Source organism: Gallinula chloropus (genome assembly GCF_964237585.1).
Source record: "Gallinula chloropus genome assembly, contig: HAP1_SCAFFOLD_311, whole genome shotgun sequence".
Taxonomy (NCBI): domain Eukaryota; kingdom Metazoa; phylum Chordata; class Aves; order Gruiformes; family Rallidae; genus Gallinula; species Gallinula chloropus.
This window is the reverse complement of record NW_028168221.1, coordinates 20,436-87,814: the sequence shown is the minus strand read 5'-3', so window position 1 is coordinate 87,814 and position 67,379 is coordinate 20,436. Positions and strand designations below refer to the sequence as shown.

General features: G+C 53.7%; 9 long non-coding RNA genes across 13 annotated transcripts in view; all 9 read left to right on the top strand.

Moving 5' to 3' along the window:
* Window positions 1-1,470, top strand: part of LOC311204691 — a 2,445-nt gene extending 975 nt beyond the window's left edge. For both annotated transcript variants that reach the window (XR_014618094.1, XR_014618095.1), the window contains 2 exons: window positions 197-293; window positions 1,145-1,470. This is a non-coding gene — a long non-coding RNA (uncharacterized lncRNA). The remainder of the gene's footprint in view (window positions 1-196; window positions 294-1,144) is intronic.
* Window positions 1,471-7,028: 5,558 nt separating this feature from the next.
* On the top strand, window positions 7,029-9,537 carry LOC311204695. Its single transcript, XR_014618100.1, has 3 exons — window positions 7,029-7,615; window positions 8,387-8,483; window positions 9,336-9,537. It is a non-coding gene; the product is annotated as an uncharacterized lncRNA (long non-coding RNA).
* A 5,375-nt stretch (window positions 9,538-14,912) lies between these two features.
* Window positions 14,913-17,307, top strand: LOC311204696. Its single transcript, XR_014618101.1, has 3 exons — window positions 14,913-15,385; window positions 16,157-16,253; window positions 17,106-17,307. It is a non-coding gene; the product is annotated as an uncharacterized lncRNA (long non-coding RNA).
* A 4,089-nt stretch (window positions 17,308-21,396) lies between these two features.
* LOC311204698 lies at window positions 21,397-25,680 on the top strand. Of its 2 annotated transcripts, XR_014618103.1 has the most exons (4): window positions 21,397-21,807; window positions 23,402-23,639; window positions 24,407-24,503; window positions 25,355-25,680. It is a non-coding gene; the product is annotated as an uncharacterized lncRNA (long non-coding RNA). The 2 variants fall into 2 exon arrangements; XR_014618104.1 differs by lacking the exon at window positions 21,397-21,807 and having other exon boundaries at window positions 22,334-23,639.
* Window positions 25,681-31,300: 5,620 nt separating this feature from the next.
* On the top strand, window positions 31,301-33,808 carry LOC311204690. The gene is made up of 3 exons (XR_014618093.1): window positions 31,301-31,887; window positions 32,659-32,755; window positions 33,607-33,808. It is a non-coding gene; the product is annotated as an uncharacterized lncRNA (long non-coding RNA).
* A 4,552-nt stretch (window positions 33,809-38,360) lies between these two features.
* LOC311204692 lies at window positions 38,361-41,578 on the top strand. Its single transcript, XR_014618096.1, has 3 exons — window positions 38,361-39,656; window positions 40,428-40,524; window positions 41,377-41,578. It is a non-coding gene; the product is annotated as an uncharacterized lncRNA (long non-coding RNA).
* Window positions 41,579-45,668: 4,090 nt separating this feature from the next.
* LOC311204693 lies at window positions 45,669-49,952 on the top strand. Of its 3 annotated transcripts, none has more exons than XR_014618097.1 (4): window positions 45,669-46,079; window positions 47,674-47,911; window positions 48,679-48,775; window positions 49,627-49,952. It is a non-coding gene; the product is annotated as an uncharacterized lncRNA (long non-coding RNA). The 3 variants fall into 3 exon arrangements; XR_014618098.1 differs by having other exon boundaries at window positions 45,685-45,823; XR_014618099.1 differs by lacking the exon at window positions 45,669-46,079 and having other exon boundaries at window positions 46,606-47,911.
* A 6,563-nt stretch (window positions 49,953-56,515) lies between these two features.
* Window positions 56,516-58,204, top strand: LOC311204688. The gene is made up of 2 exons (XR_014618091.1): window positions 56,516-57,027; window positions 57,879-58,204. It is a non-coding gene; the product is annotated as an uncharacterized lncRNA (long non-coding RNA).
* Window positions 58,205-64,669: 6,465 nt separating this feature from the next.
* LOC311204697 lies at window positions 64,670-66,358 on the top strand. Its single transcript, XR_014618102.1, has 2 exons — window positions 64,670-65,181; window positions 66,033-66,358. It is a non-coding gene; the product is annotated as an uncharacterized lncRNA (long non-coding RNA).
* Window positions 66,359-67,379: the final 1,021 nt, after the last annotated feature.

The window sequence follows — 67,379 nt, the reverse complement described above, 5'->3', positions numbered from 1 at the left end:
GGGGGTTTATTATAGACATCTTGCAGCAGTTGCAGGTAGACTGTCAGGGTCGTCTTCTAAAAATATTTTTTCAGCTGTAAAGAATTCAGTAATTATGCATGTGATTTTAACATTCAATATACAAGAATAAGTCTCTTTCGGGTTTTGGCGTATTGCATTTAAGGTCTCTATGGTTTCTCCTCTTTTCCTGTTACAGGTGAGTTCTTGGGAGCTTGTGGTACCTGTAAGAAGGTCGTAGTATTGGCGCTGGTGATTTCATTGCCTTTATCTGAACTGGATGTACTGTTACCTGGGTTAGTGTTTCTATCCATTGGTTTAGACAGCCTTGTGGGTAGGAAGAGGAAGTTGAAAGAAAAGGATGTAGAGAAGGGGCAGAGAAAGAACGCAGAGAACCGAGTTTAGGATTAAAATGTGTTAGTCTGTCTGCTGGTGCAGGCTCCTCTCAGAAAATGAGCCAAGGAGGTTGGTAAGGTGTTTGTAGTTTTACTGATTTTTTTTTTTTTTTTTCCTGGTTTTTGTGGCTATAGGGGTTGGGTGGGTTGGTTTTTTTACAGGCTCTGGGATTTGTGGGGTTAGTGTGGGCTTGTGAGGTTTTTCTGTTGGTTTGTTTTTTTTAACTGGGGTTCTAAGGGGGGGGTTTGGTTCTCTGCCTTTTGAAGGCTTTGGGGTTCTGTGGGTTGCGGGTTTGGGGGAGGGCTAGGGGCTTCTGTGGTGTTTTGAGTTCCCGCAGCTTTTCTTGTGGGGTCTGGGGTTTGTGTGTGTCTTTAATGGGGGTTTGTGGCTTCTTTGGTTTTTGGGCTTTGTGGGGGTTTCTAGTTTGTGGGAATTCTTTGGGTATTTTGGTTTGGTTTTTCTTAGGCTGAGAGGCTTTAGGAGGAAAGCCTGTTCTGAGCGTGGTGTTCTCCTTGTAACAGAAGCAGGGTCTCACTGTGGCATGCCAGCTGTCGTGGCTAACAAGGGAGCTTTTTTGTTTTGTGTTGTTATAAATATTACAAGAGTTCCACTTTGTAAAATGCTTTTGTGATGAGTTCAGGCTACGTCTTGCATCCATTGAAAGCAGTATTTACTGGGGCCGAGTCTTCCTGTTTGGAGCTGAGGAAGGAAGTATGGATTGAATAACAATGTATTGGTTTTTGACCTGCAGATGGTGGAAGAAAGTGAGGAAAGACTAACAGAAGAGCAGATTGAGTCACTTCTCCAGGCAGTCACCAGTCTTCTTCCAGGGGATCCAGAAGAACAGCCAAGAAACTTGGCAATGTTGGCTGAAGACGAAGGTGACCAAACCTTGGAGGCATCTCAGCCCAAAGCTGGCAACGGTTTCGACAGAGGAGAATCGGCTAACAATTTTCTGGGTTATACTTGGCAGCAGTTTACTGTTGTATTGGACATTGTTGTAAAATGCCTTAGACTTTTTATTATTCAGAGGTGATGAGGGAACCAGTTGTTTCCAAGAAAGCGTGGCCAAGGCCACTGTTGTTTTGGCATCTTTCCATCGATGGGGCTGGCAGCAGCTGAGTCAGGGCGGTTGGCTCTTTTTGGGGGACTATGGGGTCTTTACAGGGTCTCTTTTTGGTGGGGTCTAGGGCTTTTGGGGGGGGTTCTCTAAGGGGGGGTGTGGGGTTCTTTGAGGGGATCTTTATGGGGTCTCATTTTGGGGGGGATGTGAGGGGCTTGGGGGCGTCTTTAAGGAGTCTCAGGTTTTTTGGGGGGTGGTTAGGGTTCTTTATGGGGTCTGTTTGGGGGGTCTGGGTTTTTTGGGGGGGCTCTTTGTGGGCTTTGGGGAGTTGGGGGGCCCTAAGGGCCTTTTCAGGGGATCGTGGGGGGGCTCTTTGGGGGGGGGGTGTCTCTGAGGGGTTCTGGGGGGGTCTCTCTAGGGGGTCAGGGGCCATGTTGGGGTTCGAGGGCTCTCAGAGGGGTCGCAGTAGGGTTGGGAGGGGGGTTGAATTCGCTGGAGGAGATGGGGGGTTGTTAATGAGCGCAGGTCAGCGGCAGACGGGTAATTAGTGGGGCAGGGGGAGCCGAAAAGGGCCGAGCAGAGGCGGAGAGATACGAGCAGAGGCGGAGAGATACGAGCAGAGGCGGAGAGATACGAGCAGAGGCGGAGAGATACGAGCACTGGCGGAAAGGCCCGAGCGGGGATTCGAACACGGGGGTCCTCGGTGCTGCCGCCTTGCGGACACGCAGCGGTACTGCGCCCGGGTGGCGCAGCGCACGGAAGCCGCCGCGTTCTGCTGCCTCCGTGCACACTCGCCGCGTTCCTGCGCGGGTGCGCGCAGAGCCCGCTGCGTGCGGACTGCGGCCGGGCGGCGCAGCGCGAGCGGCAGGGCGCTTTAACGAGGGACGCCGCCATTGCGGGGCGGCCGCTCCCTCCCGGTGAGGGGGGGGTTCCGCCGCCCGTCGCGGGGTCGGCCGGGGCACTGTCAGGTCCGGGGAACCCCCGAAGGCGATGGGACTCCCTCGGGGGGGCAGATTTTGGGAGGGGGCGCGCGGGGGGGGGGGGTCACTGTCATGTGCGGGGATTCGAAGACGGGGTGAGGTCGCCCATCCGGGCGCTGACCGAGCTGGTACCTGCTTAGCTTCCCCGACGGGGAAGCTGTGAGGTCACCGGACGCTCCCTCCCGGAGAGGCGCCGGTACCCCCCCCCGGCCCCCCCCCTCGCGGGATCGCTCGGTGCTGCCGCCTTGCGGACACGCAGCGGTACTGCGCCCGGGTGGCGCAGCGCACGGAAGCCGCAGCGTTCCGAAAGTTCCCTCCCGGTGAGGCGGGGTTTCCTTCGCCCGTCGCGGGGTCGGCCGGGGCACTGTCAGGTCCGGGGAACCCCCGAAGGCGATGGGACTCCCTCGGGGGGGCAGATTTTGGGAGGGGGCGCGCGGGGGGGGGGGGGTCACTGTCATGTGCGGGGATTCGAACACGGGGTGAGGTCGCCCATCCGAGCGCTGACCGAACTGGTCCCTGCTTAGCTTCCCGAACGGGGCAGCTGTGCTGTGTAACCCCCCCCAAGCTCGCGCCCCCAAACGGGGGCCCGGAAGCCCCCCGGCGGCCATTTTTCCGTCGGAGCCGCACGGAGATGGGCGCCGCCATGCTCGGAAGCTCCCCGGCCGCCTTTTAACCGCCGGAGCCGCACGGAGATGGGCGCCGCCATGCCCGGAAGCCCCCCGGCGGCCATTTTTCCGCCGTAGCCGCACGGAGATGGGCGCCGCCATGCCCGGAAGCCCCCCGGCCGCCTTTTAACCGCCGAAGCCGTACGGAGATGGGCGCCGCCATGCCCGGAAGCCCCCCGGCGGCCATTTTTCCGCCGTAGCCGCACGGAGATGGGCGCCGCCATGCCCGGAAGCCCCCCGGCCGCCTTTTAACCGCCGAAGCCGTACGGAGATGGGCGCCGCCATGCCCGGAAGCCCCCCGGCGGCCATTTTTCCGCCGGAGCCGCACGGAGATGGGCGCCGCCATGCCCGTAAGCCCCTCGGTCGCCATTTAACCGCCGGAGCCGTACGGAGATGGGCGCCGCCATGCCCGGAAGTCCTCCGGCGGCCATTTTTCCGCCGGAGCCGCACTGGAATGTATCCCGGCATGCCCCGCTCCCTTGCGGGGGAGTATATCCCGGCATGCCCCGCTCCTTTCCGGGGCAGTATATCCCGGCATGCCCCGCTCCTTTCCGGGCAGTATAACCGCGGAGCTGCCACGAGGAGCCTGCCCGTGCTTTCCGGGGCGATGAGGGGGCCCGTCGGGATGCCGGCGCTCCCTCCCGGTGAGGCTCCGGTTCCGCCGCCCGTCGCGGGGTCGGCCGGGGCCGGGCGGTCGGCGGGTCGCGGCGCGAGTGGTCGCGGCGGGCCGGGGGTCGGTGCGGGGCGCGCGGGCGGCGAGGCGCCGCGCCTTCCACCCCCCCCCCCCCAGCCGCGGCCGGCCTTCTGCCGGCGCCGGTCCGTGCCGGGACGTGTCTCCGCGGCGTCCGGCGGGGTGTCTGGGCCGGGAGGGGGGGCTCCGCGCCGCGCGGGCAGTGCGCGGAGGGGGTCGCGGCGGGGGCTTGGGGGTGCGGCCGGGCCAGAGCTCCCGTTCCCCGAGCAGCCGGCACGGGAGACACGGTGCACCGAAGGGGCCGGCGGGGCGGGGCGCGACTGGACTCTTCCGGTCAGTCTGAGCGTGTCCGGGCCGCGGGGCTGGCAGGTTTGGGGGGATTTGGGGGTTTGCGTGGGTCTGTGTCTCTCTCTAGTTGCGGCTTGTGGGTTTTCTGTCTCGCGGGGCTGTTTTGGCAGAGGAGGGCTTAGGGCTTCTCTTGTGGCTGCTGTGGCGTTCAGTGGTTATCGGGGGTTCTTGTGGTGTCTGGGGTTTCCGGGTTTGCTGGTTTCTTCGGCTCGGTGGTTATTTTGCTCTGGTCTTTTGTTGGTTTTCTGGTTTGGGTTTCTTTTGTGGTTTTAATTGGGTTTTTGGGGGTTCCGTGGCTCGCAGGGTTTCTATAATTTTTTATGGTAAATGAAAATGGAGCACAGGTTCTGCTCTGCCTTTTGTTTCCTTGTCAGCCTTTGTTGCCCTTGTGAAATGTCCAAGCCCATTGGAGACATTACTGTTTGGCTTGCTATTTGAGCTTTCTTCTTGGATACCTTGTACCCATTAAGTCCCCAAAAGTTTAAGAGTTGGGTGGTTACCCATCCAGAACCTGTTGTCCTTCTTGTGAGTCTTGGTCCTTCCCAGCCCTCCACTGACCCCTGCCCTTTCTTACTACTCCTCTGATTTTTTTTTTTTTTTTTTCCCCTTGCCTGTACTTCTCTATTCTACTGTCCTGCTCCCTTTTCTTCTCTCCCTTTCTCTTTCTTCATCTCCCTCTCCCTTTTCTTTTTCTCTCTGTGCTTTTTTCCTGCTTTCTCTTCCTCCTTTTTTCGTCTTCCATCTCTGTCCTGCAGGCCACTGCAGTTACTTTCCTTTTCCATCTCTTTGTCGTGATCTGCACCTGTCTTGTTTTCTCCAAAAATTTCTCTAGCCTGTTGTCTGGTGTTCTTTTTTTTTTTTTCATTCTATATCTCACTGTCCCAGGCAGCAAGCTGACCCTTGAATATGCTTTATTCTCCATAAATGCAGGTGCTGTTGGCAGCAGTTCATGAAACGAGGGGCATCTCCAGCAGATCCTGTAGAAGACAGAGTTGCTGCCTGAGGAGAGCACGCCTCAAAGTGTGCATCGTCAGATTTGCGCTCGCTAGAGAGTATGGGACGAAGCTGGCATTGGCGTCCTGTCCAGCCAGTGTCAGGTGACACCCACTTTGCTGCGCACTGGTTACAGGAGGATCTAGAGTAATACAGATGTACTTCTCAGCGAAGGCAGCGAAGCAACACTTTCCTTTCAAACGGTGAGGCTGGTAAGGAAAGCGCAGTTTGTCTCTGACTGTCTCTATTCCCTTTGTCTCAGGGAGGCTGAATGAAAATGATGACTTCTTGACTGTGTTATCACACTGGGTGAGTAGGTGTGACATGCTGGAGCTGGATACTGAAGTTGAGTACGTGGTGGAATCGATGGATCTGTGTTTTCTGCATGGAGAAGGTAACCTGGCATTCGTTTATTTTTCTTAAAATGAAGCAAAGGACTAGGGAAGGTGGGTTCTTCTTCACAGCGCAGATTTTGATGACATTGTTGGAGTAGAAATCCATCCAAGGGTGGTCCTAAAGTTGGCAACATCAGTAGCATAACAAGAGAGTCTCATGGTTCCGCTGTAAAGTGGAAGTACAGAAAGCTGTTCAGCTCGCAGAGTGCAGGCCTGTGTGACCTGGGAATCTACTGATGGACTCTGCCTTATGAGGTGAGATATTTTCGATCGAGCAGGGGGAGTCATCGTGACTTAACAATGTGGTAGCTACACTTGTGATGGGCTCCTGCAGTTTTATCAGCTGTCGGACCCCGGAAGGCCTTCATCCTCCCTCCGTCTCTAGGATGAAAAGGCAAAACATGCCATATTGTGAGGATGATTGAGTACAATTTTCTGCCGCTCCATAAATAACTTTGATACTTAGTATATGTTAGGAGTGCTTGTGGGAGCTTCAGCCTCTTCTCGAAGCAGTCCCGTCTGTCTAAAGCGCGTGCTTTTAAAAACATCTGTGTGTCACATGCATTAGGAACTAAAACTGCAGCTTGATTTTCCTCCTCTAGGGCTGATTTTTCATAATTGCTTCACCCCGGTAACAGAAACGGATAGGCCCTGTTTCGTCAGGGTCAGTCCTGACCTCGTTTAAATGCTGCTGCAAAGCTTCAGTGTTTCAGTTTGCAAGCTGTAAAAATACTTTGTTAAAGATAAGAGTGCTTCTTGGAACTTAAGTGGTAGAACCACCTTCTCAATGGTAGCTTTTGCTGGCTTGCTTTTGTGCAATGTACATCTTTGCCATTGTGATTTAGCGTGCCTGATTGGTTTAGCATACAGACATTGGCACCCGCTGAGTTGATAAACAGGTCTTTCTCACTGTGCCATTTTTCCACTTCCTTTAATTGTATCTTTTTCAGTCTGTAACCACAGTTAATGTCTTTTTTTTTAAAAAAAAGCACACTACAGCAGCTTGCTTTGTTCATGTGTTCAAAAGATGTTTGTGGTTGCTTTTCCCCCAGTTGTTGCTTGGTTTTTTTTCCTCTTTAAATGCTTTCTGAAAGGTAGAACTGCATTTCCTTGTAGGGTGCACTTAGACTTTTTCCATGTTATCGGAGTTGTAAGAACATGTCAGTTTCAACACAGAAAAAAGGTCCAGCTTTTGCCACGAGGCTTTTGCCATTAGGGTTTAGCCTAATGTTGCCGAGGAAGCTTTCTTTCTGCTTCCCTCTAAGCCTTACTGTAAAAAAGAAAAAAAGCTGTCATGGGAAAGCCGGTTAAATCGGGCTCGGACCCCAGATTGTCACCGGTTTAATGCAATGAAAGTGTCCTGACTGGACTGAAGCACCCTAAAACACTTTGCGTGCTGCAGCATAAGAATGCAGATGGCTTATCACGCAGTAACTTGGGGATCAGCACCGTTTGCTGCCACTGGCAGAGGCTTTTTTCTTATTCCTTCTGACTGACACGGCCATAGGAGGTGCCTGTTTTGTGGCAGTAGTGCAGCAGCACCATCTCTCGACCCTGCTGCCTCAGACATTGCTTAGCCTCACTGCATTTTGTTTCCTGGTTTTGCTCGGCAGGACAAGTCCTGTTTGGCTGTAATTGCAGGGTTAGAGTGTAATATGAGGAAAGGAGGGTGTTGGCTTAGGAATTTCTGTTCCGCTTGCCACAGTTTTGCCACCAGTATTGCAGTTGGCGAGGTGGCTGTCGGGCGTGGGAATCGCGGGGGTGAGTCTCAGTGTGGGGACAGGTTTGTTGCTGACGCTTCAGCTGTTGGGGTTTTTGAGTTGCTGATGTGTGTTTTCTCATTCTACAGAACCACCTTCATGTTGCGTTCCAGGGAGTGTACTGTGGATGTACAGGAAAGATCTTTCCTGGTGAGACTGTCTATAACCACCGAAGATGTTCGCCAGCTCTGCGCTGAGAAGTTCGAGGTGGACAAGCCGGCAGAGTGCAGCCCGTTCCTTGTTGTCGATGACACCTGGCAGCAGCTGACGGAGCATACCTGCCCTCGGGAAATGAAGGCTGAGTTGCACAGCTGTCCCCAACCCCAGGTCTTCCACTTTGTCTACAAATGTGTTAACAGAGATCTGTGTGGTGCCATTTGTCACAATGATGACTCCACGTTTTAAAAGCAGCAGCTCGTCGTTGGATTTCTGTTCCTCTTGTTAACGGCTGAAAACATCTTTGTTGGCTGGCATTCCTTAGGAGCCGAGACTGGTCTTAAACCAGGATTGCCCAGTAAAAATCCCTTAGCCACATCAGGCATAGCTTAGAAAACCCCATGTAAATCGTGCCCAGGGCCGGTTATGCAGACTATTCCACCAGCGTGTTTGAGCGAACAGCCACAAGACTCTGCTGCAGCATATCATATCGTGGCCCTCGGCAGGTTGTCTGCTGTGGTGTGCAAATGTCTTATTCTTTTTGCACCTGGCCTCTAGCCACATGTCATTTTGATTTATATATGTGTATGCTAGACAAGCATTGCAGTAAACTGGCTGGTGTTAGCTTGGGTTCGACTTGTCCCATTCAGGGCATCAGTTAACTCAGAATTACCTGGATGATTGATTGCATTCTTTCCTGGTTTTTTTTTTTGTTTGTTTGTTTGTTTTTAATTACAGAAAATTGTGGGGGTTTATTATAGACATCTTGCAGCAGTTGCAGGTAGACTGTCAGGGTCGTCTTCTAAAAATATTTTTTCAGCTGTAAAGAATTCAGTAATTATGCATGTGATTTTAACATTCAATATACAAGAATAAGTCTCTTTCGGGTTTTGGCGTATTGCATTTAAGGTCTCTATGGTTTCTCCTCTTTTCCTGTTACAGGTGAGTTCTTGGGAGCTTGTGGTACCTGTAAGAAGGTCGTAGTATTGGCGCTGGTGATTTCATTGCCTTTATCTGAACTGGATGTGCTGTTACCTGGGTTAGTGTTTCTATCCATTGGTTTAGACAGCCTTGTGGGTAGGAAGAGGAAGTTGAAAGAAAAGGATGTAGAGAAGGGGCAGAGAAAGAACGCAGAGAACCAAGTTTAGGATTAAAATGTGTTAGTCTGTCTGCTGGTGCAGGCTCCTCTCGGAAAATGAGCCAAGGAGGTTGGTAAGGTGTTTGTAGTTTTACTGATTTTTTTTTTTTTTTTTTCCTGGTTTTTGTGGCTATAGGGGTTGGGTGGGTTGGTTTTTTTACAGGCTCTGGGATTTGTGGGGTTAGTGTGGGCTTGTGAGGTTTTTCTGTTGGTTTGTTTTTTTTAACTGGGGTTCTAAGGGGGGGGTTTGGTTCTCTGCCTTTTGAAGGCTTTGGGGTTCTGTGGGTTGCGGGCTTGGGGGAGGGCTAGGGGCTTCTGTGGTGTTTTGAGTTCCCGCAGCTTTTCTTGTGGGGTCTGGGGTTTGTGTGTGTCTTTAATGGGGGTTTGTGGCTTCTTTGGTTTTTGGGCTTTGTGGGGGTTTCTAGTTTGTGGGAATTCTTTGGGTATTTTGGTTTGGTTTTTCTTAGGCTGAGAGGCTTTAGGAGGAAAGCCTGTTCTGAGCGTGGTGTTCTCCTTGTAACAGAAGCAGGGTCTCACTGTGGCATGCCAGCTGTCGTGGCTAACAAGGGAGCTTTTTTGTTTTGTGTTGTTATCAATATTACAAGAGTTCCACTTTGTAAAATGCTTTTGTGATGAGTTCAGGCTACGTCTTGCATCCATTGAAAGCAGTATTTACTGGGGCCGAGTCTTCCTGTTTGGAGCTGAGGAAGGAAGTATGGATTGAATAACAATGTATTGGTTTTTGACCTGCAGATGGTGGAAGAAAGTGAGGAAAGACTAACAGAAGAGCAGATTGAGTCACTTCTCCAGGCAGTCACCAGTCTTCTTCCAGGGGATCCAGAAGAACAGCCAAGAGACTTGGCAATGTTGGCTGAAGACGAAGGTGACCAAACCTTGGAGGCATCTCAGCCCAAAGCTGGCAACGGTTTCGACAGAGGAGAATCGGCTAACAATTTTCTGGGTTATACTTGGCAGCAGTTTACTGTTGTATTGGACATTGTTGTAAAATGCCTTAGAATTTTTATTATTCAGAGGTGATGAGGGAACCAGTTGTTTCCAAGAAAGCGTGGCCAAGGCCACTGTTGTTGTGGCATCTTTCCATCGATGGGGCTGGCAGCAGCTGAGTCAGGGCGGTTGGCTCTTTTTGGGGGACTATGGGGTCTTTACAGGGTCTCTTTTTGGTGGGGTCTAGGGCTTTTGGGGGGGGTTCTCTAAGGGGGGGGTGTGGGGTTCTTTGAGGGGATCTTTATGGGGTCTCATTTTGGGGGGGATGTGAGGGGCTTGGGGGCGTCTTTAAGGAGTCTCAGGTTTTTTGGGGGGTGGTTAGGGTTCTTTATGGGGTCTGTTTGGGGGGTCTGGGTTTTTTGGGGGGGCTCTTTGTGGGCTTTGGGGAGTTGGGGGGCCCTAAGGGCCTTTTTAGGGGATCGTGGGGGGGCTCTTTGGGGGGGGCGTGTCTCTGAGGGGTTCTGGGGGGGTCTCTCTAGGGTCTATTTTTGGGGTGTTGGGGGTTCCTTCGGGGGTCTTCTAGGGGGTCAGGGGCCATGTTGGGGTTCGAGGGCTCTCAGAGGGGTCGCAGTAGGGTTGGGAGGGGGGTTGAATTCGCTGGAGGAGATGGGGGGTTGTTAATGAGCGCAGGTCAGCGGCAGACGGGTAATTAGTGGGGCAGGGGGAGCCGAAAAGGGCCGAGCAGAGGCGGAGAGATACGAGCGGAGGCGGAGAGATACGAGCGGAGGCGGAGAGATACGAGCGGAGGCGGAGAGATACGAGCAGAGGCGGAGAGATACGAGCAGAGGCGGAGAGATACGAGCAGAGGCGGAGAGATACGAGCAGAGGCGGAGAGATACGAGCACTGGCGGAAAGGCCCGAGCGGGGATTCGAACACGGGGGTCCTCGGTGCTGCCGCCTTGCGGACACGCAGCGGTACTGCGCCCGGGTGGCGCAGCGCACGGAAGCCGCAGCGTTCCGAAAGTTCCCTCCCGGTGAGGCGGGGTTTCCTTCGCCCGTCGCGGGGTCGGCCGGGGCACTGTCAGGTCCGGGGAACCCCCGAAGGCGATGGGACTCCCTCGGGGGGGCAGATTTTGGGAGGGGGCGCGCGGGGGGGGGGGGGTCACTGTCATGTGCGGGGATTCGAACACGGGGTGAGGTCGCCCATCCGAGCGCTGACCGAACTGGTCCCTGCTTAGCTTCCCGAACGGGGCAGCTGTGCTGTGTAGCCCCCCCCAAGCTCGCGCCCCCAAACGGGGGCCCGGAAGCCCCCCGGCGGCCATTTTTCCGTCGGAGCCGCACGGAGATGGGCGCCGCCATGCTCGGAAGCTCCCCGGCCGCCTTTTAACCGCCGGAGCCGCACGGAGATGGGCGCCGCCATGCCCGGAAGCCCCCCCACGGCCATTTTTCCGCCGTAGCCGCACGGAGATGGGCGCCGCCATGCCCGGAAGCCCCCCGGCCGCCTTTTAACCGCCGAAGCCGTACGGAGATGGGCGCCGCCATGCCCGGAAGCCCCCCGGCGGCCATTTTTCCGCCGGAGCCGCACGGAGATGGGCGCCGCCATGCCCGGAAGCCCCCCGGCCGCCTTTTAACCGCCGAAGCCGTACGGAGATGGGCGCCGCCATGCCCGGAAGCCCCCCGGCGGCCATTTTTCCGCCGGAGCCGCACGGAGATGGGCGCCGCCATGCCCGTAAGCCCCTCGGTCGCCATTTAACCGCCGGAGCCGTACGGAGATGGGCGCCGCCATGCCCGGAAGTCCTCCGGCGGCCATTTTTCCGCCGGAGCCGCACTGGAATGTATCCCGGCATGCCCCGCTCCCTTGCGGGGGAGTATATCCCGGCATGCCCCGCTCCTTTCCGGGCAGTATAACCGCGGAGCTGCCACGAGGAGCCTGCCCGTGCTTTCCGGGGCGATGAGGGGGCCCGTCGGGATGCCGGCGCTCCCTCCCGGTGAGGCTCCGGTTCCGCCGCCCGTCGCGGGGTCGGCCGGGGCCGGGCGGTCGGCGGGTCGCGGCGCGAGTGGTCGCGGCGGGCCGGGGGTCGGTGCGGGGCGCGCGGGCGGCGAGGCGCCGCGCCTTCCACCCCCCCCCCCCCAGCCGCGGCCGGCCTTCTGCCGGCGCCGGTCCGTGCCGGGACGTGTCTCCGCGGCGTCCGGCGGGGTGTCTGGGCCGGGAGGGGGGGCTCCGCGCCGCGCGGGCAGTGCGCGGAGGGGGTCGCGGCGGGGGCTTGGGGGTGCGGCCGGGCCAGAGCTCCCGTTCCCCGAGCAGCCGGCACGGGAGACACGGGGCACCGAAGGGGCCGGCGGGGCGGGGCGCGACTGGACTCTTCCGGTCAGTCTGAGCGTGTCCGGGCCGCGGGGCTGGCAGGTTTGGGGGGATTTGGGGGTTTGCGTGGGTCTGTGTCTCTCTCTAGTTGCGGCTTGTGGGTTTTCTGTCTCGCGGGGCTGTTTTGGCAGAGGAGGGCTTAGGGCTTCTCTTGTGGCTGCTGTGGCGTTCAGTGGTTATCGGGGGTTCTTGTGGTGTCTGGGGTTTCCGGGTTTGCTGGTTTCTTCGGCTCGGTGGTTATTTTGCTCTGGTCTTTTGTTGGTTTTCTGGTTTGGGTTTCTTTTGTGGTTTTAATTGGGTTTTTGGGGGTTCCGTGGCTCGCAGGGTTTCTATAATTTTTTATGGTAAATGAAAATGGAGCACAGGTTCTGCTCTGCCTTTTGTTTCCTTGTCAGCCTTTGTTGCCCTTGTGAAATGTCCAAGCCCATTGGAGACATTACTGTTTGGCTTGCTATTTGAGCTTTCTTCTTGGATACCTTGTACCCATTAAGTCCCCAAAAGTTTAAGAGTTGGGTGGTTACCCATCCAGAACCTGTTGTCCTTCTTGTGAGTCTTGGTCCTTCCCAGCCCTCCACTGACCCCTGCCCTTTCTTACTACTCCTCTGATTTTTTTTTTTTTTTTTTCCCCTTGCCTGTACTTCTCTATTCTACTGTCCTGCTCCCTTTTCTTCTCTCCCTTTCTCTTTCTTCATCTCCCTCTCCCTTTTCTTTTTCTCTCTGTGCTTTTTTCCTGCTTTCTCTTCCTCCTTTTTTCGTCTTCCATCTCTGTCCTGCAGGCCACTGCAGTTACTTTCCTTTTCCATCTCTTTGTCGTGATCTGCACCTGTCTTGTTTTCTCCAAAAATTTCTCTAGCCTGTTGTCTGGTGTTCTTTTTTTTTTTTTCATTCTATATCTCACTGTCCCAGGCAGCAAGCTGACCCTTGAATATGCTTTATTCTCCATAAATGCAGGTGCTGTTGGCAGCAGTTCATGAAACGAGGGGCATCTCCAGCAGATCCTGTAGAAGACAGAGTTGCTGCCTGAGGAGAGCACGCCTCAAAGTGTGCATCGTCAGATTTGCGCTCGCTAGAGAGTATGGGACGAAGCTGGCATTGGCGTCCTGTCCAGCCAGTGTCAGGTGACACCCACTTTGCTGCGCACTGGTTACAGGAGGATCTAGAGTAATACAGATGTACTTCTCAGCGAAGGCAGCGAAGCAACACTTTCCTTTCAAACGGTGAGGCTGGTAAGGAAAGCGCAGTTTGTCTCTGACTGTCTCTATTCCCTTTGTCTCAGGGAGGCTGAATGAAAATGATGACTTCTTGACTGTGTTATCACACTGGGTGAGTAGGTGTGACATGCTGGAGCTGGATACTGAAGTTGAGTACGTGGTGGAATCGATGGATCTGTGTTTTCTGCATGGAGAAGGTAACCTGGCATTCGTTTATTTTTCTTAAAATGAAGCAAAGGACTAGGGAAGGTGGGTTCTTCTTCACAGCGCAGATTTTGATGACATTGTTGGAGTAGAAATCCATCCAAGGGTGGTCCTAAAGTTGGCAACATCAGTAGCATAACAAGAGAGTCTCATGGTTCCGCTGTAAAGTGGAAGTACAGAAAGCTGTTCAGCTCGCAGAGTGCAGGCCTGTGTGACCTGGGAATCTACTGATGGACTCTGCCTTATGAGGTGAGATATTTTCGATCGAGCAGGGGGAGTCATCGTGACTTAACAATGTGGTAGCTACACTTGTGATGGGCTCCTGCAGTTTTATCAGCTGTCGGACCCCGGAAGGCCTTCATCCTCCCTCCGTCTCTAGGATGAAAAGGCAAAACATGCCATATTGTGAGGATGATTGAGTACAATTTTCTGCCGCTCCATAAATAACTTTGATACTTAGTATATGTTAGGAGTGCTTGTGGGAGCTTCAGCCTCTTCTCGAAGCAGTCCCGTCTGTCTAAAGCGCGTGCTTTTAAAAACATCTGTGTGTTACATACATTAGGAACTAAAACTGCAGCTTGATTTTCCTCCTCTAGGGCTGATTTTTCATAATTGCTTCACCCCGGTAACAGAAACGGATAGGCCCTGTTTCGTCAGGGTCAGTCCTGACCTCGTTTAAATGCTGCTGCAAAGCTTCAGTGTTTCAGTTTGCAAGCTGTAAAAATACTTTGTTAAAGATAAGAGTGCTTCTTGGAACTTAAGTGGTAGAACCACCTTCTCAATGGTAGCTTTTGCTGGCTTGCTTTTGTGCAATGTACATCTTTGCCATTGTGATTTAGCGTGCCTGATTGGTTTAGCATACAGACATTGGCACCCGCTGAGTTGATAAACAGGTCTTTCTCACTGTGCCATTTTTCCACTTCCTTTAATTGTATCTTTTTCAGTCTGTAACCACAGTTAATGTCTTTTTTTTTAAAAAAAAGCACACTACAGCAGCTTGCTTTGTTCATGTGTTCAAAAGATGTTTGTGGTTGCTTTTCCCCCAGTTGTTGCTTGGTTTTTTTTCCTCTTTAAATGCTTTCTGAAAGGTAGAACTGCATTTCCTTGTAGGGTGCACTTAGACTTTTTCCGTGTTATCGGAGTTGTAAGAACATGTCAGTTTCAACACAGAAAAAAGGTCCAGCTTTTGCCACGAGGCTTTTGCCATTAGGGTTTAGCCTAATGTTGCCGAGGAAGCTTTCTTTCTGCTTCCCTCTAAGCCTTACTGTAAAAAAGAAAAAAAGCTGTCATGGGAAAGCCGGTTAAATCGGGCTCGGACCCCAGATTGTCACCGGTTTAATGCAATGAAAGTGTCCTGACTGGACTGAAGCACCCTAAAACACTTTGCGTGCTGCAGCATAAGAATGCAGATGGCTTATCACGCAGTAACTTGGGGATCAGCACCGTTTGCTGCCACTGGCAGAGGCTTTTTTCTTATTCCTTCTGACTGACACGGCCATAGGAGGTGCCTGTTTTGTGGCAGTAGTGCAGCAGCACCATCTCTCGACCCTGCTGCCTCAGACATTGCTTAGCCTCACTGCATTTTGTTTCCTGGTTTTGCTCGGCAGGACAAGTCCTGTTTGGCTGTAATTGCAGGGTTAGAGTGTAATATGAGGAAAGGAGGGTGTTGGCTTAGGAATTTCTGTTCCGCTTGCCACAGTTTTGCCACCAGTATTGCAGTTGGCGAGGTGGCTGTCGGGCGTGGGAATCGCGGGGGTGAGTCTCAGTGTGGGGACAGGTTTGTTGCTGACGCTTCAGCTGTTGGGGTTTTTGAGTTGCTGATGTGTGTTTTCTCATTCTACAGAACCACCTTCATGTTGCGTTCCAGGGAGTGTACTGTGGATGTACAGGAAAGATCTTTCCTGGTGAGACTGTCTATAACCACCGAAGATGTTCGCCAGCTCTGCGCTGAGAAGTTCGAGGTGGACAAGCCGGCAGAGTGCAGCCCGTTCCTTGTTGTCGATGACACCTGGCAGCAGCTGACGGAGCATACCTGCCCTCGGGAAATGAAGGCTGAGTTGCACAGCTGTCCCCAACCCCAGGTCTTCCACTTTGTCTACAAATGTGTTAACAGAGATCTGTGTGGTGCCATTTGTCACAATGATGACTCCACGTTTTAAAAGCAGCAGCTCGTCGTTGGATTTCTGTTCCTCTTGTTAACGGCTGAAAACATCTTTGTTGGCTGGCATTCCTTAGGAGCCGAGACTGGTCTTAAACCAGGATTGCCCAGTAAAAATCCCTTAGCCACATCAGGCATAGCTTAGAAAACCCCATGTAAATCGTGCCCAGGGCCGGTTATGCAGACTATTCCACCAGCGTGTTTGAGCGAACAGCCACAAGACTCTGCTGCAGCATATCATATCGTGGCCCTCGGCAGGTTGTCTGCTGTGGTGTGCAAATGTCTTATTCTTTTTGCACCTGGCCTCTAGCCACATGTCATTTTGATTTATATATGTGTATGCTAGACAAGCATTGCAGTAAACTGGCTGGTGTTAGCTTGGGTTCGACTTGTCCCATTCAGGGCATCAGTTAACTCAGAATTACCTGGATGATTGATTGCATTCTTTCCTGGTTTTTTTTTTTGTTTGTTTGTTTGTTTTTAATTACAGAAAATTGTGGGGGTTTATTATAGACATCTTGCAGCAGTTGCAGGTAGACTGTCAGGGTCGTCTTCTAAAAATATTTTTTCAGCTGTAAAGAATTCAGTAATTATGCATGTGATTTTAACATTCAATATACAAGAATAAGTCTCTTTCGGGTTTTGGCGTATTGCATTTAAGGTCTCTATGGTTTCTCCTCTTTTCCTGTTACAGGTGAGTTCTTGGGAGCTTGTGGTACCTGTAAGAAGGTCGTAGTATTGGCGCTGGTGATTTCATTGCCTTTATCTGAACTGGATGTGCTGTTACCTGGGTTAGTGTTTCTATCCATTGGTTTAGACAGCCTTGTGGGTAGGAAGAGGAAGTTGAAAGAAAAGGATGTAGAGAAGGGGCAGAGAAAGAACGCAGAGAACCAAGTTTAGGATTAAAATGTGTTAGTCTGTCTGCTGGTGCAGGCTCCTCTCGGAAAATGAGCCAAGGAGGTTGGTAAGGTGTTTGTAGTTTTACTGATTTTTTTTTTTTTTTTTTCCTGGTTTTTGTGGCTATAGGGGTTGGGTGGGTTGGTTTTTTTACAGGCTCTGGGATTTGTGGGGTTAGTGTGGGCTTGTGAGGTTTTTCTGTTGGTTTGTTTTTTTTAACTGGGGTTCTAAGGGGGGGGTTTGGTTCTCTGCCTTTTGAAGGCTTTGGGGTTCTGTGGGTTGCGGGCTTGGGGGAGGGCTAGGGGCTTCTGTGGTGTTTTGAGTTCCCGCAGCTTTTCTTGTGGGGTCTGGGGTTTGTGTGTGTCTTTAATGGGGGTTTGTGGCTTCTTTGGTTTTTGGGCTTTGTGGGGGTTTCTAGTTTGTGGGAATTCTTTGGGTATTTTGGTTTGGTTTTTCTTAGGCTGAGAGGCTTTAGGAGGAAAGCCTGTTCTGAGCGTGGTGTTCTCCTTGTAACAGAAGCAGGGTCTCACTGTGGCATGCCAGCTGTCGTGGCTAACAAGGGAGCTTTTTTGTTTTGTGTTGTTATCAATATTACAAGAGTTCCACTTTGTAAAATGCTTTTGTGATGAGTTCAGGCTACGTCTTGCATCCATTGAAAGCAGTATTTACTGGGGCCGAGTCTTCCTGTTTGGAGCTGAGGAAGGAAGTATGGATTGAATAACAATGTATTGGTTTTTAACCTGCAGATGGTGGAAGAAAGTGAGGAAAGACTAACAGAAGAGCAGATTGAGTCACTTCTCCAGGCAGTCACCAGTCTTCTTCCAGGGGATCCAGAAGAACAGCCAAGAGACTTGGCAATGTTGGCTGAAGACGAAGGTGACCAAACCTTGGAGGCATCTCAGCCCAAAGCTGGCAACGGTTTCGACAGAGGAGAATCGGCTAACAATTTTCTGGGTTATACTTGGCAGCAGTTTACTGTTGTATTGGACATTGTTGTAAAATGCCTTAGAATTTTTATTATTCAGAGGTGATGAGGGAACCAGTTGTTTCCAAGAAAGCGTGGCCAAGGCCACTGTTGTTGTGGCATCTTTCCATCGATGGGGCTGGCAGCAGCTGAGTCAGGGCGGTTGGCTCTTTTTGGGGGACTATGGGGTCTTTACAGGGTCTCTTTTTGGTGGGGTCTAGGGCTTTTGGGGGGGGTTCTCTAAGGGGGGGGTGTGGGGTTCTTTGAGGGGATCTTTATGGGGTCTCATTTTGGGGGGGATGTGAGGGGCTTGGGGGCGTCTTTAAGGAGTCTCAGGTTTTTTGGGGGGTGGTTAGGGTTCTTTATGGGGTCTGTTTGGGGGGTCTGGGTTTTTTGGGGGGGCTCTTTGTGGGCTTTGGGGAGTTGGGGGGCCCTAAGGGCCTTTTTAGGGGATCGTGGGGGGGCTCTTTGGGGGGGGCGTGTCTCTGAGGGGTTCTGGGGGGGTCTCTCTAGGGTCTATTTTTGGGGTGTTGGGGGTTCCTTCGGGGGTCTTCTAGGGGGTCAGGGGCCATGTTGGGGTTCGAGGGCTCTCAGAGGGGTCGCAGTAGGGTTGGGAGGGGGGTTGAATTCGCTGGAGGAGATGGGGGGTTGTTAATGAGCGCAGGTCAGCGGCAGACGGGTAATTAGTGGGGCAGGGGGAGCCGAAAAGGGCCGAGCAGAGGCGGAGAGATACGAGCGGAGGCGGAGAGATACGAGCAGAGGCGGAGAGATACGAGCAGAGGCGGAGAGATACGAGCAGAGGCGGAGAGATACGAGCACTGGCGGAAAGGCCCGAGCGGGGATTCGAACACGGGGGTCCTCGGTGCTGCCGCCTTGCGGACACGCAGCGGTACTGCGCCCGGGTGGCGCAGCGCCCGGAAGCCGCTGCGTTCTGCTGCCTCCGTGCACACTCGCCGCGTTCCTGCGCGGGTGCGCGCAGAGCCCGCTGCGTGCGGACTGCGGCCGGGCGGCGCAGCGCGAGCGGCAGGGCGCTTTAACGAGGGACGCCGCCATTGCGGGGCGGCCGCTCCCTCCCGGTGAGGGGGGGGTTCCGCCGCCCGTCGCGGGGTCGGCCGGGGCACTGTCAGGTCCGGGGAACCCCCGAAGGCGATGGGACTCCCTCGGGGGGGCAGATTTTGGGAGGGGGCGCGCGGGGGGGGGGGGTCACTGTCATGTGCGGGGATTCGAAGACGGGGTGAGGTCGCCCATCCGGGCGCTGACCGAGCTGGTACCTGCTTAGCTTCCCCGACGGGGAAGCTGTGAGGTCACCGGACGCTCCCTCCCGGAGAGGCGCCGGTACCCCCCCCCGCCCCCCCCCCTCGCGGGATCACTCGGTGCTGCCGCCTTGCGGACACGCAGCGGTACTGCGCCCGGGTGGCGCAGCGCACGGTAGCCGCAGCGTTCCGAAAGTTCCCTCCCGGTGAGGCGGGGTTTCCTTCGCCCGTCGCGGGGTCGGCCGGGGCACTGTCAGGTCCGGGGAACCCCCGAAGGCGATGGGACTCCCTCGGGGGGGCAGATTTTGGGAGGGGGCGCGCGGGGGGGGGGGGGTCACTGTCATGTGCGGGGATTCGAACACGGGGTGAGGTCGCCCATCCGAGCGCTGACCGAACTGGTCCCTGCTTAGCTTCCCGAACGGGGCAGCTGTGCTGTGTAGCCCCCCCCAAGCTCGCGCCCCCAAACGGGGGCCCGGAAGCCCCCCGGCGGCCATTTTTCCGTCGGAGCCGCACGGAGATGGGCGCCGCCATGCTCGGAAGCTCCCCGGCCGCCTTTTAACCGCCGGAGCCGCACGGAGATGGGCGCCGCCATGCCCGGAAGCCCCCCGGCGGCCATTTTTCCGCCGTAGCCGCACGGAGATGGGCGCCGCCATGCCCGGAAGCCCCCCGGCCGCCTTTTAACCGCCGAAGCCGTACGGAGATGGGCGCCGCCATGCCCGGAAGCCCCCCGGCGGCCATTTTTCCGCCGTAACCGCACGGAGATGGGCGCCGCCATGCCCGGAAGCCCCCCGGCCGCCTTTTAACCGCCGAAGCCGTACGGAGATGGGCGCCGCCATGCCCGGAAGCCCCCCGGCGGCCATTTTTCCGCCGGAGCCGCACGGAGATGGGCGCCGCCATGCCCGTAAGCCCCTCGGTCGCCATTTAACCGCCGGAGCCGTACGGAGATGGGCGCCGCCATGCCCGGAAGTCCTCCGGCGGCCATTTTTCCGCCGGAGCCGCACTGGAATGTATCCCGGCATGCCCCGCTCCCTTGCGGGGGAGTATATCCCGGCATGCCCCGCTCCTTTCCGGGGCAGTATATCCCGGCATGCCCCGCTCCTTTCCGGGCAGTATAACCGCGGAGCTGCCACGAGGAGCCTGCCCGTGCTTTCCGGGGCGATGAGGGGGCCCGTCGGGATGCCGGCGCTCCCTCCCGGTGAGGCTCCGGTTCCGCCGCCCGTCGCGGGGTCGGCCGGGGCCGGGCGGTCGGCGGGTCGCGGCGCGAGTGGTCGCGGCGGGCCGGGGGTCGGTGCGGGGCGCGCGGGCGGCGAGGCGCCGCGCCTTCCACACCCCCCCCCCCCAGCCGCGGCCGGCCTTCTGCCGGCGCCGGTCCGTGCCGGGACGTGTCTCCGCGGCGTCCGGCGGGGTGTCTGGGCCGGGAGGGGGGGCTCCGCGCCGCGCGGGCAGTGCGCGGAGGGGGTCGCGGCGGGGGCTTGGGGGTGCGGCCGGGCCAGAGCTCCCGTTCCCCGAGCAGCCGGCACGGGAGACACGGGGCACCGAAGGGGCCGGCGGGGCGGGGCGCGACTGGACTCTTCCGGTCAGTCTGAGCGTGTCCGGGCCGCGGGGCTGGCAGGTTTGGGGGGATTTGGGGGTTTGCGTGGGTCTGTGTCTCTCTCTAGTTGCGGCTTGTGGGTTTTCTGTCTCGCGGGGCTGTTTTGGCAGAGGAGGGCTTAGGGCTTCTCTTGTGGCTGCTGTGGCGTTCAGTGGTTATCGGGGGTTCTTGTGGTGTCTGGGGTTTCCGGGTTTGCTGGTTTCTTCGGCTCGGTGGTTATTTTGCTCTGGTCTTTTGTTGGTTTTCTGGTTTGGGTTTCTTTTGTGGTTTTAATTGGGTTTTTGGGGGTTCCGTGGCTCGCGGGGTTTCTATAATTTTTTATGGTAAATGAAAATGGAGCACAGGTTCTGCTCTGCCTTTTGTTTCCTTGTCAGCCTTTGTTGCCCTTGTGAAATGTCCAAGCCCATTGGAGACATTACTGTTTGGCTTGCTATTTGAGCTTTCTTCTTGGATACCTTGTACCCATTAAGTCCCCAAAAGTTTAAGAGTTGGGTGGTTACCCATCCAGAACCTGTTGTCCTTCTTGTGAGTCTTGGTCCTTCCCAGCCCTCCACTGACCCCTGCCCTTTCTTACTACTCCTCTGATTTTTTTTTTTTTTTTCCCCTTGCCTGTACTTCTCTATTCTACTGTCCTGCTCCCTTTTCTTCTCTCCCTTTCTCTTTCTTCATCTCCCTCTCCCTTTTCTTTTTCTCTCTGTGCTTTTTTCCTGCTTTCTCTTCCTCCTTTTTTCGTCTTCCATCTCTGTCCTGCAGGCCACTGCAGTTACTTTCCTTTTCCATCTCTTTGTCGTGATCTGCACCTGTCTTGTTTTCTCCAAAAATTTCTCTAGCCTGTTGTCTGGTGTTCTTTTTTTTTTTTCATTCTATATCTCACTGTCCCAGGCAGCAAGCTGACCCTTGAATATGCTTTATTCTCCATAAATGCAGGTGCTGTTGGCAGCAGTTCATGAAACGAGGGGCATCTCCAGCAGATCCTGTAGAAGACAGAGTTGCTGCCTGAGGAGAGCACGCCTCAAAGTGTGCATCGTCAGATTTGCGCTCGCTAGAGAGTATGGGACGAAGCTGGCATTGGCGTCCTGTCCAGCCAGTGTCAGGTGACACCCACTTTGCTGCGCACTGGTTACAGGAGGATCTAGAGTAATACAGATGTACTTCTCAGCGAAGGCAGCGAAGCAACACTTTCCTTTCAAACGGTGAGGCTGGTAAGGAAAGCGCAGTTTGTCTCTGACTGTCTCTATTCCCTTTGTCTCAGGGAGGCTGAATGAAAATGATGACTTCTTGACTGTGTTATCACACTGGGTGAGTAGGTGTGACATGCTGGAGCTGGATACTGAAGTTGAGTACGTGGTGGAATCGATGGATCTGTGTTTTCTGCATGGAGAAGGTAACCTGGCATTCGTTTATTTTTCTTAAAATGAAGCAAAGGACTAGGGAAGGTGGGTTCTTCTTCACAGCGCAGATTTTGATGACATTGTTGGAGTAGAAATCCATCCAAGGGTGGTCCTAAAGTTGGCAACATCAGTAGCATAACAAGAGAGTCTCATGGTTCCGCTGTAAAGTGGAAGTACAGAAAGCTGTTCAGCTCGCAGAGTGCAGGCCTGTGTGACCTGGGAATCTACTGATGGACTCTGCCTTATGAGGTGAGATATTTTCGATCGAGCAGGGGGAGTCATCGTGACTTAACAATGTGGTAGCTACACTTGTGATGGGCTCCTGCAGTTTTATCAGCTGTCGGACCCCGGAAGGCCTTCATCCTCCCTCCGTCTCTAGGATGAAAAGGCAAAACATGCCATATTGTGAGGATGATTGAGTACAATTTTCTGCCGCTCCATAAATAACTTTGATACTTAGTATATGTTAGGAGTGCTTGTGGGAGCTTCAGCCTCTTCTCGAAGCAGTCCCGTCTGTCTAAAGCGCGTGCTTTTAAAAACATCTGTGTGTTACATGCATTAGGAACTAAAACTGCAGCTTGATTTTCCTCCTCTAGGGCTGATTTTTCATAATTGCTTCACCCCGGTAACAGAAACGGATAGGCCCTGTTTCGTCAGGGTCAGTCCTGACCTCGTTTAAATGCTGCTGCAAAGCTTCAGTGTTTCAGTTTGCAAGCTGTAAAAATACTTTGTTAAAGATAAGAGTGCTTCTTGGAACTTAAGTGGTAGAACCGCCTTCTCAATGGTAGCTTTTGCTGGCTTGCTTTTGTGCAATGTACATCTTTGCCATTGTGATTTAGCGTGCCTGATTGGTTTAGCATACAGACATTGGCACCCGCTGAGTTGATAAACAGGTCTTTCTCACTGTGCCATTTTTCCACTTCCTTTAATTGTATCTTTTTCAGTCTGTAACCACAGTTAATGTCTTTTTTTTTAAAAAAAAGCACACTACAGCAGCTTGCTTTGTTCATGTGTTCAAAAGATGTTTGTGGTTGCTTTTCCCCCAGTTGTTGCTTGGTTTTTTTTCCTCTTTAAATGCTTTCTGAAAGGTAGAACTGCATTTCCTTGTAGGGTGCACTTAGACTTTTTCCATGTTATCGGAGTTGTAAGAACATGTCAGTTTCAACACAGAAAAAAGGTCCAGCTTTTGCCACGAGGCTTTTGCCATTAGGGTTTAGCCTAATGTTGCCGAGGAAGCTTTCTTTCTGCTTCCCTCTAAGCCTTACTGTAAAAAAGAAAAAAAGCTGTCATGGGAAAGCCGGTTAAATCGGGCTCGGACCCCAGATTGTCACCGGTTTAATGCAATGAAAGTGTCCTGACTGGACTGAAGCACCCTAAAACACTTTGCGTGCTGCAGCATAAGAATGCAGATGGCTTATCACGCAGTAACTTGGGGATCAGCACCGTTTGCTGCCACTGGCAGAGGCTTTTTTCTTATTCCTTCTGACTGACACGGCGATAGCAGGTGCCTGTTTTGTGGCAGTAGTGCAGCGGCACCATCTCTCGACCCTGCTGCCTCAGACATTGCTTAGCCTCACTGCATTTTGTTTCCTGGTTTTGCTCGGCAGGACAAGTCCTGTTTGGCTGTAATTGCAGGGTTAGAGTGTAATATGAGGAAAGGAGGGTGTTGGCTTAGGAATTTCTGTTCCGCTTGCCACAGTTTTGCCACCAGTATTGCAGTTGGCGAGGTGGCTGTCGGGCGTGGGAATCGCGGGGGTGAGTCTCAGTGTGGGGACAGGTTTGTTGCTGACGCTTCAGCTGTTGGGGTTTTTGAGTTGCTGATGTGTGTTTTCTCATTCTACAGAACCACCTTCATGTTGCGTTCCAGGGAGTGTACTGTGGATGTACAGGAAAGATCTTTCCTGGTGAGACTGTCTATAACCACCGAAGATGTTCGCCAGCTCTGCGCTGAGAAGTTCGAGGTGGACAAGCCGGCAGAGTGCAGCCCGTTCCTTGTTGTCGATGACACCTGGCAGCAGCTGACGGAGCATACCTGCCCTCGGGAAATGAAGGCTGAGTTGCACAGCTGTCCCCAACCCCAGGTCTTCCACTTTGTCTACAAATGTGTTAACAGAGATCTGTGTGGTGCCATTTGTCACAGTGATGACTCCACGTTTTAAAAGCAGCAGCTCGTCGTTGGATTTCTGTTCCTCTTGTTAACGGCTGAAAACATCTTTGTTGGCTGGCATTCCTTAGGAGCCGAGACTGGTCTTAAACCAGGATTGCCCAGTAAAAATCCCTTAGCCACATCAGGCATAGCTTAGAAAACCCCATGTAAATCGTGCCCAGGGCCGGTTATGCAGACTATTCCACCAGCGTGTTTGAGCGAACAGCCACAAGACTCTGCTGCAGCATATCATATCGTGGCCCTCGGCAGGTTGTCTGCTGTGGTGTGCAAATGTCTTATTTTTTTTGCACCTGGCCTCTAGCCACATGTCATTTTGATTTATATATGTGTATGCTAGACAAGCATTGCAGTAAACTGGCTGGTGTTAGCTTGGATTCGACTTGTCCCATTCAGGGCATCAGTTAACTCAGAATTACCTGGATGATTGATTGCATTCTTTCCTGGTTTTTTTTTGTTTTGTTTTGTTTTTAATTACAGAAAATTGTGGGGGTTTATTATAGACATCTTGCAGCAGTTGCAGGTAGACTGTCAGGGTCGTCTTCTAAAAATATTTTTTCAGCTGTAAAGAATTCAGTAATTATGCATGTGATTTTAACATTCAATATACAAGAATAAGTCTCTTTCGGGTTTTGGCGTATTGCATTTAAGGTCTCTATGGTTTCTCCTCTTTTCCTGTTACAGGTGAGTTCTTGGGAGCTTGTGGTACCTGTAAGAAGGTCGTAGTATTGGCGCTGGTGATTTCATTGCCTTTATCTGAACTGGATGTACTGTTACCTGGGTTAGTGTTTCTATCCATTGGTTTAGACAGCCTTGTGGGTAGGAAGAGGAAGTTGAAAGAAAAGGATGTAGAGAAGGGGCAGAGAAAGAACGCAGAGAACCGAGTTTAGGATTAAAATGTGTTAGTCTGTCTGCTGGTGCAGGCTCCTCTCGGAAAATGAGCCAAGGAGGTTGGTAAGGTGTTTGTAGTTTTACTGATTTTTTTTTTTTTTTTTCCTGGTTTTTGTGGCTATAGGGGTTGGGTGGGTTGGTTTTTTTACAGGCTCTGGGATTTGTGGGGTTAGTGTGGGCTTGTGAGGTTTTTCTGTTGGTTTGTTTTTTTTAACTGGGGTTCTAAGGGGGGGGTTTGGTTCTCTGCCTTTTGAAGGCTTTGGGGTTCTGTGGGTTGCGGGTTTGGGGGAGGGCTAGGGGCTTCTGTGGTGTTTTGAGTTCCCGCAGCTTTTCTTGTGGGGTCTGGGGTTTGTGTGTGTCTTTAATGGGGGTTTGTGGCTTCTTTGGTTTTTGGGCTTTGTGGGGGTTTCTAGTTTGTGGGAATTCTTTGGGTATTTTGGTTTGGTTTTTCTTAGGCTGAGAGGCTTTAGGAGGAAAGCCTGTTCTGAGCGTGGTGTTCTCCTTGTAACAGAAGCAGGGTCTCACTGTGGCATGCCAGCTGTCGTGGCTAACAAGGGAGCTTTTTTGTTTTGTGTTGTTATAAATATTACAAGAGTTCCACTTTGTAAAATGCTTTTGTGATGAGTTCAGGCTACGTCTTGCATCCATTGAAAGCAGTATTTACTGGGGCCGAGTCTTCCTGTTTGGAGCTGAGGAAGGAAGTATGGATTGAATAACAATGTATTGGTTTTTGACCTGCAGATGGTGGAAGAAAGTGAGGAAAGACTAACAGAAGAGCAGATTGAGTCACTTCTCCAGGCAGTCACCAGTCTTCTTCCAGGGGATCCAGAAGAACAGCCAAGAGACTTGGCAATGTTGGCTGAAGACGAAGGTGACCAAACCTTGGAGGCATCTCAGCCCAAAGCTGGCAACGGTTTCGACAGAGGAGAATCGGCTAACAATTTTCTGGGTTATACTTGGCAGCAGTTTACTGTTGTATTGGACATTGTTGTAAAATGCCTTAGACTTTTTATTATTCAGAGGTGATGAGGGAACCAGTTGTTTCCAAGAAAGCGTGGCCAAGGCCACTGTTGTTGTGGCATCTTTCCATCGATGGGGCTGGCAGCAGCTGAGTCAGGGCGGTTGGCTCTTTTTGGGGGACTATGGGGTCTTTACAGTGTCTCTTTTTGGTGGGGTCTAGGGCTTTTGGGGGGGGTTCTCTAAGGGGGGGTGTGGGGTTCTTTGAGGGGATCTTTATGGGGTCTCATTTTGGGGGGGATGTGAGGGGCTTGGGGGCGTCTTTAAGGAGTCTCAGGTTTTTTGGGGGGTGGTTAGGGTTCTTTATGGGGTCTGTTTGGGGGGTCTGGGTTTTTTGGGGGGGCTCTTTGTGGGCTTTGGGGAGTTGGGGGGCCCTAAGGGCCTTTTTAGGGGATCGTGGGGGGGCTCTTTGGGGGGGGGTGTGTCTCTGAGGGGTTCTAGGGGGGTCTCTCTAGGGTCTATTTTTGGGGTGTTGGGGGTTCCTTCGGGGGTCTTCTAGGGGGTCAGGGGCCATGTTGGGGTTCGAGGGCTCTCAGAGGGGTCGCAGTAGGGTTGGGAGGGGGGTTGAATTCGCTGGAGGAGATGGGGGGTTGTTAATGAGCGCAGGTCAGCGGCAGACGGGTAATTAGTGGGGCAGGGGGAGCCGAAAAGGGCCGAGCAGAGGCGGAGAGATACGAGCAGAGGCGGAGAGATACGAGCAGAGGCGGAGAGATACGAGCAGAGGCGGAGAGATACGAGCACTGGCGGAAAGGCCCGAGCACTGGCGGAAAGGCCCGAGCGGGGATTCGAACACGGGGGTCCTCGGTGCTGCCGCCTTGCGGACACGCAGCGGTACTGCGCCCGGGTGGCGCAGCGCCCGGAAGCCGCCGCGTTCTGCTGCCTCCGTGCACACTCGCCGCGTTCCTGCGCGGGTGCGCGCAGAGCCCGCTGCGTGCGGACTGCGGCCGGGCGGCGCAGCGCGAGCGGCAGGGCGCTTTAACGAGGGACGCCGCCATTGCGGGGCGGCCGCTCCCTCCCGGTGAGGGGGGGGTTCCGCCGCCCGTCGCGGGGTCGGCCGGGGCACTGTCAGGTCCGGGGAACCTCCGAAGGCGATGGGACTCCCTCGGGGGGGGCAGATTTTGGGAGGGGGCGCGCGGGGGGGGGGGTCACTGTCATGTGCGGGGATTCGAACACGGGGTGAGGTCGCCCATCCGGGCGCTGACCGAGCTGGTACCTGCTTAGCTTCCCGGACGGGGAAGCTGTGAGGTCACCGGACGCTCCCTCCCGGAGAGGCGCCGGTACCCACCCCCCCCCCCCCCCTCGCGGGATCGCTCGGTGCTGCCGCCTTGCGGACACGCAGCGGTACTGCGCCCGGGTGGCGCAGCGCACGGAAGCCGCAGCGTTCCGAAAGTTCCCTCCCGGTGAGGCGGGGTTTCCTTCGCCCGTCGCGGGGTCGGCCGGGGCACTGTCAGGTCCGGGGAACCCCCGAAGGCGATGGGACTCCCTCGGGGGGGCAGATTTTGGGAGGGGGCGCGCGGGGGGGGGGGGGTCACTGTCATGTGCGGGGATTCGAACACGGGGTGAGGTCGCCCATCCGAGCGCTGACCGAACTGGTCCCTGCTTAGCTTCCCGAACGGGGCAGCTGTGCTGTGTAGCCCCCCCCAAGCTCGCGCCCCCAAACGGGGGCCCGGAAGCCCCCCGGCGGCCATTTTTCCGTCGGAGCCGCACGGAGATGGGCGCCGCCATGCTCGGAAGCTCCCCGGCCGCCTTTTAACCGCCGGAGCCGCACGGAGATGGGCGCCGCCATGCCCGGAAGCCCCCCGGCGGCCATTTTTCCGCCGTAGCCGCACGGAGATGGGCGCCGCCATGCCCGGAAGCCCCCCGGCCGCCTTTTAACCGCCGAAGCCGTACGGAGATGGGCGCCGCCATGCCCGGAAGCCCCCCGGCGGCCATTTTTCCGCCGTAGCCGCACGGAGATGGGCGCCGCCATGCCCGGAAGCCCCCCGGCCGCCTTTTAACCGCCGAAGCCGTACGGAGATGGGCGCCGCCATGCCCGGAAGCCCCCCGGCGGCCATTTTTCCGCCGGAGCCGCACGGAGATGGGCGCCGCCATGCCCGTAAGCCCCTCGGTCGCCATTTAACCGCCGGAGCCGTACGGAGATGGGCGCCGCCATGCCCGGAAGTCCTCCGGCGGCCATTTTTCCGCCGGAGCCGCACTGGAATGTATCCCGGCATGCCCCGCTCCCTTGCGGGGGAGTATATCCCGGCATGCCCCGCTCCTTTCCGGGGCAGTATATCCCGGCATGCCCCGCTCCTTTCCGGGCAGTATAACCGCGGAGCTGCCACGAGGAGCCTGCCCGTGCTTTCCGGGGCGATGAGGGGGCCCGTCGGGATGCCGGCGCTCCCTCCCGGTGAGGCTCCGGTTCCGCCGCCCGTCGCGGGGTCGGCCGGGGCCGGGCGGTCGGCGGGTCGCGGCGCGAGTGGTCGCGGCGGGCCGGGGGTCGGTGCGGGGCGCGCGGGCGGCGAGGCGCCGCGCCTTCCACACCCCCCCCCCCCAGCCGCGGCCGGCCTTCTGCCGGCGCCGGTCCGTGCCGGGACGTGTCTCCGCGGCGTCCGGCGGGGTGTCTGGGCCGGGAGGGGGGGCTCCGCGCCGCGCGGGCAGTGCGCGGAGGGGGTCGCGGCGGGGGCTTGGGGGTGCGGCCGGGCCAGAGCTCCCGTTCCCCGAGCAGCCGGCACGGGAGACACGGGGCACCGAAGGGGCCGGCGGGGCGGGGCGCGACTGGACTCTTCCGGTCAGTCTGAGCGTGTCCGGGCCGCGGGGCTGGCAGGTTTGGGGGGATTTGGGGGTTTGCGTGGGTCTGTGTCTCTCTCTAGTTGCGGCTTGTGGGTTTTCTGTCTCGCGGGGCTGTTTTGGCAGAGGAGGGCTTAGGGCTTCTCTTGTGGCTGCTGTGGCGTTCAGTGGTTATCGGGGGTTCTTGTGGTGTCTGGGGTTTCCGGGTTTGCTGGTTTCTTCGGCTCGGTGGTTATTTTGCTCTGGTCTTTTGTTGGTTTTCTGGTTTGGGTTTCTTTTGTGGTTTTAATTGGGTTTTTGGGGGTTCCGTGGCTCGCGGGGTTTCTATAATTTTTTATGGTAAATGAAAATGGAGCACAGGTTCTGCTCTGCCTTTTGTTTCCTTGTCAGCCTTTGTTGCCCTTGTGAAATGTCCAAGCCCATTGGAGACATTACTGTTTGGCTTGCTATTTGAGCTTTCTTCTTGGATACCTTGTACCCATTAAGTCCCCAAAAGTTTAAGAGTTGGGTGGTTACCCATCCAGAACCTGTTGTCCTTCTTGTGAGTCTTGGTCCTTCCCAGCCCTCCACTGACCCCTGCCCTTTCTTACTACTCCTCTGATTTTTTTTTTTTTTTTCCCCTTGCCTGTACTTCTCTATTCTACTGTCCTGCTCCCTTTTCTTCTCTCCCTTTCTCTTTCTTCATCTCCCTCTCCCTTTTCTTTTTCTCTCTGTGCTTTTTTCCTGCTTTCTCTTCCTCCTTTTTTCGTCTTCCATCTCTGTCCTGCAGGCCACTGCAGTTACTTTCCTTTTCCATCTCTTTGTCGTGATCTGCACCTGTCTTGTTTTCTCCAAAAATTTCTCTAGCCTGTTGTCTGGTGTTCTTTTTTTTTTTTCATTCTATATCTCACTGTCCCAGGCAGCAAGCTGACCCTTGAATATGCTTTATTCTCCATAAATGCAGGTGCTGTTGGCAGCAGTTCATGAAACGAGGGGCATCTCCAGCAGATCCTGTAGAAGACAGAGTTGCTGCCTGAGGAGAGCACGCCTCAAAGTGTGCATCGTCAGATTTGCGCTCGCTAGAGAGTATGGGACGAAGCTGGCATTGGCGTCCTGTCCAGCCAGTGTCAGGTGACACCCACTTTGCTGCGCACTGGTTACAGGAGGATCTAGAGTAATACAGATGTACTTCTCAGCGAAGGCAGCGAAGCAACACTTTCCTTTCAAACGGTGAGGCTGGTAAGGAAAGCGCAGTTTGTCTCTGACTGTCTCTATTCCCTTTGTCTCAGGGAGGCTGAATGAAAATGATGACTTCTTGACTGTGTTATCACACTGGGTGAGTAGGTGTGACATGCTGGAGCTGGATACTGAAGTTGAGTACGTGGTGGAATCGATGGATCTGTGTTTTCTGCATGGAGAAGGTAACCTGGCATTCGTTTATTTTTCTTAAAATGAAGCAAAGGACTAGGGAAGGTGGGTTCTTCTTCACAGCGCAGATTTTGATGACATTGTTGGAGTAGAAATCCATCCAAGGGTGGTCCTAAAGTTGGCAACATCAGTAGCATAACAAGAGAGTCTCATGGTTCCGCTGTAAAGTGGAAGTACAGAAAGCTGTTCAGCTCGCAGAGTGCAGGCCTGTGTGACCTGGGAATCTACTGATGGACTCTGCCTTATGAGGTGAGATATTTTCGATCGAGCAGGGGGAGTCATCGTGACTTAACAATGTGGTAGCTACACTTGTGATGGGCTCCTGCAGTTTTATCAGCTGTCGGACCCCGGAAGGCCTTCATCCTCCCTCCGTCTCTAGGATGAAAAGGCAAAACATGCCATATTGTGAGGATGATTGAGTACAATTTTCTGCCGCTCCATAAATAACTTTGATACTTAGTATATGTTAGGAGTGCTTGTGGGAGCTTCAGCCTCTTCTCGAAGCAGTCCCGTCTGTCTAAAGCGCGTGCTTTTAAAAACATCTGTGTGTCACATGCATTAGGAACTAAAACTGCAGCTTGATTTTCCTCCTCTAGGGCTGATTTTTCATAATTGCTTCACCCCGGTAACAGAAACGGATAGGCCCTGTTTCGTCAGGGTCAGTCCTGACCTCGTTTAAATGCTGCTGCAAAGCTTCAGTGTTTCAGTTTGCAAGCTGTAAAAATACTTTGTTAAAGATAAGAGTGCTTCTTGGAACTTAAGTGGTAGAACCACCTTCTCAATGGTAGCTTTTGCTGGCTTGCTTTTGTGCAATGTACATCTTTGCCATTGTGATTTAGCGTGCCTGATTGGTTTAGCATACAGACATTGGCACCCGCTGAGTTGATAAACAGGTCTTTCTCACTGTGCCATTTTTCCACTTCCTTTAATTGTATCTTTTTCAGTCTGTAACCACAGTTAATGTCTTTTTTTTTAAAAAAAAGCACACTACAGCAGCTTGCTTTGTTCATGTGTTCAAAAGATGTTTGTGGTTGCTTTTCCCCCAGTTGTTGCTTGGTTTTTTTTCCTCTTTAAATGCTTTCTGAAAGGTAGAACTGCATTTCCTTGTAGGGTGCACTTAGACTTTTTCCATGTTATCGGAGTTGTAAGAACATGTCAGTTTCAACACAGAAAAAAGGTCCAGCTTTTGCCACGAGGCTTTTGCCATTAGGGTTTAGCCTAATGTTGCCGAGGAAGCTTTCTTTCTGCTTCCCTCTAAGCCTTACTGTAAAAAAGAAAAAAAGCTGTCATGGGAAAGCCGGTTAAATCGGGCTCGGACCCCAGATTGTCACCGGTTTAATGCAATGAAAGTGTCCTGACTGGACTGAAGCACCCTAAAACACTTTGCGTGCTGCAGCATAAGAATGCAGATGGCTTATCACGCAGTAACTTGGGGATCAGCACCGTTTGCTGCCACTGGCAGAGGCTTTTTTCTTATTCCTTCTGACTGACACGGCCATAGGAGGTGCCTGTTTTGTGGCAGTAGTGCAGCAGCACCATCTCTCGACCCTGCTGCCTCAGACATTGCTTAGCCTCACTGCATTTTGTTTCCTGGTTTTGCTCGGCAGGACAAGTCCTGTTTGGCTGTAATTGCAGGGTTAGAGTGTAATATGAGGAAAGGAGGGTGTTGGCTTAGGAATTTCTGTTCCGCTTGCCACAGTTTTGCCACCAGTATTGCAGTTGGCGAGGTGGCTGTCGGGCGTGGGAATCGCGGGGGTGAGTCTCAGTGTGGGGACAGGTTTGTTGCTGACGCTTCAGCTGTTGGGGTTTTTGAGTTGCTGATGTGTGTTTTCTCATTCTACAGAACCACCTTCATGTTGCGTTCCAGGGAGTGTACTGTGGATGTACAGGAAAGATCTTTCCTGGTGAGACTGTCTATAACCACCGAAGATGTTCGCCAGCTCTGCGCTGAGAAGTTCGAGGTGGACAAGCCGGCAGAGTGCAGCCCGTTCCTTGTTGTCGATGACACCTGGCAGCAGCTGACGGAGCATACCTGCCCTCGGGAAATGAAGGCTGAGTTGCACAGCTGTCCCCAACCCCAGGTCTTCCACTTTGTCTACAAATGTGTTAACAGAGATCTGTGTGGTGCCATTTGTCACAATGATGACTCCACGTTTTAAAAGCAGCAGCTCGTCGTTGGATTTCTGTTCCTCTTGTTAACGGCTGAAAACATCTTTGTTGGCTGGCATTCCTTAGGAGCCGAGACTGGTCTTAAACCAGGATTGCCCAGTAAAAATCCCTTAGCCACATCAGGCATAGCTTAGAAAACCCCATGTAAATCGTGCCCAGGGCCGGTTATGCAGACTATTCCACCAGCGTGTTTGAGCGAACAGCCACAAGACTCTGCTGCAGCATATCATATCGTGGCCCTCGGCAGGTTGTCTGCTGTGGTGTGCAAATGTCTTATTCTTTTTGCACCTGGCCTCTAGCCACATGTCATTTTGATTTATATATGTGTATGCTAGACAAGCATTGCAGTAAACTGGCTGGTGTTAGCTTGGGTTCGACTTGTCCCATTCAGGGCATCAGTTAACTCAGAATTACCTGGATGATTGATTGCATTCTTTCCTGGTTTTTTTTTTTGTTTGTTTGTTTGTTTTTAATTACAGAAAATTGTGGGGGTTTATTATAGACATCTTGCAGCAGTTGCAGGTAGACTGTCAGGGTCGTCTTCTAAAAATATTTTTTCAGCTGTAAAGAATTCAGTAATTATGCATGTGATTTTAACATTCAATATACAAGAATAAGTCTCTTTCGGGTTTTGGCGTATTGCATTTAAGGTCTCTATGGTTTCTCCTCTTTTCCTGTTACAGGTGAGTTCTTGGGAGCTTGTGGTACCTGTAAGAAGGTCGTAGTATTGGCGCTGGTGATTTCATTGCCTTTATCTGAACTGGATGTGCTGTTACCTGGGTTAGTGTTTCTATCCATTGGTTTAGACAGCCTTGTGGGTAGGAAGAGGAAGTTGAAAGAAAAGGATGTAGAGAAGGGGCAGAGAAAGAACGCAGAGAACCAAGTTTAGGATTAAAATGTGTTAGTCTGTCTGCTGGTGCAGGCTCCTCTCGGAAAATGAGCCAAGGAGGTTGGTAAGGTGTTTGTAGTTTTACTGATTTTTTTTTTTTTTTTTCCTGGTTTTTGTGGCTATAGGGGTTGGGTGGGTTGGTTTTTTTACAGGCTCTGGGATTTGTGGGGTTAGTGTGGGCTTGTGAGGTTTTTCTGTTGGTTTGTTTTTTTTAACTGGGGTTCTAAGGGGGGGGTTTGGTTCTCTGCCTTTTGAAGGCTTTGGGGTTCTGTGGGTTGCGGGCTTGGGGGAGGGCTAGGGGCTTCTGTGGTGTTTTGAGTTCCCGCAGCTTTTCTTGTGGGGTCTGGGGTTTGTGTGTGTCTTTAATGGGGGTTTGTGGCTTCTTTGGTTTTTGGGCTTTGTGGGGGTTTCTAGTTTGTGGGAATTCTTTGGGTATTTTGGTTTGGTTTTTCTTAGGCTGAGAGGCTTTAGGAGGAAAGCCTGTTCTGAGCGTGGTGTTCTCCTTGTAACAGAAGCAGGGTCTCACTGTGGCATGCCAGCTGTCGTGGCTAACAAGGGAGCTTTTTTGTTTTGTGTTGTTATCAATATTACAAGAGTTCCACTTTGTAAAATGCTTTTGTGATGAGTTCAGGCTACGTCTTGCATCCATTGAAAGCAGTATTTACTGGGGCCGAGTCTTCCTGTTTGGAGCTGAGGAAGGAAGTATGGATTGAATAACAATGTATTGGTTTTTGACCTGCAGATGGTGGAAGAAAGTGAGGAAAGACTAACAGAAGAGCAGATTGAGTCACTTCTCCAGGCAGTCACCAGTCTTCTTCCAGGGGATCCAGAAGAACAGCCAAGAGACTTGGCAATGTTGGCTGAAGACGAAGGTGACCAAACCTTGGAGGCATCTCAGCCCAAAGCTGGCAACGGTTTCGACAGAGGAGAATCGGCTAACAATTTTCTGGGTTATACTTGGCAGCAGTTTACTGTTGTATTGGACATTGTTGTAAAATGCCTTAGAATTTTTATTATTCAGAGGTGATGAGGGAACCAGTTGTTTCCAAGAAAGCGTGGCCAAGGCCACTGTTGTTGTGGCATCTTTCCATCGATGGGGCTGGCAGCAGCTGAGTCAGGGCGGTTGGCTCTTTTTGGGGGACTATGGGGTCTTTACAGGGTCTCTTTTTGGTGGGGTCTAGGGCTTTTGGGGGGGGTTCTCTAAGGGGGGGGTGTGGGGTTCTTTGAGGGGATCTTTATGGGGTCTCATTTTGGGGGGGATGTGAGGGGCTTGGGGGCGTCTTTAAGGAGTCTCAGGTTTTTTGGGGGGTGGTTAGGGTTCTTTATGGGGTCTGTTTGGGGGGTCTGGGTTTTTTGGGGGGGCTCTTTGTGGGCTTTGGGGAGTTGGGGGGCCCTAAGGGCCTTTTTAGGGGATCGTGGGGGGGCTCTTTGGGGGGGGCGTGTCTCTGAGGGGTTCTGGGGGGGTCTCTCTAGGGTCTATTTTTGGGGTGTTGGGGGTTCCTTCGGGGGTCTTCTAGGGGGTCAGGGGCCATGTTGGGGTTCGAGGGCTCTCAGAGGGGTCGCAGTAGGGTTGGGAGGGGGGTTGAATTCGCTGGAGGAGATGGGGGGTTGTTAATGAGCGCAGGTCAGCGGCAGACGGGTAATTAGTGGGGCAGGGGGAGCCGAAAAGGGCCGAGCAGAGGCGGAGAGATACGAGCGGAGGCGGAGAGATACGAGCGGAGGCGGAGAGATACGAGCAGAGGCGGAGAGATACGAGCAGAGGCGGAGAGATACGAGCAGAGGCGGAGAGATACGAGCAGAGGCGGAGAGATACGAGCAGAGGCGGAGAGATACGAGCACTGGCGGAAAGGCCCGAGCGGGGATTCGAACACGGGGGTCCTCGGTGCTGCCGCCTTGCGGACACGCAGCGGTACTGCGCCCGGGTGGCGCAGCGCACGGAAGCCGCAGCGTTCCGAAAGTTCCCTCCCGGTGAGGCGGGGTTTCCTTCGCCCGTCGCGGGGTCGGCCGGGGCACTGTCAGGTCCGGGGAACCCCCGAAGGCGATGGGACTCCCTCGGGGGGGCAGATTTTGGGAGGGGGCGCGCGGGGGGGGGGGGGTCACTGTCATGTGCGGGGATTCGAACACGGGGTGAGGTCGCCCATCCGAGCGCTGACCGAACTGGTCCCTGCTTAGCTTCCCGAACGGGGCAGCTGTGCTGTGTAGCCCCCCCCAAGCTCGCGCCCCCAAACGGGGGCCCGGAAGCCCCCCGGCGGCCATTTTTCCGTCGGAGCCGCACGGAGATGGGCGCCGCCATGCTCGGAAGCTCCCCGGCCGCCTTTTAACCGCCGGAGCCGCACGGAGATGGGCGCCGCCATGCCCGGAAGCCCCCCCACGGCCATTTTTCCGCCGTAGCCGCACGGAGATGGGCGCCGCCATGCCCGGAAGCCCCCCGGCCGCCTTTTAACCGCCGAAGCCGTACGGAGATGGGCGCCGCCATGCCCGGAAGCCCCCCGGCGGCCATTTTTCCGCCGGAGCCGCACGGAGATGGGCGCCGCCATGCCCGGAAGCCCCCCGGCCGCCTTTTAACCGCCGAAGCCGTACGGAGATGGGCGCCGCCATGCCCGGAAGCCCCCCGGCGGCCATTTTTCCGCCGGAGCCGCACGGAGATGGGCGCCGCCATGCCCGTAAGCCCCTCGGTCGCCATTTAACCGCCGGAGCCGTACGGAGATGGGCGCCGCCATGCCCGGAAGTCCTCCGGCGGCCATTTTTCCGCCGGAGCCGCACTGGAATGTATCCCGGCATGCCCCGCTCCCTTGCGGGGGAGTATATCCCGGCATGCCCCGCTCCTTTCCGGGCAGTATAACCGCGGAGCTGCCACGAGGAGCCTGCCCGTGCTTTCCGGGGCGATGAGGGGGCCCGTCGGGATGCCGGCGCTCCCTCCCGGTGAGGCTCCGGTTCCGCCGCCCGTCGCGGGGTCGGCCGGGGCCGGGCGGTCGGCGGGTCGCGGCGCGAGTGGTCGCGGCGGGCCGGGGGTCGGTGCGGGGCGCGCGGGCGGCGAGGCGCCGCGCCTTCCACCCCCCCCCCCCCAGCCGCGGCCGGCCTTCTGCCGGCGCCGGTCCGTGCCGGGACGTGTCTCCGCGGCGTCCGGCGGGGTGTCTGGGCCGGGAGGGGGGGCTCCGCGCCGCGCGGGCAGTGCGCGGAGGGGGTCGCGGCGGGGGCTTGGGGGTGCGGCCGGGCCAGAGCTCCCGTTCCCCGAGCAGCCGGCACGGGAGACACGGGGCACCGAAGGGGCCGGCGGGGCGGGGCGCGACTGGACTCTTCCGGTCAGTCTGAGCGTGTCCGGGCCGCGGGGCTGGCAGGTTTGGGGGGATTTGGGGGTTTGCGTGGGTCTGTGTCTCTCTCTAGTTGCGGCTTGTGGGTTTTCTGTCTCGCGGGGCTGTTTTGGCAGAGGAGGGCTTAGGGCTTCTCTTGTGGCTGCTGTGGCGTTCAGTGGTTATCGGGGGTTCTTGTGGTGTCTGGGGTTTCCGGGTTTGCTGGTTTCTTCGGCTCGGTGGTTATTTTGCTCTGGTCTTTTGTTGGTTTTCTGGTTTGGGTTTCTTTTGTGGTTTTAATTGGGTTTTTGGGGGTTCCGTGGCTCGCAGGGTTTCTATAATTTTTTATGGTAAATGAAAATGGAGCACAGGTTCTGCTCTGCCTTTTGTTTCCTTGTCAGCCTTTGTTGCCCTTGTGAAATGTCCAAGCCCATTGGAGACATTACTGTTTGGCTTGCTATTTGAGCTTTCTTCTTGGATACCTTGTACCCATTAAGTCCCCAAAAGTTTAAGAGTTGGGTGGTTACCCATCCAGAACCTGTTGTCCTTCTTGTGAGTCTTGGTCCTTCCCAGCCCTCCACTGACCCCTGCCCTTTCTTACTACTCCTCTGATTTTTTTTTTTTTTTTTTCCCCTTGCCTGTACTTCTCTATTCTACTGTCCTGCTCCCTTTTCTTCTCTCCCTTTCTCTTTCTTCATCTCCCTCTCCCTTTTCTTTTTCTCTCTGTGCTTTTTTCCTGCTTTCTCTTCCTCCTTTTTTCGTCTTCCATCTCTGTCCTGCAGGCCACTGCAGTTACTTTCCTTTTCCATCTCTTTGTCGTGATCTGCACCTGTCTTGTTTTCTCCAAAAATTTCTCTAGCCTGTTGTCTGGTGTTCTTTTTTTTTTTTTCATTCTATATCTCACTGTCCCAGGCAGCAAGCTGACCCTTGAATATGCTTTATTCTCCATAAATGCAGGTGCTGTTGGCAGCAGTTCATGAAACGAGGGGCATCTCCAGCAGATCCTGTAGAAGACAGAGTTGCTGCCTGAGGAGAGCACGCCTCAAAGTGTGCATCGTCAGATTTGCGCTCGCTAGAGAGTATGGGACGAAGCTGGCATTGGCGTCCTGTCCAGCCAGTGTCAGGTGACACCCACTTTGCTGCGCACTGGTTACAGGAGGATCTAGAGTAATACAGATGTACTTCTCAGCGAAGGCAGCGAAGCAACACTTTCCTTTCAAACGGTGAGGCTGGTAAGGAAAGCGCAGTTTGTCTCTGACTGTCTCTATTCCCTTTGTCTCAGGGAGGCTGAATGAAAATGATGACTTCTTGACTGTGTTATCACACTGGGTGAGTAGGTGTGACATGCTGGAGCTGGATACTGAAGTTGAGTACGTGGTGGAATCGATGGATCTGTGTTTTCTGCATGGAGAAGGTAACCTGGCATTCGTTTATTTTTCTTAAAATGAAGCAAAGGACTAGGGAAGGTGGGTTCTTCTTCACAGCGCAGATTTTGATGACATTGTTGGAGTAGTGTCTTCACCTTGCACCACTTGACCTCCTCACATGGGTAAGACCCCCAGCCATGGGTCCCTCTGTCCTCCCCCATCCTTGCACACAGCCCAAGGCTCAGCTCGCAGAGTGCAGGCCTGTGTGACCTGGGAATCTACTGATGGACTCTGCCTTATGAGGTGAGATATTTTCGATCGAGCAGGGGGAGTCATCGTGACTTAACAATGTGGTAGCTACACTTGTGATGGGCTCCTGCAGTTTTATCAGCTGTCGGACCCCGGAAGGCCTTCATCCTCCCTCCGTCTCTAGGATGAAAAGGCAAAACATGCCATATTGTGAGGATGATTGAGTACAATTTTCTGCCGCTCCATAAATAACTTTGATACTTAGTATATGTTAGGAGTGCTTGTGGGAGCTTCAGCCTCTTCTCGAAGCAGTCCCGTCTGTCTAAAGCGCGTGCTTTTAAAAACATCTGTGTGTTACATACATTAGGAACTAAAACTGCAGCTTGATTTTCCTCCTCTAGGGCTGATTTTTCATAATTGCTTCACCCCGGTAACAGAAACGGATAGGCCCTGTTTCGTCAGGGTCAGTCCTGACCTCGTTTAAATGCTGCTGCAAAGCTTCAGTGTTTCAGTTTGCAAGCTGTAAAAATACTTTGTTAAAGATAAGAGTGCTTCTTGGAACTTAAGTGGTAGAACCACCTTCTCAATGGTAGCTTTTGCTGGCTTGCTTTTGTGCAATGTACATCTTTGCCATTGTGATTTAGCGTGCCTGATTGGTTTAGCATACAGACATTGGCACCCGCTGAGTTGATAAACAGGTCTTTCTCACTGTGCCATTTTTCCACTTCCTTTAATTGTATCTTTTTCAGTCTGTAACCACAGTTAATGTCTTTTTTTTTAAAAAAAAGCACACTACAGCAGCTTGCTTTGTTCATGTGTTCAAAAGATGTTTGTGGTTGCTTTTCCCCCAGTTGTTGCTTGGTTTTTTTTCCTCTTTAAATGCTTTCTGAAAGGTAGAACTGCATTTCCTTGTAGGGTGCACTTAGACTTTTTCCGTGTTATCGGAGTTGTAAGAACATGTCAGTTTCAACACAGAAAAAAGGTCCAGCTTTTGCCACGAGGCTTTTGCCATTAGGGTTTAGCCTAATGTTGCCGAGGAAGCTTTCTTTCTGCTTCCCTCTAAGCCTTACTGTAAAAAAGAAAAATAGCTGTCATGGGAAAGCCGGTTAAATCGGGCTCGGACCCCAGATTGTCACCGGTTTAATGCAATGAAAGTGTCCTGACTGGACTGAAGCACCCTAAAACACTTTGCGTGCTGCAGCATAAGAATGCAGATGGCTTATCACGCAGTAACTTGGGGATCAGCACCGTTTGCTGCCACTGGCAGAGGCTTTTTTCTTATTCCTTCTGACTGACACGGCCATAGGAGGTGCCTGTTTTGTGGCAGTAGTGCAGCAGCACCATCTCTCGACCCTGCTGCCTCAGACATTGCTTAGCCTCACTGCATTTTGTTTCCTGGTTTTGCTCGGCAGGACAAGTCCTGTTTGGCTGTAATTGCAGGGTTAGAGTGTAATATGAGGAAAGGAGGGTGTTGGCTTAGGAATTTCTGTTCCGCTTGCCACAGTTTTGCCACCAGTATTGCAGTTGGCGAGGTGGCTGTCGGGCGTGGGAATCGCGGGGGTGAGTCTCAGTGTGGGGACAGGTTTGTTGCTGACGCTTCAGCTGTTGGGGTTTTTGAGTTGCTGATGTGTGTTTTCTCATTCTACAGAACCACCTTCATGTTGCGTTCCAGGGAGTGTACTGTGGATGTACAGGAAAGATCTTTCCTGGTGAGACTGTCTATAACCACCGAAGATGTTCGCCAGCTCTGCGCTGAGAAGTTCGAGGTGGACAAGCCGGCAGAGTGCAGCCCGTTCCTTGTTGTCGATGACACCTGGCAGCAGCTGACGGAGCATACCTGCCCTCGGGAAATGAAGGCTGAGTTGCACAGCTGTCCCCAACCCCAGGTCTTCCACTTTGTCTACAAATGTGTTAACAGAGATCTGTGTGGTGCCATTTGTCACAATGATGACTCCACGTTTTAAAAGCAGCAGCTCGTCGTTGGATTTCTGTTCCTCTTGTTAACGGCTGAAAACATCTTTGTTGGCTGGCATTCCTTAGGAGCCGAGACTGGTCTTAAACCAGGATTGCCCAGTAAAAATCCCTTAGCCACATCAGGCATAGCTTAGAAAACCCCATGTAAATCGTGCCCAGGGCCGGTTATGCAGACTATTCCACCAGCGTGTTTGAGCGAACAGCCACAAGACTCTGCTGCAGCATATCATATCGTGGCCCTCGGCAGGTTGTCTGCTGTGGTGTGCAAATGTCTTATTCTTTTTGCACCTGGCCTCTAGCCACATGTCATTTTGATTTATATATGTGTATGCTAGACAAGCATTGCAGTAAACTGGCTGGTGTTAGCTTGGGTTCGACTTGTCCCATTCAGGGCATCAGTTAACTCAGAATTACCTGGATGATTGATTGCATTCTTTCCTGGTTTTTTTTTTTGTTTGTTTGTTTGTTTTTAATTACAGAAAATTGTGGGGGTTTATTATAGACATCTTGCAGCAGTTGCAGGTAGACTGTCAGGGTCGTCTTCTAAAAATATTTTTTCAGCTGTAAAGAATTCAGTAATTATGCATGTGATTTTAACATTCAATATACAAGAATAAGTCTCTTTCGGGTTTTGGCGTATTGCATTTAAGGTCTCTATGGTTTCTCCTCTTTTCCTGTTACAGGTGAGTTCTTGGGAGCTTGTGGTACCTGTAAGAAGGTCGTAGTATTGGCGCTGGTGATTTCATTGCCTTTATCTGAACTGGATGTGCTGTTACCTGGGTTAGTGTTTCTATCCATTGGTTTAGACAGCCTTGTGGGTAGGAAGAGGAAGTTGAAAGAAAAGGATGTAGAGAAGGGGCAGAGAAAGAACGCAGAGAACCAAGTTTAGGATTAAAATGTGTTAGTCTGTCTGCTGGTGCAGGCTCCTCTCGGAAAATGAGCCAAGGAGGTTGGTAAGGTGTTTGTAGTTTTACTGATTTTTTTTTTTTTTTTTTCCTGGTTTTTGTGGCTATAGGGGTTGGGTGGGTTGGTTTTTTTACAGGCTCTGGGATTTGTGGGGTTAGTGTGGGCTTGTGAGGTTTTTCTGTTGGTTTGTTTTTTTTAACTGGGGTTCTAAGGGGGGGGTTTGGTTCTCTGCCTTTTGAAGGCTTTGGGGTTCTGTGGGTTGCGGGCTTGGGGGAGGGCTAGGGGCTTCTGTGGTGTTTTGAGTTCCCGCAGCTTTTCTTGTGGGGTCTGGGGTTTGTGTGTGTCTTTAATGGGGGTTTGTGGCTTCTTTGGTTTTTGGGCTTTGTGGGGGTTTCTAGTTTGTGGGAATTCTTTGGGTATTTTGGTTTGGTTTTTCTTAGGCTGAGAGGCTTTAGGAGGAAAGCCTGTTCTGAGCGTGGTGTTCTCCTTGTAACAGAAGCAGGGTCTCACTGTGGCATGCCAGCTGTCGTGGCTAACAAGGGAGCTTTTTTGTTTTGTGTTGTTATCAATATTACAAGAGTTCCACTTTGTAAAATGCTTTTGTGATGAGTTCAGGCTACGTCTTGCATCCATTGAAAGCAGTATTTACTGGGGCCGAGTCTTCCTGTTTGGAGCTGAGGAAGGAAGTATGGATTGAATAACAATGTATTGGTTTTTGACCTGCAGATGGTGGAAGAAAGTGAGGAAAGACTAACAGAAGAGCAGATTGAGTCACTTCTCCAGGCAGTCACCAGTCTTCTTCCAGGGGATCCAGAAGAACAGCCAAGAGACTTGGCAATGTTGGCTGAAGACGAAGGTGACCAAACCTTGGAGGCATCTCAGCCCAAAGCTGGCAACGGTTTCGACAGAGGAGAATCGGCTAACAATTTTCTGGGTTATACTTGGCAGCAGTTTACTGTTGTATTGGACATTGTTGTAAAATGCCTTAGAATTTTTATTATTCAGAGGTGATGAGGGAACCAGTTGTTTCCAAGAAAGCGTGGCCAAGGCCACTGTTGTTGTGGCATCTTTCCATCGATGGGGCTGGCAGCAGCTGAGTCAGGGCGGTTGGCTCTTTTTGGGGGACTATGGGGTCTTTACAGGGTCTCTTTTTGGTGGGGTCTAGGGCTTTTGGGGGGGGTTCTCTAAGGGGGGGGTGTGGGGTTCTTTGAGGGGATCTTTATGGGGTCTCATTTTGGGGGGGATGTGAGGGGCTTGGGGGCGTCTTTAAGGAGTCTCAGGTTTTTTGGGGGGTGGTTAGGGTTCTTTATGGGGTCTGTTTGGGGGGTCTGGGTTTTTTGGGGGGGCTCTTTGTGGGCTTTGGGGAGTTGGGGGGCCCTAAGGGCCTTTTTAGGGGATCGTGGGGGGGCTCTTTGGGGGGGGCGTGTCTCTGAGGGGTTCTGGGGGGGTCTCTCTAGGGTCTATTTTTGGGGTGTTGGGGGTTCCTTCGGGGGTCTTCTAGGGGGTCAGGGGCCATGTTGGGGTTCGAGGGCTCTCAGAGGGGTCGCAGTAGGGTTGGGAGGGGGGTTGAATTCGCTGGAGGAGATGGGGGGTTGTTAATGAGCGCAGGTCAGCGGCAGACGGGTAATTAGTGGGGCAGGGGGAGCCGAAAAGGGCCGAGCAGAGGCGGAGAGATACGAGCGGAGGCGGAGAGATACGAGCAGAGGCGGAGAGATACGAGCAGAGGCGGAGAGATACGAGCAGAGGCGGAGAGATACGAGCACTGGCGGAAAGGCCCGAGCGGGGATTCGAACACGGGGGTCCTCGGTGCTGCCGCCTTGCGGACACGCAGCGGTACTGCGCCCGGGTGGCGCAGCGCCCGGAAGCCGCTGCGTTCTGCTGCCTCCGTGCACACTCGCCGCGTTCCTGCGCGGGTGCGCGCAGAGCCCGCTGCGTGCGGACTGCGGCCGGGCGGCGCAGCGCGAGCGGCAGGGCGCTTTAACGAGGGACGCCGCCATTGCGGGGCGGCCGCTCCCTCCCGGTGAGGGGGGGGTTCCGCCGCCCGTCGCGGGGTCGGCCGGGGCACTGTCAGGTCCGGGGAACCCCCGAAGGCGATGGGACTCCCTCGGGGGGGCAGATTTTGGGAGGGGGCGCGCGGGGGGGGGGGGTCACTGTCATGTGCGGGGATTCGAAGACGGGGTGAGGTCGCCCATCCGGGCGCTGACCGAGCTGGTACCTGCTTAGCTTCCCCGACGGGGAAGCTGTGAGGTCACCGGACGCTCCCTCCCGGAGAGGCGCCGGTACCCCCCCCCGCCCCCCCCCCTCGCGGGATCACTCGGTGCTGCCGCCTTGCGGACACGCAGCGGTACTGCGCCCGGGTGGCGCAGCGCACGGTAGCCGCAGCGTTCCGAAAGTTCCCTCCCGGTGAGGCGGGGTTTCCTTCGCCCGTCGCGGGGTCGGCCGGGGCACTGTCAGGTCCGGGGAACCCCCGAAGGCGATGGGACTCCCTCGGGGGGGCAGATTTTGGGAGGGGGCGCGCGGGGGGGGGGGGGGTCACTGTCATGTGCGGGGATTCGAACACGGGGTGAGGTCGCCCATCCGAGCGCTGACCGAACTGGTCCCTGCTTAGCTTCCCGAACGGGGCAGCTGTGCTGTGTAGCCCCCCCCAAGCTCGCGCCCCCAAACGGGGGCCCGGAAGCCCCCCGGCGGCCATTTTTCCGTCGGAGCCGCACGGAGATGGGCGCCGCCATGCTCGGAAGCTCCCCGGCCGCCTTTTAACCGCCGGAGCCGCACGGAGATGGGCGCCGCCATGCCCGGAAGCCCCCCGGCGGCCATTTTTCCGCCGTAGCCGCACGGAGATGGGCGCCGCCATGCCCGGAAGCCCCCCGGCCGCCTTTTAACCGCCGAAGCCGTACGGAGATGGGCGCCGCCATGCCCGGAAGCCCCCCGGCGGCCATTTTTCCGCCGTAACCGCACGGAGATGGGCGCCGCCATGCCCGGAAGCCCCCCGGCCGCCTTTTAACCGCCGAAGCCGTACGGAGATGGGCGCCGCCATGCCCGGAAGCCCCCCGGCGGCCATTTTTCCGCCGGAGCCGCACGGAGATGGGCGCCGCCATGCCCGTAAGCCCCTCGGTCGCCATTTAACCGCCGGAGCCGTACGGAGATGGGCGCCGCCATGCCCGGAAGTCCTCCGGCGGCCATTTTTCCGCCGGAGCCGCACTGGAATGTATCCCGGCATGCCCCGCTCCCTTGCGGGGGAGTATATCCCGGCATGCCCCGCTCCTTTCCGGGGCAGTATATCCCGGCATGCCCCGCTCCTTTCCGGGCAGTATAACCGCGGAGCTGCCACGAGGAGCCTGCCCGTGCTTTCCGGGGCGATGAGGGGGCCCGTCGGGATGCCGGCGCTCCCTCCCGGTGAGGCTCCGGTTCCGCCGCCCGTCGCGGGGTCGGCCGGGGCCGGGCGGTCGGCGGGTCGCGGCGCGAGTGGTCGCGGCGGGCCGGGGGTCGGTGCGGGGCGCGCGGGCGGCGAGGCGCCGCGCCTTCCACACCCCCCCCCCCCAGCCGCGGCCGGCCTTCTGCCGGCGCCGGTCCGTGCCGGGACGTGTCTCCGCGGCGTCCGGCGGGGTGTCTGGGCCGGGAGGGGGGGCTCCGCGCCGCGCGGGCAGTGCGCGGAGGGGGTCGCGGCGGGGGCTTGGGGGTGCGGCCGGGCCAGAGCTCCCGTTCCCCGAGCAGCCGGCACGGGAGACACGGGGCACCGAAGGGGCCGGCGGGGCGGGGCGCGACTGGACTCTTCCGGTCAGTCTGAGCGTGTCCGGGCCGCGGGGCTGGCAGGTTTGGGGGGATTTGGGGGTTTGCGTGGGTCTGTGTCTCTCTCTAGTTGCGGCTTGTGGGTTTTCTGTCTCGCGGGGCTGTTTTGGCAGAGGAGGGCTTAGGGCTTCTCTTGTGGCTGCTGTGGCGTTCAGTGGTTATCGGGGGTTCTTGTGGTGTCTGGGGTTTCCGGGTTTGCTGGTTTCTTCGGCTCGGTGGTTATTTTGCTCTGGTCTTTTGTTGGTTTTCTGGTTTGGGTTTCTTTTGTGGTTTTAATTGGGTTTTTGGGGGTTCCGTGGCTCGCGGGGTTTCTATAATTTTTTATGGTAAATGAAAATGGAGCACAGGTTCTGCTCTGCCTTTTGTTTCCTTGTCAGCCTTTGTTGCCCTTGTGAAATGTCCAAGCCCATTGGAGACATTACTGTTTGGCTTGCTATTTGAGCTTTCTTCTTGGATACCTTGTACCCATTAAGTCCCCAAAAGTTTAAGAGTTGGGTGGTTACCCATCCAGAACCTGTTGTCCTTCTTGTGAGTCTTGGTCCTTCCCAGCCCTCCACTGACCCCTGCCCTTTCTTACTACTCCTCTGATTTTTTTTTTTTTTTTCCCCTTGCCTGTACTTCTCTATTCTACTGTCCTGCTCCCTTTTCTTCTCTCCCTTTCTCTTTCTTCATCTCCCTCTCCCTTTTCTTTTTCTCTCTGTGCTTTTTTCCTGCTTTCTCTTCCTCCTTTTTTCGTCTTCCATCTCTGTCCTGCAGGCCACTGCAGTTACTTTCCTTTTCCATCTCTTTGTCGTGATCTGCACCTGTCTTGTTTTCTCCAAAAATTTCTCTAGCCTGTTGTCTGGTGTTCTTTTTTTTTTTTCATTCTATATCTCACTGTCCCAGGCAGCAAGCTGACCCTTGAATATGCTTTATTCTCCATAAATGCAGGTGCTGTTGGCAGCAGTTCATGAAACGAGGGGCATCTCCAGCAGATCCTGTAGAAGACAGAGTTGCTGCCTGAGGAGAGCACGCCTCAAAGTGTGCATCGTCAGATTTGCGCTCGCTAGAGAGTATGGGACGAAGCTGGCATTGGCGTCCTGTCCAGCCAGTGTCAGGTGACACCCACTTTGCTGCGCACTGGTTACAGGAGGATCTAGAGTAATACAGATGTACTTCTCAGCGAAGGCAGCGAAGCAACACTTTCCTTTCAAACGGTGAGGCTGGTAAGGAAAGCGCAGTTTGTCTCTGACTGTCTCTATTCCCTTTGTCTCAGGGAGGCTGAATGAAAATGATGACTTCTTGACTGTGTTATCACACTGGGTGAGTAGGTGTGACATGCTGGAGCTGGATACTGAAGTTGAGTACGTGGTGGAATCGATGGATCTGTGTTTTCTGCATGGAGAAGGTAACCTGGCATTCGTTTATTTTTCTTAAAATGAAGCAAAGGACTAGGGAAGGTGGGTTCTTCTTCACAGCGCAGATTTTGATGACATTGTTGGAGTAGAAATCCATCCAAGGGTGGTCCTAAAGTTGGCAACATCAGTAGCATAACAAGAGAGTCTCATGGTTCCGCTGTAAAGTGGAAGTACAGAAAGCTGTTCAGCTCGCAGAGTGCAGGCCTGTGTGACCTGGGAATCTACTGATGGACTCTGCCTTATGAGGTGAGATATTTTCGATCGAGCAGGGGGAGTCATCGTGACTTAACAATGTGGTAGCTACACTTGTGATGGGCTCCTGCAGTTTTATCAGCTGTCGGACCCCGGAAGGCCTTCATCCTCCCTCCGTCTCTAGGATGAAAAGGCAAAACATGCCATATTGTGAGGATGATTGAGTACAATTTTCTGCCGCTCCATAAATAACTTTGATACTTAGTATATGTTAGGAGTGCTTGTGGGAGCTTCAGCCTCTTCTCGAAGCAGTCCCGTCTGTCTAAAGCGCGTGCTTTTAAAAACATCTGTGTGTTACATGCATTAGGAACTAAAACTGCAGCTTGATTTTCCTCCTCTAGGGCTGATTTTTCATAATTGCTTCACCCCGGTAACAGAAACGGATAGGCCCTGTTTCGTCAGGGTCAGTCCTGACCTCGTTTAAATGCTGCTGCAAAGCTTCAGTGTTTCAGTTTGCAAGCTGTAAAAATACTTTGTTAAAGATAAGAGTGCTTCTTGGAACTTAAGTGGTAGAACCGCCTTCTCAATGGTAGCTTTTGCTGGCTTGCTTTTGTGCAATGTACATCTTTGCCATTGTGATTTAGCGTGCCTGATTGGTTTAGCATACAGACATTGGCACCCGCTGAGTTGATAAACAGGTCTTTCTCACTGTGCCATTTTTCCACTTCCTTTAATTGTATCTTTTTCAGTCTGTAACCACAGTTAATGTCTTTTTTTTTAAAAAAAAGCACACTACAGCAGCTTGCTTTGTTCATGTGTTCAAAAGATGTTTGTGGTTGCTTTTCCCCCAGTTGTTGCTTGGTTTTTTTTCCTCTTTAAATGCTTTCTGAAAGGTAGAACTGCATTTCCTTGTAGGGTGCACTTAGACTTTTTCCATGTTATCGGAGTTGTAAGAACATGTCAGTTTCAACACAGAAAAAAGGTCCAGCTTTTGCCACGAGGCTTTTGCCATTAGGGTTTAGCCTAATGTTGCCGAGGAAGCTTTCTTTCTGCTTCCCTCTAAGCCTTACTGTAAAAAAGAAAAAAAGCTGTCATGGGAAAGCCGGTTAAATCGGGCTCGGACCCCAGATTGTCACCGGTTTAATGCAATGAAAGTGTCCTGACTGGACTGAAGCACCCTAAAACACTTTGCGTGCTGCAGCATAAGAATGCAGATGGCTTATCACGCAGTAACTTGGGGATCAGCACCGTTTGCTGCCACTGGCAGAGGCTTTTTTCTTATTCCTTCTGACTGACACGGCGATAGCAGGTGCCTGTTTTGTGGCAGTAGTGCAGCGGCACCATCTCTCGACCCTGCTGCCTCAGACATTGCTTAGCCTCACTGCATTTTGTTTCCTGGTTTTGCTCGGCAGGACAAGTCCTGTTTGGCTGTAATTGCAGGGTTAGAGTGTAATATGAGGAAAGGAGGGTGTTGGCTTAGGAATTTCTGTTCCGCTTGCCACAGTTTTGCCACCAGTATTGCAGTTGGCGAGGTGGCTGTCGGGCGTGGGAATCGCGGGGGTGAGTCTCAGTGTGGGGACAGGTTTGTTGCTGACGCTTCAGCTGTTGGGGTTTTTGAGTTGCTGATGTGTGTTTTCTCATTCTACAGAACCACCTTCATGTTGCGTTCCAGGGAGTGTACTGTGGATGTACAGGAAAGATCTTTCCTGGTGAGACTGTCTATAACCACCGAAGATGTTCGCCAGCTCTGCGCTGAGAAGTTCGAGGTGGACAAGCCGGCAGAGTGCAGCCCGTTCCTTGTTGTCGATGACACCTGGCAGCAGCTGACGGAGCATACCTGCCCTCGGGAAATGAAGGCTGAGTTGCACAGCTGTCCCCAACCCCAGGTCTTCCACTTTGTCTACAAATGTGTTAACAGAGATCTGTGTGGTGCCATTTGTCACAGTGATGACTCCACGTTTTAAAAGCAGCAGCTCGTCGTTGGATTTCTGTTCCTCTTGTTAACGGCTGAAAACATCTTTGTTGGCTGGCATTCCTTAGGAGCCGAGACTGGTCTTAAACCAGGATTGCCCAGTAAAAATCCCTTAGCCACATCAGGCATAGCTTAGAAAACCCCATGTAAATCGTGCCCAGGGCCGGTTATGCAGACTATTCCACCAGCGTGTTTGAGCGAACAGCCACAAGACTCTGCTGCAGCATATCATATCGTGGCCCTCGGCAGGTTGTCTGCTGTGGTGTGCAAATGTCTTATTTTTTTTGCACCTGGCCTCTAGCCACATGTCATTTTGATTTATATATGTGTATGCTAGACAAGCATTGCAGTAAACTGGCTGGTGTTAGCTTGGATTCGACTTGTCCCATTCAGGGCATCAGTTAACTCAGAATTACCTGGATGATTGATTGCATTCTTTCCTGGTTTTTTTTTGTTTTGTTTTGTTTTTAATTACAGAAAATTGTGGGGGTTTATTATAGACATCTTGCAGCAGTTGCAGGTAGACTGTCAGGGTCGTCTTCTAAAAATATTTTTTCAGCTGTAAAGAATTCAGTAATTATGCATGTGATTTTAACATTCAATATACAAGAATAAGTCTCTTTCGGGTTTTGGCGTATTGCATTTAAGGTCTCTATGGTTTCTCCTCTTTTCCTGTTACAGGTGAGTTCTTGGGAGCTTGTGGTACCTGTAAGAAGGTCGTAGTATTGGCGCTGGTGATTTCATTGCCTTTATCTGAACTGGATGTACTGTTACCTGGGTTAGTGTTTCTATCCATTGGTTTAGACAGCCTTGTGGGTAGGAAGAGGAAGTTGAAAGAAAAGGATGTAGAGAAGGGGCAGAGAAAGAACGCAGAGAACCGAGTTTAGGATTAAAATGTGTTAGTCTGTCTGCTGGTGCAGGCTCCTCTCGGAAAATGAGCCAAGGAGGTTGGTAAGGTGTTTGTAGTTTTACTGATTTTTTTTTTTTTTTTTCCTGGTTTTTGTGGCTATAGGGGTTGGGTGGGTTGGTTTTTTTACAGGCTCTGGGATTTGTGGGGTTAGTGTGGGCTTGTGAGGTTTTTCTGTTGGTTTGTTTTTTTTAACTGGGGTTCTAAGGGGGGGGTTTGGTTCTCTGCCTTTTGAAGGCTTTGGGGTTCTGTGGGTTGCGGGTTTGGGGGAGGGCTAGGGGCTTCTGTGGTGTTTTGAGTTCCCGCAGCTTTTCTTGTGGGGTCTGGGGTTTGTGTGTGTCTTTAATGGGGGTTTGTGGCTTCTTTGGTTTTTGGGCTTTGTGGGGGTTTCTAGTTTGTGGGAATTCTTTGGGTATTTTGGTTTGGTTTTTCTTAGGCTGAGAGGCTTTAGGAGGAAAGCCTGTTCTGAGCGTGGTGTTCTCCTTGTAACAGAAGCAGGGTCTCACTGTGGCATGCCAGCTGTCGTGGCTAACAAGGGAGCTTTTTTGTTTTGTGTTGTTATAAATATTACAAGAGTTCCACTTTGTAAAATGCTTTTGTGATGAGTTCAGGCTACGTCTTGCATCCATTGAAAGCAGTATTTACTGGGGCCGAGTCTTCCTGTTTGGAGCTGAGGAAGGAAGTATGGATTGAATAACAATGTATTGGTTTTTGACCTGCAGATGGTGGAAGAAAGTGAGGAAAGACTAACAGAAGAGCAGATTGAGTCACTTCTCCAGGCAGTCACCAGTCTTCTTCCAGGGGATCCAGAAGAACAGCCAAGAGACTTGGCAATGTTGGCTGAAGACGAAGGTGACCAAACCTTGGAGGCATCTCAGCCCAAAGCTGGCAACGGTTTCGACAGAGGAGAATCGGCTAACAATTTTCTGGGTTATACTTGGCAGCAGTTTACTGTTGTATTGGACATTGTTGTAAAATGCCTTAGACTTTTTATTATTCAGAGGTGATGAGGGAACCAGTTGTTTCCAAGAAAGCGTGGCCAAGGCCACTGTTGTTGTGGCATCTTTCCATCGATGGGGCTGGCAGCAGCTGAGTCAGGGCGGTTGGCTCTTTTTGGGGGACTATGGGGTCTTTACAGTGTCTCTTTTTGGTGGGGTCTAGGGCTTTTGGGGGGGGTTCTCTAAGGGGGGGTGTGGGGTTCTTTGAGGGGATCTTTATGGGGTCTCATTTTGGGGGGGATGTGAGGGGCTTGGGGGCGTCTTTAAGGAGTCTCAGGTTTTTTGGGGGGTGGTTAGGGTTCTTTATGGGGTCTGTTTGGGGGGTCTGGGTTTTTTGGGGGGGCTCTTTGTGGGCTTTGGGGAGTTGGGGGGCCCTAAGGGCCTTTTTAGGGGATCGTGGGGGGGCTCTTTGGGGGGGGGGGTGTCTCTGAGGGGTTCTAGGGGGGTCTCTCTAGGGTCTATTTTTGGGGTGTTGGGGGTTCCTTCGGGGGTCTTCTAGGGGGTCAGGGGCCATGTTGGGGTTCGAGGGCTCTCAGAGGGGTCGCAGTAGGGTTGGGAGGGGGGTTGAATTCGCTGGAGGAGATGGGGGGTTGTTAATGAGCGCAGGTCAGCGGCAGACGGGTAATTAGTGGGGCAGGGGGAGCCGAAAAGGGCCGAGCAGAGGCGGAGAGATACGAGCAGAGGCGGAGAGATACGAGCAGAGGCGGAGAGATACGAGCAGAGGCGGAGAGATACGAGCACTGGCGGAAAGGCCCGAGCACTGGCGGAAAGGCCCGAGCGGGGATTCGAACACGGGGGTCCTCGGTGCTGCCGCCTTGCGGACACGCAGCGGTACTGCGCCCGGGTGGCGCAGCGCCCGGAAGCCGCCGCGTTCTGCTGCCTCCGTGCACACTCGCCGCGTTCCTGCGCGGGTGCGCGCAGAGCCCGCTGCGTGCGGACTGCGGCCGGGCGGCGCAGCGCGAGCGGCAGGGCGCTTTAACGAGGGACGCCGCCATTGCGGGGCGGCCGCTCCCTCCCGGTGAGGGGGGGGTTCCGCCGCCCGTCGCGGGGTCGGCCGGGGCACTGTCAGGTCCGGGGAACCTCCGAAGGCGATGGGACTCCCTCGGGGGGGGCAGATTTTGGGAGGGGGCGCGCGGGGGGGGGGGTCACTGTCATGTGCGGGGATTCGAAGACGGGGTGAGGTCGCCCATCCGGGCGCTGACCGAGCTGGTACCTGCTTAGCTTCCCGGACGGGGAAGCTGTGAGGTCACCGGACGCTCCCTCCCGGAGAGGCGCCGGTACCCACCCCCCCCCCCCCCCTCGCGGGATCGCTCGGTGCTGCCGCCTTGCGGACACGCAGCGGTACTGCGCCCGGGTGGCGCAGCGCACGGAAGCCGCAGCGTTCCGAAAGTTCCCTCCCGGTGAGGCGGGGTTTCCTTCGCCCGTCGCGGGGTCGGCCGGGGCACTGTCAGGTCCGGGGAACCCCCGAAGGCGATGGGACTCCCTCGGGGGGGCAGATTTTGGGAGGGGGCGCGCGGGGGGGGGGGGGTCACTGTCATGTGCGGGGATTCGAACACGGGGTGAGGTCGCCCATCCGAGCGCTGACCGAACTGGTCCCTGCTTAGCTTCCCGAACGGGGCAGCTGTGCTGTGTAGCCCCCCCCAAGCTCGCGCCCCCAAACGGGGGCCCGGAAGCCCCCCGGCGGCCATTTTTCCGTCGGAGCCGCACGGAGATGGGCGCCGCCATGCTCGGAAGCTCCCCGGCCGCCTTTTAACCGCCGGAGCCGCACGGAGATGGGCGCCGCCATGCCCGGAAGCCCCCCGGCGGCCATTTTTCCGCCGTAGCCGCACGGAGATGGGCGCCGCCATGCCCGGAAGCCCCCCGGCCGCCTTTTAACCGCCGAAGCCGTACGGAGATGGGCGCCGCCATGCCCGGAAGCCCCCCGGCGGCCATTTTTCCGCCGTAGCCGCACGGAGATGGGCGCCGCCATGCCCGGAAGCCCCCCGGCCGCCTTTTAACCGCCGAAGCCGTACGGAGATGGGCGCCGCCATGCCCGGAAGCCCCCCGGCGGCCATTTTTCCGCCGGAGCCGCACGGAGATGGGCGCCGCCATGCCCGTAAGCCCCTCGGTCGCCATTTAACCGCCGGAGCCGTACGGAGATGGGCGCCGCCATGCCCGGAAGTCCTCCGGCGGCCATTTTTCCGCCGGAGCCGCACTGGAATGTATCCCGGCATGCCCCGCTCCCTTGCGGGGGAGTATATCCCGGCATGCCCCGCTCCTTTCCGGGGCAGTATATCCCGGCATGCCCCGCTCCTTTCCGGGCAGTATAACCGCGGAGCTGCCACGAGGAGCCTGCCCGTGCTTTCCGGGGCGATGAGGGGGCCCGTCGGGATGCCGGCGCTCCCTCCCGGTGAGGCTCCGGTTCCGCCGCCCGTCGCGGGGTCGGCCGGGGCCGGGCGGTCGGCGGGTCGCGGCGCGAGTGGTCGCGGCGGGCCGGGGGTCGGTGCGGGGCGCGCGGGCGGCGAGGCGCCGCGCCTTCCACCCCCCCCCCCCCCAGCCGCGGCCGGCCTTCTGCCGGCGCCGGTCCGTGCCGGGACGTGTCTCCGCGGCGTCCGGCGGGGTGTCTGGGCCGGGAGGGGGGGCTCCGCGCCGCGCGGGCAGTGCGCGGAGGGGGTCGCGGCGGGGGCTTGGGGGTGCGGCCGGGCCAGAGCTCCCGTTCCCCGAGCAGCCGGCACGGGAGACACGGGGCACCGAAGGGGCCGGCGGGGCGGGGCGCGACTGGACTCTTCCGGTCAGTCTGAGCGTGTCCGGGCCGCGGGGCTGGCAGGTTTGGGGGGATTTGGGGGTTTGCGTGGGTCTGTGTCTCTCTCTAGTTGCGGCTTGTGGGTTTTCTGTCTCGCGGGGCTGTTTTGGCAGAGGAGGGCTTAGGGCTTCTCTTGTGGCTGCTGTGGCGTTCAGTGGTTATCGGGGGTTCTTGTGGTGTCTGGGGTTTCCGGGTTTGCTGGTTTCTTCGGCTCGGTGGTTATTTTGCTCTGGTCTTTTGTTGGTTTTCTGGTTTGGGTTTCTTTTGTGGTTTTAATTGGGTTTTTGGGGGTTCCGTGGCTCGCGGGGTTTCTATAATTTTTTATGGTAAATGAAAATGGAGCACAGGTTCTGCTCTGCCTTTTGTTTCCTTGTCAGCCTTTGTTGCCCTTGTGAAATGTCCAAGCCCATTGGAGACATTACTGTTTGGCTTGCTATTTGAGCTTTCTTCTTGGATACCTTGTACCCATTAAGTCCCCAAAAGTTTAAGAGTTGGGTGGTTACCCATCCAGAACCTGTTGTCCTTCTTGTGAGTCTTGGTCCTTCCCAGCCCTCCACTGACCCCTGCCCTTTCTTACTACTCCTCTGATTTTTTTTTTTTTTTTCCCCTTGCCTGTACTTCTCTATTCTACTGTCCTGCTCCCTTTTCTTCTCTCCCTTTCTCTTTCTTCATCTCCCTCTCCCTTTTCTTTTTCTCTCTGTGCTTTTTTCCTGCTTTCTCTTCCTCCTTTTTTCGTCTTCCATCTCTGTCCTGCAGGCCACTGCAGTTACTTTCCTTTTCCATCTCTTTGTCGTGATCTGCACCTGTCTTGTTTTCTCCAAAAATTTCTCTAGCCTGTTGTCTGGTGTTCTTTTTTTTTTTTCATTCTATATCTCACTGTCCCAGGCAGCAAGCTGACCCTTGAATATGCTTTATTCTCCATAAATGCAGGTGCTGTTGGCAGCAGTTCATGAAACGAGGGGCATCTCCAGCAGATCCTGTAGAAGACAGAGTTGCTGCCTGAGGAGAGCACGCCTCAAAGTGTGCATCGTCAGATTTGCGCTCGCTAGAGAGTATGGGACGAAGCTGGCATTGGCGTCCTGTCCAGCCAGTGTCAGGTGACACCCACTTTGCTGCGCACTGGTTACAGGAGGATCTAGAGTAATACAGATGTACTTCTCAGCGAAGGCAGCGAAGCAACACTTTCCTTTCAAACGGTGAGGCTGGTAAGGAAAGCGCAGTTTGTCTCTGACTGTCTCTATTCCCTTTGTCTCAGGGAGGCTGAATGAAAATGATGACTTCTTGACTGTGTTATCACACTGGGTGAGTAGGTGTGACATGCTGGAGCTGGATACTGAAGTTGAGTACGTGGTGGAATCGATGGATCTGTGTTTTCTGCATGGAGAAGGTAACCTGGCATTCGTTTATTTTTCTTAAAATGAAGCAAAGGACTAGGGAAGGTGGGTTCTTCTTCACAGCGCAGATTTTGATGACATTGTTGGAGTAGAAATCCATCCAAGGGTGGTCCTAAAGTTGGCAACATCAGTAGCATAACAAGAGAGTCTCATGGTTCCGCTGTAAAGTGGAAGTACAGAAAGCTGTTCAGCTCGCAGAGTGCAGGCCTGTGTGACCTGGGAATCTACTGATGGACTCTGCCTTATGAGGTGAGATATTTTCGATCGAGCAGGGGGAGTCATCGTGACTTAACAATGTGGTAGCTACACTTGTGATGGGCTCCTGCAGTTTTATCAGCTGTCGGACCCCGGAAGGCCTTCATCCTCCCTCCGTCTCTAGGATGAAAAGGCAAAACATGCCATATTGTGAGGATGATTGAGTACAATTTTCTGCCGCTCCATAAATAACTTTGATACTTAGTATATGTTAGGAGTGCTTGTGGGAGCTTCAGCCTCTTCTCGAAGCAGTCCCGTCTGTCTAAAGCGCGTGCTTTTAAAAACATCTGTGTGTTACATGCATTAGGAACTAAAACTGCAGCTTGATTTTCCTCCTCTAGGGCTGATTTTTCATAATTGCTTCACCCCGGTAACAGAAACGGATAGGCCCTGTTTCGTCAGGGTCAGTCCTGACCTCGTTTAAATGCTGCTGCAAAGCTTCAGTGTTTCAGTTTGCAAGCTGTAAAAATACTTTGTTAAAGATAAGAGTGCTTCTTGGAACTTAAGTGGTAGAACCGCCTTCTCAATGGTAGCTTTTGCTGGCTTGCTTTTGTGCAATGTACATCTTTGCCATTGTGATTTAGCGTGCCTGATTGGTTTAGCATACAGACATTGGCACCCGCTGAGTTGATAAACAGGTCTTTCTCACTGTGCCATTTTTCCACTTCCTTTAATTGTATCTTTTTCAGTCTGTAACCACAGTTAATGTCTTTTTTTTTAAAAAAAAGCACACTACAGCAGCTTGCTTTGTTCATGTGTTCAAAAGATGTTTGTGGTTGCTTTTCCCCCAGTTGTTGCTTGGTTTTTTTTCCTCTTTAAATGCTTTCTGAAAGGTAGAACTGCATTTCCTTGTAGGGTGCACTTAGACTTTTTCCATGTTATCGGAGTTGTAAGAACATGTCAGTTTCAACACAGAAAAAAGGTCCAGCTTTTGCCACGAGGCTTTTGCCATTAGGGTTTAGCCTAATGTTGCCGAGGAAGCTTTCTTTCTGCTTCCCTCTAAGCCTTACTGTAAAAAAGAAAAAAAGCTGTCATGGGAAAGCCGGTTAAATCGGGCTCGGACCCCAGATTGTCACCGGTTTAATGCAATGAAAGTGTCCTGACTGGACTGAAGCACCCTAAAACACTTTGCGTGCTGCAGCATAAGAATGCAGATGGCTTATCACGCAGTAACTTGGGGATCAGCACCGTTTGCTGCCACTGGCAGAGGCTTTTTTCTTATTCCTTCTGACTGACACGGCCATAGGAGGTGCCTGTTTTGTGGCAGTAGTGCAGCGGCACCATCTCTCGACCCTGCTGCCTCAGACATTGCTTAGCCTCACTGCATTTTGTTTCCTGGTTTTGCTCGGCAGGACAAGTCCTGTTTGGCTGTAATTGCAGGGTTAGAGTGTAATATGAGGAAAGGAGGGTGTTGGCTTAGGAATTTCTGTTCCGCTTGCCACAGTTTTGCCACCAGTATTGCAGTTGGCGAGGTGGCTGTCGGGCGTGGGAATCGCGGGGGTGAGTCTCAGTGTGGGGACAGGTTTGTTGCTGACGCTTCAGCTGTTGGGGTTTTTGAGTTGCTGATGTGTGTTTTCTCATTCTACAGAACCACCTTCATGTTGCGTTCCAGGGAGTGTACTGTGGATGTACAGGAAAGATCTTTCCTGGTGAGACTGTCTATAACCACCGAAGATGTTCGCCAGCTCTGCGCTGAGAAGTTCGAGGTGGACAAGCCGGCAGAGTGCAGCCCGTTTCTTGTTGTCGATGACACCTGGCAGCAGCTGACGGAGCATACCTGCCCTCGGGAAATGAAGGCTGAGTTGCACAGCTGTCCCCAACCCCAGGTCTTCCACTTTGTCTACAAATGTGTTAACAGAGATCTGTGTGGTGCCATTTGTCACAATGATGACTCCACGTTTTAAAAGCAGCAGCTCGTCGTTGGATTTCTGTTCCTCTTGTTAACGGCTGAAAACATCTTTGTTGGCTGGCATTCCTTAGGAGCCGAGACTGGTCTTAAACCAGGATTGCCCAGTAAAAATCCCTTAGCCACATCAGGCATAGCTTAGAAAACCCCATGTAAATCGTGCCCAGGGCCGGTTATGCAGACTATTCCACCAGCGTGTTTGAGCGAACAGCCACAAGACTCTGCTGCAGCATATCATATCGTGGCCCTCGGCAGGTTGTCTGCTGTGGTGTGCAAATGTCTTATTTTTTTTGCACCTGGCCTCTAGCCACATGTCATTTTGATTTATATATGTGTATGCTAGACAAGCATTGCAGTAAACTGGCTGGTGTTAGCTTGGGTTCGACTTGTCCCATTCAGGGCATCAGTTAACTCAGAATTACCTGGATGATTGATTGCATTCTTTCCTGGTTTTTTTTTTGTTTTGTTTGTTTGTTTTTAATTACAGAAAATTGTGGGGGTTTATTATAGACATCTTGCAGCAGTTGCAGGTAGACTGTCAGGGTCGTCTTCTAAAAATATTTTTTCAGCTGTAAAGAATTCAGTAATTATGCATGTGATTTTAACATTCAATATACAAGAATAAGTCTCTTTCGGGTTTTGGCGTATTGCATTTAAGGTCTCTATGGTTTCTCCTCTTTTCCTGTTACAGGTGAGTTCTTGGGAGCTTGTGGTACCTGTAAGAAGGTCGTAGTATTGGCGCTGGTGATTTCATTGCCTTTATCTGAACTGGATGTGCTGTTACCTGGGTTAGTGTTTCTATCCATTGGTTTAGACAGCCTTGTGGGTAGGAAGAGGAAGTTGAAAGAAAAGGATGTAGAGAAGGGGCAGAGAAAGAACGCAGAGAACCGAGTTTAGGATTAAAATGTGTTAGTCTGTCTGCTGGTGCAGGCTCCTCTCAGAAAATGAGCCAAGGAGGTTGGTAAGGTGTTTGTAGTTTTACTGATTTTTTTTTTTTTTTTTCCTGGTTTTTGTGGCTATAGGGGTTGGGTGGGTTGGTTTTTTTACAGGCTCTGGGATTTGTGGGGTTAGTGTGGGCTTGTGAGGTTTTTCTGTTGGTTTGTTTTTTTTAACTGGGGTTCTAAGGGGGGGTTTTGGTTCTCTGCCTTTTGAAGGCTTTGGGGTTCTGTGGGTTGCGGGTTTGGGGGAGGGCTAGGGGCTTCTGTGGTGTTTTGAGTTCCCGCAGCTTTTCTTGTGGGGTCTGGGGTTTGTGTGTGTCTTTAATGGGGGTTTGTGGCTTCTTTGGTTTTTGGGCTTTGTGGGGGTTTCTAGTTTGTGGGAATTCTTTGGGTATTTTGGTTTGGTTTTTCTTAGGCTGAGAGGCTTTAGGAGGAAAGCCTGTTCTGAGCGTGGTGTTCTCCTTGTAACAGAAGCAGGGTCTCACTGTGGCATGCCAGCTGTCGTGGCTAACAAGGGAGCTTTTTTGTTTTGTGTTGTTATAAATATTACAAGAGTTCCACTTTGTAAAATGCTTTTGTGATGAGTTCAGGCTACGTCTTGCATCCATTGAAAGCAGTATTTACTGGGGCCGAGTCTTCCTGTTTGGAGCTGAGGAAGGAAGTATGGATTGAATAACAATGTATTGGTTTTTGACCTGCAGATGGTGGAAGAAAGTGAGGAAAGACTAACAGAAGAGCAGATTGAGTCACTTCTCCAGGCAGTCACCAGTCTTCTTCCAGGGGATCCAGAAGAACAGCCAAGAGACTTGGCAATGTTGGCTGAAGACGAAGGTGACCAAACCTTGGAGGCATCTCAGCCCAAAGCTGGCAACGGTTTCGACAGAGGAGAATCGGCTAACAATTTTCTGGGTTATACTTGGCAGCAGTTTACTGTTGTATTGGACATTGTTGTAAAATGCCTTAGACTTTTTATTATTCAGAGGTGATGAGGGAACCAGTTGTTTCCAAGAAAGCGTGGCCAAGGCCACTGTTGTTGTGGCATCTTTCCATCGATGGGGCTGGCAGCAGCTGAGTCAGGGCGGTTGGCTCTTTTTGGGGGACTATGGGGTCTTTACAGGGTCTCTTTTTGGTGGGGTCTAGGGCTTTTGGGGGGAGTTCTCTAAGGGGGGGTGTGGGGTTCTTTGAGGGGATCTTTATGGGGTCTCATTTTGGGGGGGATGTGAGGGGCTTGGGGGCGTCTTTAAGGAGTCTCAGGTTTTTTGGGGGGTGGTTAGGGTTCTTTATGGGGTCTGTTTGGGGGGTCTGGGTTTTTTGGGGGGGCTCTTTGTGGGCTTTGGGGAGTTGGGGGGCCCTAAGGGCCTTTTTAGGGGATCGTGGGGGGGCTCTTTGGGGGGGGGGGGTGTCTCTGAGGGGTTCTGGGGGGGTCTCTCTAGGGTCTATTTTTGGGGTGTTGGGGGTTCCTTCGGGGGTCTTCTAGGGGGTCAGGGGCCATGTTGGGGTTCGAGGGCTCTCAGAGGGGTCGCAGTAGGGTTGGGAGGGGGGTTGAATTCGCTGGAGGAGATGGGGGGTTGTTAATGAGCGCAGGTCAGCGGCAGACGGGTAATTAGTGGGGCAGGGGGAGCCGAAAAGGGCCGAGCAGAGGCGGAGAGATACGAGCAGAGGCGGAGAGATACGAGCACTGGCGGAAAGGCCCGAGCACTGGCGGAAAGGCCCGAGCGGGGATTCGAACACGGGGGTCCTCGGTGCTGCCGCCTTGCGGACACGCAGCGGTACTGCGCCCGGGTGGCGCAGCGCCCGGAAGCCGCCGCGTTCTGCTGCCTCCGTGCACACTCGCCGCGTTCCTGCGCGGGTGCGCGCAGAGCCCGCTGCGTGCGGACTGCGGCCGGGCGGCGCAGCGCGAGCGGCAGGGCGCTTTAACGAGGGACGCCGCCATTGCGGGGCGGCCGCTCCCTCCCGGTGAGGGGGGGGTTCCGCCGCCCGTCGCGGGGTCGGCCGGGGCACTGTCAGGTCCGGGGAACCTCCGAAGGCGATGGGACTCCCTCGGGGGGGGCAGATTTTGGGAGGGGGCGCGCGGGGGGGGGGGGTCACTGTCATGTGCGGGGATTCGAACACGGGGTGAGGTCGCCCATCCGGGCGCTGACCGAGCTGGTACCTGCTTAGCTTCCCGGACGGGGAAGCTGTGAGGTCACCGGACGCTCCCTCCCGGAGAGGCGCCGGTACCCACCCCCCCCCCCCCCCTCGCGGGATCGCTCGGTGCTGCCGCCTTGCGGACACGCAGCGGTACTGCGCCCGGGTGGCGCAGCGCACGGAAGCCGCAGCGTTCCGAAAGTTCCCTCCCGGTGAGGCGGGGTTTCCTTCGCCCGTCGCGGGGTCGGCCGGGGCACTGTCAGGTCCGGGGAACCCCCGAAGGCGATGGGACTCCCTCGGGGGGGCAGATTTTGGGAGGGGGCGCGCGGGGGGGGGGGGTCACTGTCATGTGCGGGGATTCGAACACGGGGTGAGGTCGCCCATCCGAGCGCTGACCGAACTGGTCCCTGCTTAGCTTCCCGAACGGGGCAGCTGTGCTGTGTAGCCCCCCCCAAGCTCGCGCCCCCAAACGGGGGCCCGGAAGCCCCCCGGCGGCCATTTTTCCGTCGGAGCCGCACGGAGATGGGCGCCGCCATGCTCGGAAGCTCCCCGGCCGCCTTTTAACCGCCGGAGCCGCACGGAGATGGGCGCCGCCATGCCCGGAAGCCCCCCGGCGGCCATTTTTCCGCCGTAGCCGCACGGAGATGGGCGCCGCCATGCCCGGAAGCTCCCCGGCCGCCTTTTAACCGCCGGAGCCGCACGGAGATGGGCGCCGCCATGCCCGGAAGCCCCCCGGCCGCCTTTTAACCGCCGAAGCCGTACGGAGATGGGCGCCGCCATGCCCGGAAGCCCCCCGGCGGCCATTTTTCCGCCGGAGCCGCACGGAGATGGGCGCCGCCATGCCCGGAAGCCCCTCGGTCGCCATTTAACCGCCGAAGCCGTACGGAGATGGGCGCCGCCATGCCCGGAAGTCCTCCGGCGGCCATTTTTCCGCCGGAGCCGCACTGTAATGTATCCCGGCATGCCCCGCTCCCTTGCGGGGGAGTATATCCCGGCATGCCCCGCTCCTTTCCGGGGCAGTATATCCCGGCATGCCCCGCTCCTTTCCGGGCAGTATAACCGCGGAGCTGCCACGAGGAGCCTGCCCGTGCTTTCCGGGGCGATGAGGGGGCCCGTCGGGATGCCGGCGCTCCCTCCCGGTGAGGCTCCGGTTCCGCCGCCCGTCGCGGGGTCGGCCGGGGCCGGGCGGTCGGCGGGTCGCGGCGCGAGTGGTCGCGGCGGGCCGGGGGTCGGTGCGGGGCGCGCGGGCGGCGAGGCGCCGCGCCTTCCACCCCCCCCCCCCCCAGCCGCGGCCGGCCTTCTGCCGGCGCCGGTCCGTGCCGGGACGTGTCTCCGCGGCGTCCGGCGGGGTGTCTGGGCCGGGAGGGGGGGCTCCGCGCCGCGCGGGCAGTGCGCGGAGGGGGTCGCGGCGGGGGCTTGGGGGTGCGGCCGGGCCAGAGCTCCCGTTCCCCGAGCAGCCGGCACGGGAGACACGGGGCACCGAAGGGGCCGGCGGGGCGGGGCGCGACTGGACTCTTCCGGTCAGTCTGAGCGTGTCCGGGCCGCGGGGCTGGCAGGTTTGGGGGGATTTGGGGGTTTGCGTGGGTCTGTGTCTCTCTCTAGTTGCGGCTTGTGGGTTTTCTGTCTCGCGGGGCTGTTTTGGCAGAGGAGGGCTTAGGGCTTCTCTTGTGGCTGCTGTGGCGTTCAGTGGTTATCGGGGGTTCTTGTGGTGTCTGGGGTTTCCGGGTTTGCTGGTTTCTTCGGCTCGGTGGTTATTTTGCTCTGGTCTTTTGTTGGTTTTCTGGTTTGGGTTTCTTTTGTGGTTTTAATTGGGTTTTTGGGGGTTCCGTGGCTCGCAGGGTTTCTATAATTTTTTATGGTAAATGAAAATGGAGCACAGGTTCTGCTCTGCCTTTTGTTTCCTTGTCAGCCTTTGTTGCCCTTGTGAAATGTCCAAGCCCATTGGAGACATTACTGTTTGGCTTGCTATTTGAGCTTTCTTCTTGGATACCTTGTACCCATTAAGTCCCCAAAAGTTTAAGAGTTGGGTGGTTACCCATCCAGAACCTGTTGTCCTTCTTGTGAGTCTTGGTCCTTCCCAGCCCTCCACTGACCCCTGCCCTTTCTTACTACTCCTCTGATTTTTTTTTTTTTTTTTCCCCTTGCCTGTACTTCTCTATTCTACTGTCCTGCTCCCTTTTCTTCTCTCCCTTTCTCTTTCTTCATCTCCCTCTCCCTTTTCTTTTTCTCTCTGTGCTTTTTTCCTGCTTTCTCTTCCTCCTTTTTTCGTCTTCCATCTCTGTCCTGCAGGCCACTGCAGTTACTTTCCTTTTCCATCTCTTTGTCGTGATCTGCACCTGTCTTGTTTTCTCCAAAAATTTCTCTAGCCTGTTGTCTGGTGTTCTTTTTTTTTTTTTCATTCTATATCTCACTGTCCCAGGCAGCAAGCTGACCCTTGAATATGCTTTATTCTCCATAAATGCAGGTGCTGTTGGCAGCAGTTCATGAAACGAGGGGCATCTCCAGCAGATCCTGTAGAAGACAGAGTTGCTGCCTGAGGAGAGCACGCCTCAAAGTGTGCATCGTCAGATTTGCGCTCGCTAGAGAGTATGGGACGAAGCTGGCATTGGCGTCCTGTCCAGCCAGTGTCAGGTGACACCCACTTTGCTGCGCACTGGTTACAGGAGGATCTAGAGTAATACAGATGTACTTCTCAGCGAAGGCAGCGAAGCAACACTTTCCTTTCAAACGGTGAGGCTGGTAAGGAAAGCGCAGTTTGTCTCTGACTGTCTCTATTCCCTTTGTCTCAGGGAGGCTGAATGAAAATGATGACTTCTTGACTGTGTTATCACACTGGGTGAGTAGGTGTGACATGCTGGAGCTGGATACTGAAGTTGAGTACGTGGTGGAATCGATGGATCTGTGTTTTCTGCATGGAGAAGGTAACCTGTCATTCGTTTATTTTTCTTAAAATGAAGCAAAGGACTAGGGAAGGTGGGTTCTTCTTCACAGCGCAGATTTTGATGACATTGTTGGAGTAGAAATCCATCCAAGGGTGGTCCTAAAGTTGGCAACATCAGTAGCATAACAAGAGAGTCTCATGGTTCCGCTGTAAAGTGGAAGTACAGAAAGCTGTTCAGCTCGCAGAGTGCAGGCCTGTGTGACCTGGGAATCTACTGATGGACTCTGCCTTATGAGGTGAGATATTTTCGATCGAGCAGGGGGAGTCATCGTGACTTAACAATGTGGTAGCTACACTTGTGATGGGCTCCTGCAGTTTTATCAGCTCTCGGACCCCGGAAGGCCTTCATCCTCCCTCCGTCTCTAGGATGAAAAGGCAAAACATGCCATATTGTGAGGATGATTGAGTACAATTTTCTGCCGCTCCATAACTAACTTTGATACTTAGTATATGTTAGGAGTGCTTGTGGGAGCTTCAGCCTCTTCTCGAAGCAGTCCCGTCTGTCTAAAGCGCGTGCTTTTAAAAACATCTGTGTGTTACATACATTAGGAACTAAAACTGCAGCTTGATTTTCCTCCTCTAGGGCTGATTTTTCATAATTGCTTCACCCCGGTAACAGAAACGGATAGGCCCTGTTTCGTCAGGGTCAGTCCTGACCTCGTTTAAATGCTGCTGCAAAGCTTCAGTGTTTCAGTTTGCAAGCTGTAAAAATACTTTGTTAAAGATAAGAGTGCTTCTTGGAACTTAAGTGGTAGAACCGCCTTCTCAATGGTAGCTTTTGCTGGCTTGCTTTTGTGCAATGTACATCTTTGCCATTGTGATTTAGCGTGCCTGATTGGTTTAGCATACAGACATTGGCACCCGCTGAGTTGATAAACAGGTCTTTCTCACTGTGCCATTTTTCCACTTCCTTTAATTGTATCTTTTTCAGTCTGTAACCACAGTTAATGTCTTTTTTTTTTAAAAAAAGCACACTACAGCAGCTTGCTTTGTTCATGTGTTCAAAAGATGTTTGTGGTTGCTTTTCCCCCAGTTGTTGCTTGGTTTTTTTTCCTCTTTAAATGCTTTCTGAAAGGTAGAACTGCATTTCCTTGTAGGGTGCACTTAGACTTTTTCCATGTTATCGGAGTTGTAAGAACATGTCAGTTTCAACACAGAAAAAAGGTCCAGCTTTTGCCACGAGGCTTTTGCCATTAGGGTTTAGCCTAATGTTGCCGAGGAAGCTTTCTTTCTGCTTCCCTCTAAGCCTTACTGTAAAAAAGAAAAAAAGCTGTCATGGGAAAGCCGGTTAAATCGGGCTCGGACCCCAGATTGTCACCGGTTTAATGCAATGAAAGTGTCCTGACTGGACTGAAGCACCCTAAAACACTTTGCGTGCTGCAGCATAAGAATGCAGATGGCTTATCACGCAGTAACTTGGGGATCAGCACCGTTTGCTGCCACTGGCAGAGGCTTTTTTCTTATTCCTTCTGACTGACACGGCGATAGCAGGTGCCTGTTTTGTGGCAGTAGTGCAGCAGCACCATCTCTCGACCCTGCTGTCTCAGACATTGCTTAGCCTCACTGCATTTTGTTTCCTGGTTTTGCTCGGCAGGACAAGTCCTGTTTGGCTGTAATTGCAGGGTTAGAGTGTAATATGAGGAAAGGAGGGTGTTGGCTTAGGAATTTCTGTTCCGCTTGCCACAGTTTTGCCACCAGTATTGCAGTTGGCGAGGTGGCTGTCGGGCGTGGGAATCGCGGGGGTGAGTCTCAGTGTGGGGACAGGTTTGTTGCTGACGCTTCAGCTGTTGGGGTTTTTGAGTTGCTGATGTGTGTTTTCTCATTCTACAGAACCACCTTCATGTTGCGTTCCAGGGAGTGTACTGTGGATGTACAGGAAAGATCTTTCCTGGTGAGACTGTCTATAACCACCGAAGATGTTCGCCAGCTCTGCGCTGAGAAGTTCGAGGTGGACAAGCCGGCAGAGTGCAGCCCGTTTCTTGTTGTCGATGACACCTGGCAGCAGCTGACGGAGCATACCTGCCCTCGGGAAATGAAGGCTGAGTTGCACAGCTGTCCCCAACCCCAGGTCTTCCACTTTGTCTACAAATGTGTTAACAGAGATCTGTGTGGTGCCATTTGTCACAATGATGACTCCACGTTTTAAAAGCAGCAGCTCGTCGTTGGATTTCTGTTCCTCTTGTTAACGGCTGAAAACATCTTTGTTGGCTGGCATTCCTTAGGAGCCGAGACTGGTCTTAAACCAGGATTGCCCAGTAAAAATCCCTTAGCCACATCAGGCATAGCTTAGAAAACCCCATGTAAATCGTGCCCAGGGCCGGTTATGCAGACTATTCCACCAGCGTGTTTGAGCGAACAGCCACAAGACTCTGCTGCAGCATATCATATCGTGGCCCTCGGCAGGTTGTCTGCTGTGGTGTGCAAATGTCTTATTTTTTTTGCACCTGGCCTCTAGCCACATGTCATTTTGATTTATATATGTGTATGCTAGACAAGCATTGCAGTAAACTGGCTGGTGTTAGCTTGGGTTCGACTTGTCCCATTCAGGGCATCAGTTAACTCAGAATTACCTGGATGATTGATTGCATTCTTTCCTGGTTTTTTTTTTGTTTTGTTTGTTTGTTTTTAATTACAGAAAATTGTGGGGGTTTATTATAGACATCTTGCAGCAGTTGCAGGTAGACTGTCAGGGTCGTCTTCTAAAAATATTTTTTCAGCTGTAAAGAATTCAGTAATTATGCATGTGATTTTAACATTCAATATACAAGAATAAGTCTCTTTCGGGTTTTGGCGTATTGCATTTAAGGTCTCTATGGTTTCTCCTCTTTTCCTGTTACAGGTGAGTTCTTGGGAGCTTGTGGTACCTGTAAGAAGGTCGTAGTATTGGCGCTGGTGATTTCATTGCCTTTATCTGAACTGGATGTGCTGTTACCTGGGTTAGTGTTTCTATCCATTGGTTTAGACAGCCTTGTGGGTAGGAAGAGGAAGTTGAAAGAAAAGGATGTAGAGAAGGGGCAGAGAAAGAACGCAGAGAACCGAGTTTAGGATTAAAATGTGTTAGTCTGTCTGCTGGTGCAGGCTCCTCTCAGAAAATGAGCCAAGGAGGTTGGTAAGGTGTTTGTAGTTTTACTGATTTTTTTTTTTTTTTTTCCTGGTTTTTGTGGCTATAGGGGTTGGGTGGGTTGGTTTTTTTACAGGCTCTGGGATTTGTGGGGTTAGTGTGGGCTTGTGAGGTTTTTCTGTTGGTTTGTTTTTTTTAACTGGGGTTCTAAGGGGGGGGTTTGGTTCTCTGCCTTTTGAAGGCTTTGGGGTTCTGTGGGTTGCGGGCTTGGGGGAGGGCTAGGGGCTTCTGTGGTGTTTTGAGTTCCCGCAGCTTTTCTTGTGGGGTCTGGGGTTTGTGTGTGTCTTTAATGGGGGTTTGTGGCTTCTTTGGTTTTTGGGCTTTGTGGGGGTTTCTAGTTTGTGGGAATTCTTTGGGTATTTTGGTTTGGTTTTTCTTAGGCTGAGAGGCTTTAGGAGGAAAGCCTGTTCTGAGCGTGGTGTTCTCCTTGTAACAGAAGCAGGGTCTCACTGTGGCATGCCAGCTGTCGTGGCTAACAAGGGAGCTTTTTTGTTTTGTGTTGTTATAAATATTACAAGAGTTCCACTTTGTAAAATGCTTTTGTGATGAGTTCAGGCTACGTCTTGCATCCATTGAAAGCAGTATTTACTGGGGCCGAGTCTTCCTGTTTGGAGCTGAGGAAGGAAGTATGGATTGAATAACAATGTATTGGTTTTTGACCTGCAGATGGTGGAAGAAAGTGAGGAAAGACTAACAGAAGAGCAGATTGAGTCACTTCTCCAGGCAGTCACCAGTCTTCTTCCAGGGGATCCAGAAGAACAGCCAAGAGACTTGGCAATGTTGGCTGAAGACGAAGGTGACCAAACCTTGGAGGCATCTCAGCCCAAAGCTGGCAACGGTTTCGACAGAGGAGAATCGGCTAACAATTTTCTGGGTTATACTTGGCAGCAGTTTACTGTTGTATTGGACATTGTTGTAAAATGCCTTAGACTTTTTATTATTCAGAGGTGATGAGGGAACCAGTTGTTTCCAAGAAAGCGTGGCCAAGGCCACTGTTGTTGTGGCATCTTTCCATCGATGGGGCTGGCAGCAGCTGAGTCAGGGCGGTTGGCTCTTTTTGGGGGACTATGGGGTCTTTACAGGGTCTCTTTTTGGTGGGGTCTAGGGCTTTTGGGGGGGGTTCTCTAAGGGGGGGTGTGGGGTTCTTTGAGGGGATCTTTATGGGGTCTCATTTTGGGGGGGATGTGAGGGGCTTGGGGGCGTCTTTAAGGAGTCTCAGGTTTTTTGGGGGGTGGTTAGGGTTCTTTATGGGGTCTGTTTGGGGGGTCTGGGTTTTTTGGGGGGGCTCTTTGTGGGCTTTGGGGAGTTGGGGGGCCCTAAGGGCCTTTTTAGGGGATCGTGGGGGGGCTCTTTGGGGGGGTGTGTGTCTCTGAGGGGTTCTGGGGGGGTCTCTCTAGGGTCTATTTTTGGGGTGTTGGGGGTTCCTTCGGGGGTCTTCTAGGGGGTCAGGGGCCATGTTGGGGTTCGAGGGCTCTCAGAGGGGTCGCAGTAGGGTTGGGAGGGGGGTTGAATTCGCTGGAGGAGATGGGGGGTTGTTAATGAGCGCAGGTCAGCGGCAGACGGGTAATTAGTGGGGCAGGGGGAGCCGAAAAGGGCCGAGCAGAGGCGGAGAGATACGAGCAGAGGCGGAGAGATACGAGCAGAGGCGGAGAGATACGAGCAGAGGCGGAGAGATACGAGCAGAGGCGGAGAGATACGTGCAGAGGCGGAGAGATACGAGCACTGGCGGAAAGGCCCGAGCGGGGATTCGAACACGGGGGTCCTCGGTGCTGCCGCCTTGCGGACACGCAGCGGTACTGCGCCCGGGTGGCGCAGCGCACGGAAGCCGCCGCGTTCTGCTGCCTCCGTGCACACTCGCCGCGTTCCTGCGCGGGTGCGCGCAGAGCCCGCTGCGTGCGGACTGCGGCCGGGCGGCGCAGCGCGAGCGGCAGGGCGCTTTAACGAGGGACGCCGCCATTGCGGGGCGGCCGCTCCCTCCCGGTGAGGGGGGGGTTCCGCCGCCCGTCGCGGGGT